The following is a 71,318-nucleotide window of genomic DNA, read 5'->3' on the forward strand; positions in this document are numbered from 1 at the left end:
TTCATATACTTTCTTAAAATAATCATCTAGAAACATTCATTAGAAGTTAAGGACATTTTACTAAATAGTGTAGCCATTAAATCATCATGTAATGAACAATAAAACAAAACAGACTTTGTCTTCAGTCTCATCTATGTGAATAAATGCACATATCTCCTCTCTTCCCTGATGCACAAATACTTATTGGGCTTATGGGCTTCACTGTATTGGGAAATTATTATTTATGTTTTTTTCTAACTCATTTCTTTCTTTCTTTTTTTTGTATTACCATTATTTATCATTTTGATCATTAGAGTCATCGCTGTAGCATCTATAAGAGTTGAAATTGGATTAATTAAGATAGATGTTCAATAAAGTTTTTAAAAAGTATATTAGTAGTATCATCAAAATGTACTTGAAGTATCAAAAGTAAAAGTTTTCATGAGGCAGAAAATGTGGTCTTGTGAGTGCTGTATTATTTTTACAGTGACACTGGTCCCTGGTTTGGCATTTATAAGCAGCATCTAAACGTTTATTACATGGTTTATAACACACTACAATATAGTTGTAGGCAGATATAGTGACATTTTAAAGTATTTATTATTGTACAGTATATATCAATAATTATAACTTCTCCTATGAAGACATTTTATTTTTAACTACTTCATCTTTTGCTGTGTGTAGTTTAATGTATCACAACACATCATATATATTATAGTATCTGTTATATATTTTGTATACAGTGGTGTAAAAAGTATATTTTCTTCTGCAATATAATTAAGTAGCATTTCCACCACTGTTGAAATCACACAGAAAGCTCAATTCTCGTGTCAAATAAATTCATAAATTAAGCAAAATATGGTTTAAGAGTAAAGTTTCAGAGCACTTGAATGTGTTCCTGGAGAGATATGTTGTTATTGTGAGAAATACACATAAGCACATGTAACAGCACCGTAACATACGTACACGGTCTCTCTGTGACATCATGGGCCTCCACACAGTCAACTGAACTGTATCTCCTTTCTCTGCTTGAGAAGTTGGCTCGTGGCACACAAGCAAACAAAATACCCATTGTACCGCGAGAGCCCTGAGCACAAACATTAGCAAACGGTGCCACCGTTACCTACAAGCCTGGACAAAACAGGGCCCTCATTCATTTTGAGTTTCAATCGAGCTATCTGTGTGACCTTTCAGAGGGTTTTCACTGTGCACTGCATACCAGTGTGGAGTCATTATAAATGCCCTTGATGAATCACCTTGGGAAAGTGCCGGATACTTGAGTATGCATGTAATATAGTAAACAAAGACCTAAAAGATTTGTCTCATAAAAGAAAGGACATCAGATCATTATGTATGTAAAGGAAAACGCTATAAATGTGGTTTAGCAAAGATCGCTTAAACCAAACCTGCACAAATCGTATTATATAATTTAATTTGAGTTTAGTTTAATAGCGCTATTCTTGTTCGCTCTGTGGAGTTTGTCAAGGTAACTAGGGTAAGAAGGATATTCTGTGTATCTCTCGAAAACAGAAGTTTCCATCCATTTTCCCTGATGACACTTTTTGCATATTTCGGGTGTGAGCAGTTTCACCAGTGATTATTTACATTTAAGTACTTTTTAAGCCTGAAGGAGGTCAACATTTCCAGTAAATCACCAGAATAAACAATTAGCCTGACAAATTCAGCTGAGGTAGATTTTTTGCATACTTTTTATCCTATTAATCATCTCACTATCCCAAAGTTTTACAGTGTAACCCTACATAATTATCTGCTTGGAGTTTCAAATCTGTATCCACTGTCAGAAATTAAATTCATGTGAAAAATAGACAAAATCACCTAATTTTAGCTGTATGTTTTATACATCAGTGCCCTCTTGCTATTTATATATGATAGTGGCAAAATACAGTCTGCCATTTAAAAACAAAACTATGACTTTACTTCTTCAAGTTCAACACTTTATTTTGTGCTTTCATCTTCAAATAGTAAAGTGAATAATTTCACTTTTGTTTTAAAAGTATCTGTATAAATAACATTTCAACAAGTCACAATAAATGTTGCTATTTACAAAGTCACAGGAATATTCAGTCCTATTCCAACAATAAATAAGAGTAAATTCAAATTCTAAAGTACATCTACTTAAGAGAAACACAACTATGCAAAGCAATCAGGGTGCACCACTTCAAGTTTTGTAAATTAAAAAAAAACAACATAAAATGTATCAACTGTTACAATTCTTACACAATGGAAATAATTATAAAACACTGGGGGAACTATCTACAAATGTGCACTCCCAATTAATAGGGAAAACAGATATATATATTTGTATATAAAGGTGCCTAAATTGCACTGTGCAAAAGAGGTGTCTACTGTATATAGCCACCCATCCACTGACAATAAGCTGCCAAGACAATGTGTCCTGTATCACATATTAATGCTGAGCCACTATTAACAAAAAAATAATCCTTTACACAGCAATGAATTCAAGTCACCAGGTTTGAAGCAAAAAGTGTGAAGTTCAGGTCACCCCGAAGGCCCCCAGCACCCAGAACACGGACTAACTATGAATGTGAGCGAAAAGCAAGTCAATCATATCAGGCACGCATGAAGTTCGGGCCACGTCTATCGCCGTCTGACCACTGACGTTGGCGTGCTTCAGGTCGGACCGCGGTGCCAAGAACTCCACAACATCCCGGTGGCCTTCCCGGATGGCAATGTGGATGGGCAAGGTGCCGGTCTGGTCAGGGAGGTTTACTGAAGCGCCGCACTCCACCAGAACCTGCACTGTGTCGAGGAATCCTGTACGGGCTGCATCATGGACAGGCGCTATCCCGTGTTTGTCCTGGACGTTGGGGTCTGCTCCTTTTTCCAACAGCAAACTAGCGATCTTGGAGTTCCCCATCATCATTACCTGCCAGAGATATCAGCAAACGTGACGAGAGCACATTTATTAATTTATTATGTTCAACATCTGGATTGAAATGACAGGTTCTTACTCAGGATTCATCAAATACAGAAGTTTTTTTCACAGCCCGAGTATCTTCAATCCATATTCAGTATCATCTTAGTACTAATAATATACAAAATGGGATCCAGAAAATAAGTAAATACAGTTACTGTCTGTGGTGTTGATATAATGTTTGGCTGCAACTAATGATCATTTTATTTATAGATTCATGTGTTGCTTATTATCCTGATTTATCAATTAGCTTTGGGTCCATAAAGTCTGAAAATGGTGAAAAATCTTGATCATTGCTTCCTTGAACGTCGTCTTGAATGTCGTCTTTTGTCCCAAACAACAGCCCACTACCCAAAGATTCAATTTACTGTAGTAGATGACTAAAGTAAGAAATATTCGCATCTCAGCAGCTGGAATGAGAGAATTTGGACATTGTTTTCTTTAAAAATGACTTCAAGATCAAAATACTATTATTACTACTACTAATATTCAATAGTTGGTAACTAATCCATGAATTGGCTAATTGTTGCAGCTCTAATATTGTGTCTATAATGTGAACATATAACAACAGTCTTTTTGTGTTAAAGGTGTTTCTAGAGCTGAAGCTATTAGTCATTTAATCAGCAACAACTTTGATAATCAATTAAACATTTAAGTCAGTTATCAAGCAAAAACACCCTGGTTCCAATCTCTTAAACATGAGGATTTTCAGATTTTGTTTTTAATATTTTATTGCAAGTTAAATATTTTGGTGTTTTGGAGTGTTGGTGACAATACAATTTATAGAAGTAAACCTGAGACCTGAGAAGTTGATTGTGGCATTTGACACTATTTTCTGATGTTTATGTTTTAATCAATCAATAATTCCATAATGAAAATAATATTTAGTTCCAGCCTTACTACTTAGTTTATCCTCATTGATATATAGTCTAGAGTAGACAAAATATTAAAAAACACCTCTCACGATTATGCAATGCTATTCAACAGCACCACAAACAGCAGCCTCCAAAGTGAATCATGTCTAAAACAGATACAACAAAATCTGAACATTATAACCTAGTGCCAGAGGTTTTCCTCACTGTAATCATTGCTGCTGTTCATACTAGATATTAAAGGTCCTCTTCAAATGTGCTTTCAATGTAAGTGATGCAGACAATATCAACAGTGTGTCCACAGTCATTTTGTGTAAAACAGCATTTAAATGTCAGTCTTCATCAGTCTGAGTTAGTCATATCATGTGGATATCTGCCACTTTTACAGTCTTTTTAGCATTAAATTCCCTCTTTTTGATTCCTCGGACAGTGTTTTCCTGTTGAGCTGTGGTGGAAGTAGTAACAAAAAGAGGAACTTTGGTTTTAAAAAGACTGTACTAAAAGATAATCTATTTGATTTGAATCATTTGGGCAGCTGATATTAACTTCAGAAAACTTTTTAATACATTTTTACACAGGAGGAGGACTGTGGATTTTGTCCGCCATTATTTACATTGTAAGTGCATTATGAAGGAATCCTACTAATACCCAGTATGAACAGGAGGAATGATTACAGCTAGAAAACATGTATCAGTTTTCATTTGGGAACCTGACTGTTGTTTTAAGACAGACTTGAACAAATGTGAACCACAGGGAGCTATGACACAATGTTTATGTACCGTATGTGCCAAGAAAAGAGGAGACGCGTCTGTAGCCGAATAATACAGAATATGTATGTGTTGAGTGAATACACAGATGAGTATGGATCAGTAGTCCTCACCTGTAGCGCAGTCCTGCCAAATTCATTGACAGTGTCAGGATGCACCCTGCACTCCTCCAGGATCCGCTGCACCTCGGTCGTGCTCCCTTTGGCTGCTGCCGCCGTCAACGCTTTACCGGCATCCATCTGACTAAGGACCATTATAGTCTTTCTTTGTGCCTGTTCAGTGGGAGATGTACAACTGTGAACGACGGGCACCTCACCAGAGTAAACGTCAAGATGAAGAGAGAAGAAACCACGCTGTTTTTTCAGGAAGATTAACGTCTGCTACAGCTAGCTGCTGCTGCTGCTACTACTACTACCACAGCATCCGGCTAGCTTCAGTTCCCCGTTGACGCCATATTAACTGACTCTGCTACCGTAATGTTGCATCAGGTCTTTTAAACAAATAGTACGTTTTATCAACAAACCTCCCTCAAACCAAAGTATAATTGCTACCGAGAGCTATGTTATGTCAACTGAACATCACAGACGGTTAGCATCCATGCTAGCTGCTAACGTTAAAAACGGAGGGGGGAGCAAACGCTTTGAAGCCTACCTTACCTTGATCGGTTCACCAAGATCCACAACGTCGCCAAACACTGTCCTAACCCGCTCTCTCTCTCTCTCTCTCTCCAAAGACCGGTAACTTTTAAATAATATCCAAGCCGGGAAGGTTTATCAACATTAGAAAATACATTTGCGCGCTGAGATCTACACAGCGGCGTCTCCTGACTACAATTTACAAACATTGGGCAGAACACGCGTTGACCAATCACAGTGCGCCTGGAGGCGGTCGCTCTTCCTTATATGGTTAAAGAGGTGGAGCTACAACTCTGTTACTACACTATCACCGTGGCAACACCAGTGGCTGACCAATCAGAGCGCATAGCGAAGAAAGCGGGCGATTCGTATTATGTTGTTGTCATCAAAGGCAGTTCATTCACATTTCTGACCTTTGGGTAGTAGATCTCCAGACGCAAGTGTGGAAAAAAGGCGGGTGTAGGTTTTTAATTTTGGGCGGAATTTAGTGACTGTGATTGCACAATGCATAACTACAATGTCAGGACAAAATCTGCCCTTATATGGCGGTGCAAACTTGTGAAAAAAATACAAAAGGATACAAGAAACTGACAAAATTGTTTAAAAGTAATAATTGGATCAAACATTTAAATAAGTACTAATAATTAGCAGTGGTCTATTAATCACAAAACATTTAAGTCATGTTCAACACATATTTCATAAAACAAGATCAGTGACGTTTAAATAGAGCAGGTGAAATTTGAAGACATTCTTTCAGTCCAGTTATTAAATTGATCATTTGATGCTCCTCTGGAAGTCATATACAGTATCCCCTCAGGCTTTACACATTGGTCCGCAGCTGGTAATCTAAATTGAAAGACAGCAAATGTGAAGACAAATCTTAAAATGTGATTTAGTACCTACAACCACATGCATTGAACCACTTGCTTAAACAGTACACATATGTCCAAAGTCAGTATGTCTTGTAATTTTGAGGTCTTATGGAAAATTAACTACATACCTCCACTCTGTGTAATGTAGCGGACCCACGGTAATGCCTGGTAACCACTTTTTTCTATGATCTTCATATATCGCACCTAGTGAAGAAGAGTCAGTTGCATAAGGGACTAAACTTGTTGAGGCATGAAATATTAACGTGTATCCTCAAATCATCTTTAGTTTATTTTGCCAGTCTGAGCACAGAATATCAGGTCTTACGAGACCTGACTTGACAGTCCACGTGCTGTAAACTGCAAACACCCAATGCAAATCTGTGATTATCTCAGGTGACTGTGAAGCTTTAATCACCCTCATTTTGACATAATATACACGCTGTGACATGTTTCAGATTCAGTGGAAATGTGTTTTGCATGCAGCTAACACACAGGTAATAACCGTATTTGACACTTACAGCATAAACACATAAACCTGTGTGCATACAAACCTGTATTCCTGAGACTGTGAAGTATGGGATTTCAAATTTGACAGTTATGGGAGGTTTGCCCTCCATCTCATCTTTCTCCACACTGGGCAGACCAAAGTGAGCCCTCATTAGAAACTCTTTACCTCCCTAAATAGATGGAAAGTTGGATTACACAAACACAGAGAGAAAAACCGACAGATGTAGAGAAAGTTAAATACAAAAACACATTTAAATCTTTCATCGACTAGAATACAATAGTCATTATATAAAGTAATGTAATTTGAATCTAATGCTGTTAACATTTTGATTTTTGAGTCTCTTACAGGAAAAGACTTGATGGTCCACACCACCAGGTTCTTCTCAGGTACATATTTAGCATGTCCTGTGCTGGTTTTGAACTTGGGTGAGTCAGCGTCGCTGGGGACAGGGACCCTCACCTCCACGTTATTTGCCACAGACTGTTTTTTAAATTGTCCCTTTGCCTAAAAAATACCACAGAAGACAACTTGCATTAGCCTCCATGTGGCTCAGTTCAAGGTTGCAATCACATCAGGAATATTTTTTTCTGATTACATTCTGATTTTCTTGCTTTAACAGTTTTTTTGCAAATCATGCATCACTGGTGACTCAGTACTAGTGATTTTTGCCTTTGTAATTAAAAATAAAGAAATTTAGCACCTTAACCATGATCTCCACTCGACTGTGAGAGAATTTCTCTATGACTGACTCGATCCATATCAGCGGTTTAACCTGTTACAATCAAAACAGCATACAAATACTGTCTTAGGTTACATATGCATACGATTCTGGCATTAGTATAACAGGTTAAATGTGACAATACTGTATGTAGGACAAGCAGTGATATTCATATTCTAACTTTCTACATTGAACACATGTATTTATGTTACTTTGGCTTAAAGAATCGATCAATAGTAATATATATTCATGTGAGACATAAATATATAAAGAGCAATAGTTAATCATAGCGTTCACTGTATTATATGTTTATATATGGTTTGTACTTGTGTTTAAATGCACACTGTGTGTTTAACTTGCCTTGAACAAGATAAGGTGTGATCGAAACAATGGTGATATGATTAAATAATTTGAGCTTAGTGTGCCATGACCAGCACCTAATTTTGGTGTGCATTCACCAGACCTATCATACTTTTATTTGACATTAATTGGCACATGGTTATTATGGCACAGGGTTATATACAAGTTATTATGTAGAATTTGTACAAGGTACTGAATTGGACTAACATGAGTGTTGATGCGGTAGGACATGAGTTCAGATTCCCCATCTGGAGGGATGAAGGAGATCGTTCGGTCACTCTCAAAGCGTGAGAGACGAACACACTGGTGGAACTTCACATCCTCCATCACCACTGTCTTCCCCTTGTCACCTGAACACATAACAACGAAAACGAAGTCAGTTTCTTTTCAAAACTAATACAGACAGATTTGGTGCATATCCAGCTAAGTAACTGGATTGATAATAGATAGGGATGAAAAGAGACTGTATGCGTACGTCCAGTGAGGGCAAAAAGCACTCGATCGTTGAGACCCAGCCGCAGTTCAGGCATCCCAGACAACATAGTCTTCAACTTGATGCTACCGACAATGTCACTGCTCATCACACTGCCGTTAGCATTCACCTGAACAAACCACACAGGGAGGTGAATAAATCAGTCAATTAAATCAAGTATTAAGCAGAGAAACCCTAACCCTATAATATATCACAAAATATAGTGAACATTTAACTACCTACTACAATAAGTTGTAAGTTAAGAAGCAGTTATAGGACTAAGTTACAGTGCTTACTAATATACTGAATACTATACTATCATATTTACCTGATTTACAAAAAAAATATCACACTACCTGGTCAATTATGATGTTTTATGCATTACAGAATTAGCTCCAAATGTAAAATTAATATTAGCATGCACCAATACAAATGTACATATAAATAATAACACATTTTAGAATTAATTCAGGAATTTGTTGACTCCACAATTGTACCATCTATTCTAATTTACATATCAAGTATGCAAAATGCCATCGTACCAGTACGTTGATGGACTCGATGACATCAATAAAGACCTCGTTCTTCTTGTATTTGATACCCTCAGACCTCCAGGAGACGGCGTTGGTGACGGTGGTGGGCACCTTGCTCTTTGCCACTTCAAGCTTGGTCCCTTCCTGAGTAATGTATCTGCGGGAGAGGATGTGATATGAAGTGACCTGCTGTGATGCAACACTGCTCTCATATACACTGTAGATACTTTATATGTGTGCATCTGTGTGTGTGTGTGTGTGTGTGTGTGTGTGTGTGTGTGTGTGTGTGTGTGTGTGTGTGTGTGTGTGTGTGTGTGTGTGTGTGTGTGTGTGTGTCTCACTCCTGCAGGATCTTGCTGTCAGTAGTCTGAGGGAATCCAAAGTCCATCAGCTCATCCAGTAGCTCGTACACAACCACAAAATTATCCTGAATGCTCTCCTCCTCCAGCTCTTTGAAGTACTCTGTGAACACCTGCATGATATGCACAACAGACATCAGCCTTATCTTTTCTGGCTCCGAGTAACTGCCAATTTTCACTTTGGATTATTGGTATCTTTGAGTGCTATGTTCCATTGGCTCTTCATATAAACACTGTTTTTCCTTGGAAACTTGAATTGTAAATCACCACTGTGTGTAATTGCACATACCTCGACTAGTTTGTAGAGAAATGAGTACACAAGGGAGGCATTGGAGTTCTTGTTTGTGGTGGCAACCACTGTGTAGAGGTCAGGTTAGGGAGTAATGTACACATTCATGTGTTGTTACAGTTAAAATAACAATTATTGTTCACATCAGTACATTTTAACCCTAAATTGAACTTATAGGATTCACACTACATGTACATCACGATTCTGGCCTCTCATTAATTAGCGTGTGACTGCGACATCCAGGATAAGGATACAGTACAGGTTGCTGTGTTTGATCCACATGAAGTGAACACTGCCATGTGACATTACAGGACTGACAAGGCCTTCCTCTTCATGTTGCATGAGTAAAGGCATGAAGTGGTCAATCTCCGCCATGTCCACATCGCCTTTGTAGTTCCGACATATCAACACCTTAGCAGGGAAAGAAACATCACATGGTTATCAGACAAGTGTATGTTCAACTGACTATGGTTGTTACTGGTCACAGAAGAGAATGCTACCTTTAGAGTACAGATTTCTAACCATTAGTGGTGTGTAAAATGAAAATAAAGGGACTAAACCAGAAACCAGAAATATCATTTAGCAATTGTGATCCTCCGCCAACCAGTTAAGTTGCAGTTTACATCCATGTCTGTCCAGATACAATAATATTTGTATTAAAGGAGGAATTAAATAAAAAAAAGTTTTTTCTTCTTTACATGATTGGCCAATAAACCTGATTCTAAACACAACAGTTGTAGCCATGACAGTAAACAGTGCTTCAGATATGGATGTTGATGCAAAGAAGCTACAAGTTCTAAAACGTGGATGTTTCACAGACACAAATGTGAAATATGGTCACAATAAATAATTAAAGAATTGTTTTTGCAGAACGTTTTAATGTCAAAGTGAAGTTGACCTGTGACCTTTTGGATATAAGAAGTCATTACTACAACATTTTATTCTACTAGACATTTGTGTGAAACTTTGTCATAATGAGTGTATGATTTCTTGATTTATGGCCAAAAATGTGTTTGATGAGGCCAGTGACCTCAACCTTTGACCTTCACCCCTGAAATCCACTCAAGGCATCACTGAGATATCGTGTTGACAGGAGAATGGGACGGATGGAAAACCCGAAGAAATAATACCTCTAACAATGGCTGTCAGCAGTGTTGAGGCATAAAAACAATCAGTATCCTGAACTTTTGTTAACAAAAATGTGCTAAATGTATAATTCACATCAGCAACAATAAATTATCCAACATAATTGGTGATTTAACAGGACACTGATGTTACCATCAGATAGATGCATACTAACTGTATGTCTCAGTTTTTTTGTTTTTTTTTTAAAGGAGCTTGCAGTTGTTTCTTTATTATCATCATTGTCAATCACAATATGCACTTAAGTAGGGCTGCATCTAATGATTAATCTGACCATTATTCTCCCAGGTTGGCATACTGCATCACGGTGTGGTATGCCAGCTGCACAGCCAAAGACAGAAAAGCCCTGCAGGGGGTCATTAAGTCGGCACAAAATAACATTGGCTGCCCCCTGCCCTCCTTGAAGGACATTGCAGACTCTCGGGGGCTTAACAGGGCAAGGAAGATCCTGTCTGACCCATCTCACCCCGGCCAAGGCCTCTTCAAACTTCTGCCCTCTGGCAGAAGATACAGGGTCATGAGGAGCCGCACAAACCGCTCAGAAACACTTTTTATCCCTGGGCTATCAGGCTCCTGAACAATTAACCACCCACCCCCACCATCAACCCCTCAGCACCGCAGCACCTTGTATACCTTGTATACCTAACTGTATCTACAGCTACCTCATGTAATATATGCAATAAGTGCAACATGTGCAATAGACTATGTATGTGTTTGTGTGTGTGTGTGTGTGTGTGTGTGTGTGTGTGTGTGTGTGTGTGTGTGTGTGTGTGTGTGTATATGTGTGTGTGTGTAAATAGCTCTTGAAGTATTTTATTGTTTTTATTGTTTTTATGTATAATATTTATTTTGACTTTTTATTGCACCACGGGAAGAGATCCCGAACCAATCTCGTTGTTACACCTGTGTACAATGACAATAAAGGATATTCTATTCTATTGTATAAAAACAAATTCCCAGTGTCAAATCTCGTTTTTCAATCCAAAACCACAAAACCATGAAGGTATTCTATTTACTGTCATGAAATACTTAACAAACCTGCAAATATGTGAGTTTGGGGAGCTAGAGGAAGTCCATTTTTGATTTAAAAATCATTAACAACAAAATGGTTCCCAATTAATTTTCTCGTGGCTGACTGATCAATTAATTCATTTATATTGTTTTAATTCTGATGGTGATTCTGTTATCTTTCGATTTAATTACGAAAAATCTTTATCACATGCAAAAAAAGAGATGTATAAAGAGAGGCAGGTGAGCTATAGAGAGATTTTTAAGCTTTGATACAAATAACTTGAATATTTCAGTGGGGCAACAATTTTGTGAAAATGTAATATAGGTTGCTTACGATACCTTCTGATTTACAGTAATAGTAATTACACAACTAAGAGGGGAACCAGTTCTGTCACAAACTCCTGGAAGTTTCCATACTGTCTTCACTTGAAGAACAATGATGTACTCAACTATAACTGAAAGATAAGAGAGATGCAAAACTGGTCAAACCTGACACCTGGTCAAGATACAACAACAACCTCAGATTATATCCCACTGTGAGTTTTAAAAACAGCATGTTGCCTACATCAGGTCAAATGAAAGGGCTCATGATGTGTTACTATACAGATCACACACAGGACATCTGAAACCATGTGTGATTCTCTTTTCTCTGCAGCACTGACTTGTGTGTCAGGTTACATTTTCTGTTTAGACAGAGAAGGATGATTTTGTCATGCAGTGTGTCAACAAGGTAAAATACCATGACTGAAGGCTATAGGTGTACAGGTGCAGCGACACGATTGGTCACTTTCACTGTTTGTTGGCATGTCGTTATTAGAGGCTGCAACCTGTATTTCCACTGAAAGACCTGTATCCGGAAGTAATGGGAATAAAGGCCAATGAATGAGTCTGCGCAAGCTCTTAATTATTTTTTAACGACGCAGAGGCTATTAATGTCTAACAGTTAAAGCAACAGTTAAAAACTTCACATGAACAGTGTAAAGGGGGAAGCAGTTTTTGCGATTTGATAAACTGTCGCTGAAATAAAGCCATGTACAGCCACATAAATGTTGACCAGTGTTGTGCAGTAGTAGTGGTGATCCTACCTTCCCCTTCAGATCCAACACAAATATAGCGGAGGCAGACATTGTGTTTGTGCCCGCAGAATCAATAAAGCTTACTTAAACACAAAACACACAAACTCAGTTTAAAAGTTGAACTCAAGTCTTCACTGCTTTCAATATCGCTCCGCCATCCAGACGGAAGACATGCATCAGCCTGAGGTGATAATGGACTCCAGCGTTTCCTGAAGGTGCCGTGACGTCATCACACCAGGTGAAACATTCACCAGAGTTGCCCTCACCTGAGCATAAGAGGAGGAGGAGGAAGAGGACGAAGGTGTACCGTCAAATTTGTCCGCTAGAGGGAGCTACAGACACCCAAATCAAACCAGGGAGAAACTGTGCTGCATGACCTTTGGATCATGTTGATGTTGTTGGTCCATCTTTGATTTGTACAGAGTTTATCTTGCTTTTTCTCTTAAATGGGAACATGTTTGGTTTCTTTGACCACATTGATATTATCATACTTACGGCCAGATCTGTATTTATACTGTGTCTACCACTCTACCACTTCCAGTTTTATTTCAAACATGTAAAAGTTAAAAAAAAGTTTTAAAAACATTTTTAAAAATACAAGCAAAACAACAATATCAATGAAATTAAATACACTGTAAACATACACAACAACTTATCATAAACAATTCAAATTACATGTTTGAAAAGGAGTAGGAAGAAGTATTAATTCCTACCACTTTCTCAGCTACTCATGAACTCATACATACAATTAATAGACAAGTAATGAGGTACAAGTAAGTGTTTGAAACTATGGCTGCACATTCATGCATCCTGTCAAAGACCATGTAAAGTTAACTTATCTGTCAGTCGTAAATATCCTTGAGTGTCCCTGTTGGCCTTGACTTTCGGCATCACTTCCTCAATATCTAATGCAAACGTTTTTGTATATTGCACTTATCAGGTGCATAATATACCTTCATAAAAGCAGATGCTTATCTTATTTCATAAACTTAGGATACACATGTATATCAATTCAGCCTGAGCTAAAGGATTGCAAAGTGCATTTAGTCAAGTAAATAAAAGTAGCACCCTAATTGAGCTACCTGTGTGTCACAAATGGGAAAAAAAACACTCATCCACCAGACAGCGAGGCGCATGGTTCAATCCCCTGGTGTGGTGTTTTATGCTTGACTCCATCATACACAGCTGCAGTGTTGACAGTGGGAGTTAGCAGCAACAAGGAGTACACAGCACATATAATGAGCCACTCTGAATAGTAGAAAACATGAAAAAAGGAAGGAATATTATATATTATATAAAATTATATTATAGTATATAAGCAAAGATTATAACATTGTTTAAAGCCAAACAGATGCACTTCTGTTTAAGGGGTGAATGGTGTATTGAATAAGTACAAGAACATGCTCTAACATGGCCCTTTGTGTTTATGGACATTGAATTGTTTTGTAAAATTGTAAAAAAAAATAAAAAAAATAAAAAATAATAATAATAATAATAAAAAAAATAAAAAGTGAAATTGTATTATCTTTTGTTTAAGATGTATGTATTGATTTATTTTAGTTAATGCTATTCTCTGCTACTCTAATGCTCTCTCTACTTTGAATATACGTGGGAATACAACGAAATACGTGGATAATAAGCTGCAGTATACACCTTTTAGGTCCTATTGAAGAGGATTTGTTGACTGTTTCTGTTAAATGTGCTTTTTGATATGTGCTCCGGTTTGATAACGTTTATATTCACACAAACTATATAAAGCTTGATGATGATGAATGTTACATTTTTGTCACTTTGGGTTTATTGTTGTACTTCTAAAGATACAATTAGTCGACAAAGGTAATTGTAAAAGGTTTTAAAGTCACTTTTGGTCTACCTTATTGGAGAGTTTGACCTGTAGCCTCTGACCTCTGCAGGATTGCATAAATACTGATCACATGCTATGGAAATTTCTAAAGCCATAAATCTTGCTCTACAAGACCTCCACGTATTACCAGCTCCCCCTTTGGGCCTCACTGTGTGGTATTATGCCCTAGATCCCAGCCTCCATCCATATTCCTGTGTCTGCTTCTTATCAGCCATGTGTAGGAAGGCATTGACTAAGAATAACACGCTGCCATAACAGAGGCGTGTGAATGTGTGCCTTTGAGGTCCAGATGGAGATCAGTGTTTTCCAATATCCAACTCCTTTTGTCTATATAGCTTTGGTTCTTCTTATCTGGTCACTGTTTATCTATTGAGACATGACCAATAAATGAGTTATAAAGGAGGCATCCACACCTTTAAAGTGCTGTTTTCACAGAGGATATGAACTACAGCCAAGACAATCATAAAGGTTCTGCTAAAGGATTTTACAAAACAGACCTGTGCTGTGCCATTAAAAGCAGTCACCATTCATATAATCAGTCTTTTTTATTTCCAGTCAAGGTTAGCATCGGCAAATATTTGGCTTTCACATATCGACTCTGTGGCCCAAATTTGAGGCAGCAGGAGGCATGTTTTCCTTAATGTAAGCACCATAGTTCAGCCCCTCAGCTTTGACTATATGTATAATGCGTTTGACTCTACCGAACTGGTTCATGTGATCTGGATTATACAGAAGAGGAGGACAAATCCAGACACAACAGCTTCCTTCTAAAGTGGCTGAGACCCAACACAAACATGTGTGTTTCTCAGTCAGACGAGATGTGAAAAAATACTTTTTGTTATTTTTTTCCGCCTGCAGCTCCAACTGCATTGAACTGCATTTGACCTAAAGTTAAACAGTAGTTCCCCACTACTATTTCTTTACTGTAAAAGATTAAATACATTTTTTCCATTTTAAAGACAAAGCAATTAATCCAGAAATCAAATCAATAAAAGTAATAAATAACAATCATCATCATTAAAACAATGATTAGTTGCGGCTCTAAAAAAGCAGTGGGGACTGTATCAAAAGTTTGAGATGGGCAATGATAATCCAGCAGAAATATTACATTTTTAAAAAGGTGTTTCCAGAGAAATAATCTTTCAGGTACCCAGAATTTCTAGCTATGGCCATACTAACAACAATGAGCATTTACAGCAGCCCTTTGTCATCGTTTTAACCCAGTGAAATGGTTGGTAAGGCTGAAGGAAGTCTAGAGAGGCTCCCCTCCAGGATTATACACTACCTGGCCAAAAAAAAAGTCGCCACCAAAAAAAAGGTCACATACTCTAATATTTTGTTGGACCGCCTTTAGCTTTGATTACAGCACGCATTCGCTGTGGCATTGTTTCGATAAGCTTCTGCAATGTCACAAGATTTATTTCCGTCCAGTGTTGCATTCATTTTTCACCAAGATCTTGTATTGATGATGGGAGAGTCGGACCACTGCGCAAAGCCTTCTTCAGCACATCCCAAAGATTCCCAATGGGGTTAAGGTCTGGACTCTGTGGTGGCCAATCCATGTGTGAAAATGATGTCTCATGCTCCCTGAACCACTCTTTCACAATTTGAGCCCGATTAATCCTGCCATTGTCATCTTGAAGATGCCCGTGCCATCAGGGAAGAAAAAATCCATTGATGGAATAACCTGGTCATTCAGTATATTCAGGTAGTCAGCTGCCCTCATTCTTTGGGCACATAATGTTGCTGAACCAAACTTAAACGTTTGGTGAAATCAAATCGTAGAAAAACAACAGTAGAACTCAGGGCTATGTTTAATAGTGAAAGTAAGAGCATTTCCACACGCACAATGTGAAGGGAACTCAAGGGATTGGGACTGAACAGCTGTGTAGCCTTAAGAAAACCACTAATCAGTGAGGCTAATGGGAAAAAAAGGCTTTAATTTTCTAGGGAGCATAAAGATTGGACTCTGGAGCAATGGAAGAAGGTCATGTGGTCTGATGAGCCCAGATTTACCCTGTTCCAGAGTGATGGGCGCATCAGGGTAAGAAGAGAGGCAGATGAAGTGATGCACCCATCATGCCTAGTGCCTACTGTACAAGCCTGTGGGGGCAGTGCTATGATCTGGGGTTGCTGCAGTTGGTCAGGTAGGTTCAGCAACATTATGTGCCCAAAGAATGAGGTCAGCTGACTACCTGAATATACTGAATATACTTTCAGGATTCATCGGGCTCAAATTGTGAAAGATTGGTTCAGGGAGCATGACACATCATTTTCACACATGGATTGGCCACCACAGAGTCCAGACCTTAACCCCATTGGAAATCTTTGGGATGTGCTGAAGAAGGCTTTGCGCAGTGGTCCGACTCTCCCATCATCAATACAAGATCTTGGTGAAAAATGAATGCAACACTGGACGGAAATAAATCTTGTGACATTGCAGAAGCTTATTGCAACAATGCCACAGCGAATGCGTGCTGTAATCAAAGCTAAAGGCGGTCCAACGAAATATTAGAGTGTGTGACCTTTTTTTTTGGTGGCGACTTTTTTGTTGGCCAGTGTATTACACCAAAAATCCTGGATGAGACGACTAAAAATTAAATTTTCACTGATCTTGAAGTATCTGTTCCCAATTTTTCAAGTCTGTCCTAAAACAACAGACAGGTGCCCCATCCTGGTTATAATAACCATTAAATGATCCCCTCTAATTGCAATTATATTGTAAGGGATAGGGCACGAAATCCACAGTCCTCTGAGTTAGTCAAATAAAGCAGAAATCTTCCACAGTCTACAGATATTGACATGTTTTGACTAATATGGGCAGCTGACGCTTCATATCAGCTTCAAATAAAATTCTAAATACATGTTAGCACAGAGGGCTGTCAATTTGTCCACCATCACTTACATTGAAAGTGCATTGTGAAGGGATCTCTTAATGGCCAGTATGGACAGGAAGAAAAACATGTTTCAATTTTCATTGAAGACAGACTTAAAAAATTGGGAACATATCCTTTAATGAGCCATTCACAATAAAAAAAAAAAGGTCATCTCAAATCCACAACATTGGCTCGCAAATAAAGGACTCTCCTGTTCAAAGTGAAAACATACTGTCAGGGTCAGAGGAGTTGAGCTCAGCATGGAGGATCAGAGCAAAAGAGAGAGAAGTAAGACCTCGTGCCTTGATACAGTAAACTCTCTTAGTGCTAGTTTTGGAATTTGATGCAGGACGACTCACTTTTACCACCTTTCACTGATACTGTAGATCCTCCTCAGTTTACACAAGTGAATTGAGAATACACAGCTTTCTTTTTATTTTTACAGCACTATTACCATTATTCTCAACACTGATGTCCTTTGCATCCTCCTGTCTCCTGCGGCTCGTTTGGTCCTCATGTTGTCAGGTAGACACCAAACAGGCTATTGTTGTTAATCATGAGGACAGTCGGTGCTCTGTTTCGTAACCTGACAGGGGAACCTATCCTCCATCCATCCCCCCACCCCCCCTCCCTCGTTAGACTGTCAATTTTCAAAGATACTCCCCTTCTCTTACGAATCAGTGGTGTGAGCTGCAACTCCACCCTTTGGTTGCTAGATGGCCAATAGGGAGACGGCGATGATATGTAAATAGTGAGGTGAGGAGAAGATAGTGATGACGGACAACATTGCAGGAAACAGGTGTCATTTGTCACCTGAGCCTCAGGTGTCTCTGCCTATATTGCCTCATGGGCATAGCATATTAGTACACAATGGTACTCAGGCTAATTTGTTATGAATAGAAAAGTGTCAACAGTGATGCTGGTTGTGATGCTGATTTCTGTGCGCTTCAGATGCAATTAGCCACATTACTGACTGAAATGAAATTATCAGCAAATGTCCAGCAAAGTTAAATAAAGTGGACACAAACCACCAGATCAGATGTGATACTGCTGGGTGTGGAGTCCTTCACACTGGAATGTGGATCTCAGTTCCTGTCAGACAACATACCACAGCTTCCCAAGGACATGAGCTGATGGTGGTGTGGTGTGTCCCTGGACACGGCCTGTTGATGTCAAACACAGATGCACACAGTCCTTTTAAGGTGACACATTTAAAAGCCATCACCTTTGGCATGAAAAACCTGCTCCACTAGTCTCTGTCCTGACCAAGGCATTTACAAGCATGATTTATATCCTGTTGTTTTTTGATTATTATTAACCAACACACTTACAATGACACTGTGCGTAAGCATGACTTATGGCAGGTTTAATATATTACTGGAGAAAGATGGTTGTTAGCCTTTATGGGTGGGTCAGGCCATCTCAGACTTTTAAAAAAACACAGCCTTTTTTGAAAAATATTATAAAACATTCATTATTCTCTGCTGTAAGTGAGCAAAATAACTGTCTCTGCACCTGATGAAAAATAATTTGGATTTTAGTTAAAAGTCATGGCACTTCTGCTAACCTTTCTATTTAAACAAAACCACCAGGTGAGACCAGCTGCTCATTCAAATGAGGCGAAACACATTTGTTTAAGTTGGCTTAGGCATCTAATGTGATCTTTAGACAAAGACAGAGAGGAAGGACAAGAGTCCAACAGCGATTTATGTCAGCACTCATACACTCTCTGTGTGTTTAGTGTTGTGCTGTAGATGCAGAGTGATGGCAACGTTTCCAGGCAACATACAAGATTATATTGTACCCACTGCGCCCAGTTAAAGAATAATTAGTTTTGTCAGGGAAGAGCTTTAGAAAACATTTAGTACTTAGCTCCCATGTTGTAACAAAATCTAATCATCAGGCTGGAACTGGATGAGACGGTGTCTTTTCTCGTATGACCCAGTTTATCTCTATCAAGATACTTTTACTAAATGTAAAACTGATCCAAATAAAAGAGAAAAAGTCGTAAACATATCCTTTAATTTAAAAAAAGAGAAAAACAACCAAAAAATAACAATGTGCATGAACAAACAGGCTGACATGCATCAGTCCTAAAGACGTGTACATACATTCTGCTGTGAACACATTACAGTATGTGCCTTTATCTCACAATGAAAACACAACATCATACTAACAAAAAGGCAGCAGAAAAATAAATTATGTGATTTAGCAATGAAAAGGGGAAAACAAATTGGTGTGAGGTACAAAGAGAATGTCTGTTGACTCAGACAAGATGTCGTACACACAAAACTGAGCAGGTGTCCAAAGGTTTGATTGAATATGTTAAATAAAAGATGTACAATGTAAAGACAAGCCAAGCTGGAACAAAAACATTTCAGCAAGGTTGGTGCCAGTATGTAGTATTACTGGATTTGCAGCCAGATGACAACAATCAAAGACCTCCTGTATATTTCCATAAATAAATTAAAGAATATCTTATATATTTACAACATTTCTTGATTAAAATTTACAATTGTAAAAAGGCAACACCAGAGTGAACATAAGAGTATTTTACAAAACATTTACACAGACTATTTACAGTGTTTTGATAAGCAATCACTTACAATCACTTTTTTCTATCTTCATTTAAAAATGTACATATTCTTCATTTTGGTTCACTTCAGAAAAATTCAGCAGCTTTTCCATTTACACTGTAAACCATCTGTCACTCTTCATACTCTGAAGCTTATGTATAGATAGATGTAGGATGATAGAGAAAAAATGAGTTTGATATGGGAGCCAACAAAGAGGAAGTCCACACAGTAATTATGAAGGCCATCCCACTAAGGGCTAAAGCACTATCTGGTGACTATCACAGAAACTGGTTTGGAAGGTCTATAAGGCTCGTTTGTGGCCCTTATAAACTGAACTATACTACCAGAGTGTGGCTGGAAGGCACAGATCAGGCTTTTCAAGTTTAATTTGCACAAGAGATTGGTTACATTTCTTTAATGAAAGAGAAAGAAACATCTGCATTTTTGAAAATGACAGAATGCTTAGATAGACAATTTTCAGATTCGGCTTCAAAAGAGTCAAAGCTCTGAGATTAAGAACATCATCTTCTGAAACCATGTTGTGGCTTTTTGCAATTATGCTCTGTTATGTCCAACTAAACCACACTTTCAAAGATCTGCATTTCTATTTTTTTTTTCAGTTCTCCCTTTGGACTTGGACGGCACAGTGCTGAGGTCAGAAACATAAGCCACAAAATGAGGTCACAGGGGAGGGAAGGGGCTGTTAAGCAGCAGCAGTAGAAAAAAAATGGCTTTTGTTGCTTCACCTTTGCATTAGAGAAAAAAATCACTTCAGATAAAAACAATGTCTCCTACATCTCTTGGTCATGCAACATCCATGTCATCCATGCTCAGCATTTGCCTCTGCAAAAAAATAAAACACGGAATGAGCATACTACATACTTGCGGTGCATTTTGAAGATTATTTTATAATAATAATAATAGTAATAATATGTAACTTGACATCAAAATTAAGATACCTGAGGGTAAACGTAGCCATCAGAACTGTTCCTGCAGATGTGCACCTCATCCTCAGTGGTTTTCTGGTACACAGGGTTGTCAAAGTGGATGGTGTTGGTGTTCTTCAGACGCCAGTGTCTCCACAGCAACGCCGCTCCAAACACCAGCAGAGACACGACCACTACAGAGTGGAAGAGAAGAGTTGATGGACAGGTGGTGAGATAAGGGCAGGGAAGTAGTGAAACAGCCATTTGAATTTCAAAGTGTGAATAAGTGGGGCAAGCTGAGGTGTTTGACAAACGCAGAGACAGTAGAACTTACTTATCGGCAACACAATGTAGAGAGCAATAGAACGCGGCTGCTTGGCTTCTGCGGGCATGGCTGCATACCTGTTGATTGCTGGAAAAGCACAGCATACAATGTATTCATTATTTCTTTGATATTCAAAGGAATACTTTGAAACATTGGAAAATACACTTATTAGCTGTCTCCCTGAGAGATAGATGAGAAGATTTTACTACTCGTGCTACTAATACTGCACCCAGCCAAGAAATAGTCCAACACATAGTGCAGCCATGTGTTTACTTGTTTCCCTTATTACCCTTGTTTCAAGTCTTCATGCTAAAATAAGATAACTCACTGGTGCTTCAGATTAACCGTACAAACATGACAGTAGTATAGATCAATAACCATAGCAACAATACTTGGTACATTGCATCAGTTAACTCAAGCCTGATAAAAGAAAATAAATTATGTGTCAGCTGACTACAAATAATCTTTACATAAGACTGAGAGTCAACAATCACAGCAGCATCGCAGAGCTTTGAGCTAAATGCTAACATCTGCATGCTTAACATGACGACTGGGTAAAATGTTAACTATGTTCACCATTTTAGCATTTACTAATCAGCACTAAACCCAAACAAAGAAAAGAAGCTGATAGGAATCACATTAGTTTTGCATGTATTTGAGCACAAAATAAATTATTCTGTATTTATATATTTATTTTCTTTTTGTATTTTATTGCACTATGGAGCAACCATGAGCTGTGTCCTTAATAAAAAAAAGTTTGGACTGCATTGAAAATATTGGACAAATTAAAATTCAAAAGTTAAAGGTTCACCAAAAATATCACAATTCATTTTGTTGGGAATTACTTTGGCAAGTAGCATGACTAAAAACATTTAAAACTCATCATCCCTTTTTCTCCAGTATATTGTGTCGATACAACCATTATCTTTTCTGTTTCCTGTACCTTGAGCAGAAGCAGGAGGCTCTTGCATGCTCTGTGTGGATGAGACTTTGGGCTGGATAGTTGAGGTAGTTGTGGGTTTTTTGGTAGCTCTGATGGTGGTGGTTGTAGTGGTCGTCGTAGTGGCAGGCTGACTGGTTGTAGTAGGCTTGGTGGGAGCTTTTGGTGGGAGGACGGCTTCGGTTTTGTTTTCAGCGGGAGGGGCAATTGATCCTGCCAGGAAAGTAAATATAAGGGTTACTGTCATGATTGCGTGTTAAATTCCAGTTCATTTGTAGAGCCAGGTGCATGAAACACCTACCTGTCACACATTTCCTCATGTCAGGTCCCATGGTCATGTGGTCAGGACAGGTGCAGGTGTATTTAGGAGGGTGCTGGTTGATCAGAGGAGCAGGGAGGCACATAAACTCACAACCTCCATTCATACCGTTGCTCTCTCTGCACCAGTTCTTACCTGCAAGAGAGAAAGGTTGGCATAATAAAAGAGAAAGGATTAGAAAGTGTGATGTGGTCTCTATAGTTTGTTAGTTAATAGTTCTTAATTTTAGCGGCGTTGCTCTACCGATTGGTTGCTTGAGGTCGTGGTACAGTACGATGTCCTCTGGTTGGACCAGGTCCCCTGCCAGTTTAGTGATATTCTTTCCAGTCAGACGGTTGGCACTAAAGACAGCCTTGTTGTTTATGTCTGTCCAAAACACTTTCTCCTGTTTAACAGAGAAAAATACATTTCAAAAACATTAAATAGTTCCCTCAACTACAAATTAATTAATCATAAAGGCTGATTAAGAATGAGCACTACTGATCCACATTATTGCACCCTCAGCAATTAAAGCTCTTTCCTTATATTTTAAACTATTTTAGTCAGATAACACTCACAAGATTACTGAGTAGTTTGAAATATAGTAGCACTGGTAAAATACCAAATAAATAATAATAACCTATTAAATTACATTTATGTGTTAACATCACCTTCAATGACCTTTATAGACATTTATAGACATTATCTGGGGATAAACTGACCATATAACTTCATAACTAACCTCAAAGACAGCCAGAGAGTGGGGGTGGGAGAGCATTTCCTCGCTGAAAATGAGGGTGTGTCTCATCCCTCCATTCACGTCAATACTCGAGAGAGTGTGCATCTTGGAGTCCACCCAGTACAGACGCTGGTTGACCAAATCTGTCCAGAAACACATGGAGATTTGACTTGTTGTTAAATCTGTACGTATTACACAGTTTGAACTGCTTTCATTTGATGTGTCCATGGCACTCTGCTTACCGAGGGTGATGCCAGTGGGCCACAAAATGTTATCTGTTACCAAGGCAACACGGTCAGCTCCATTCAATCCACTCTTCTCTATCTTAGCTGCCTCGCCCCAGTCTGTCCAGTATATGAAGCTGAAGAGGAAACAAGAACATTTATGAAAACCTGAATCGTGATCCCAATAGACAATCTGTGAAAATATGCAGTTGATCCCAAAGGCAATTTTAACCATACTCACTTATTTACTGGGTCTACTGTGATGGCTCTCGGCTTCTCCAGGTTTTCTGTGATCAGGGTCTTCCTCTTACTGCCATCTGTCGTTGCCACGGAGATAGTCTTCAAAATTTGGTCAGTCCAGTAGATGTTGCCATGGATCCAGTCAACTGCAATGCCCTCTGGGGCCTCAATCCCACTACCAATTACTACAGTATGGCGAGAAGAGTCATCAGCCATGTCTATCTTGGAACTGTCAGGAAGCAGATGAGGGTGGAGAGTTTTACTTTAGAGACAGATATCACTTCATCCGCAGTCTGGCCTATATCACAGTCTCTCACTCACAACGTAATCTTTATTAATCTTGAGACAGGCATCTCAACAGTCACTGGTCTTTACCAGTTGAACACGGCACAGACATGTCATAATTCCACTTTACTCTCTTCTAAAGCACATTTGACCAAATGCTGAATTTAATAAGGTTTCTGTGTATTTCTAACCTGTAGATTTTCTTCAGGGAAGCGTCCGACCAGAAGATCATCTTGTCAGGAATGTCCACGTCCAGAGCCACCGCATTCTTCAGCTGGGGGATCAGACGGACATACTCGCTGCGGTCCACCGTCATCTTCCTCACCTCATGTCTGTCTGTGAAGTACAGGGTGGGCACAGTGCCTGGAGGAGAAAGGAAAGAAGATAAAAGAGGAAAATGGTTAAGTAATTGTCAGATAGGACTTACTTAAAGTACTCTACTTTAAGGATCAATATTGAACAGGTATTACCTGATTCAGCCCTGCATGTCTTGCTCACAGGGTCTATCTCGTAGCCCTCCTCACAAGCACACTTGTAGCTGCCAGGCAGGTTAATGCAGATCTGACTACAAGTGTCTGGCTGAGCACATTCATCAATGTCTGCAGGTAAAGGAACAGAAGGTCAAACGTTTCTCACAAAGTCATGTTTTAATGGAATAGATCCAAAGTTTGTTACTGGCCTAGATCTACAATAGAGTGAAAATAACTTTTTTTAATATCTGTTTTTCATCTTTTAAATGGGGAGACAAATTTCCTCCTCTCACCTTCACAGGTTCTCTTGTCAATTTTCAGACTGTATCCAGCAGGGCAGGAGCAGTTGTAACCAATCTTCAGATCGTTGCAGAAATGGGAGCAACCGCCATTTGTGGTCAAACACTCGTTGTTGTCTGTGGCAGATACACAGAACTTTCAAACAGTATTCATGAAATCCACTCTCTTAATGGTGCTTCAAATTGTCAATGAAGTCATTCAAACCACAAACTATGTAGTCCAGCCAGCTGAGGCTACATGGCTAGCGATTTTATTTTCCAGGCTATGATGTGGGTTTTCTTTTTCTCAGAGGAATAATGGGGCTAAATGGATACTCTGATGCACCTCCCTTTTGTTAGTTTTTATGAGCAGTGTTGAACACAAAAGTGGAAATGAAAATGTACAGGATGGCTGCACTTACCACACTCTTTGACAGGTTCATCTGACCGGTCCCTGCAGTCTCCCTGTTTGTTGCACACCTTTTCCATGCTGATACACTCCCCGCTGCGACACTTGAACATAGTAGGACCTTCGCATACATTTACTGTGTAGAAGAGCAAGAGAGTATACATTTAACTGTAATCTAAAGGGAAGAGGGGAAAAGACCTGCGTAAGTTTTACGTAGGTCTTATATTGGAATAAAATTTGGGATCAGTTAAAATGAGTGAAACTGGAGTGGATCTCTGTAAGAGTCACCTTTGTGGCAGCCAATCTCATCACTGCTGTCCCTGCAGTCGTACTCATTGTCGCACTGGCGGCTACCATGGATACAGGCACCATCATTACACTGAAACTCATCTGGGCGACATGTAGAACGAGCTAGAAAAAGAAGACAAATGGATGAAAACAGGAAAATGTGGAGAGTAAAGAATGACACGATATAGAATGAAAAATCATAGTTGACATCATTTATTGTGGTTCTCTTTCTATTAACATGAACTCTCTGTATGAAGATTTATCAGTGGAGAATGGGTTTGCAGAGGAGAAGGTGTTTGAAATGAGAAAATCTAGCGAAGAAAGCCAACTCACTGCAGTTGACCTCGTCAGAACGATCGTCGCAGTCCATGCCTCCATCGCAGCGCCATCTGGCATAGATACACTGTCCATTTGCACACTGGAAGTCGTGGACGCTGCAGGACACTGCCTTCTTCTCCGGCTGCTGTCCCACACAGTTCTCCGGCCACTCGTCAGACCCGTCGGCACAGTCTTCGTCTCCATCACAGCGCCAGAGGGCCGGCACACACACTGAATTGTTGCACTGGAAGGAGCGGGAGCTGCAGGTGGGTTTTGGGCAGGAAGCCTCATCTGAGCCGTCTGGACAGTCGTTCTCGCTGTCACAGACAAAGGTTTTGGATACACACTGGCCACTGGCACAATGAAACTCTTCAGGGCTGCATTGTTTGGCCGCTGCAGTGAGACAGGAGGTGGAGAAGAGACGAGTTAATGTGATGATGAGGCTGGAAATATGAATTTCACACCACCAACAACACATCAGTTGAAACTGAAATAACTGTATTACCATGCTGCTAACACTCTGCCCTCAAGCCTTTCAAGTCCAGTTTTTGTATTTAATTATTTATCGCAACTTCCTAATCCTCCTCTTCTTTCTAAGGTTACTTATCTATACTATGCATATATTCTTGTGCTCCCTTATGCTCCTGTGACAAATAATTTTCTCTGTGAGGGGTCAATAAAGTTTATCTTATCTTAAATTGAATGAATTCCTATAAGACTAAACTTCTGTAGGCAAAATCGGTCACTTCTTTCTTGTATCATTAGCACCTTTCTTACACGTGTCATACTCTACAAGGTTGCCTGGTTTTTATTTATTGAGTTTTTACTATTTTTGATGTTAAACTTAACTATGCCGGCAAAGTATAAAATACGTATTCATAAAACTTACTGCAGTTTCTTTCATCAGCCCCATTGTCACATTCAGCTCTGCCATCACAGTGCCAGGATTTTGGTATACACTGATTCATGGGAGGTCCACAGTTGAACTTTGATGGCGGACAGGTTTTATTTCCTGAGGACGGAAAATCAGAGAGTGACTCAAGTGATTTAAAGTATTGACAGAGAGATAAGGCTGTGACTTCAATCATATAATCATATCTCTCCAACAGTAGCTTTATTATTATTAGTATTTCTGATTCGCTGTTGTAACTGCTGCTGATGATTATTATGTTACACGAGGGTCAAAAGATTAAATATTCAGGTCAAGAGAAATGAGGTGTTTACATATATCTGAAATTATTAGTGGATTATTTGATTTGTTGATAAAAACTACATTAATTAGCAACTATTCTGACCCTCGATTAATCACTTCAACTTTGTCTAAAATTTGGCTGGTTAGCCTCTCAAATGTGCAGATTTCTTCACTTTTCTTTGTCAGCTGTGATAATAAATGGAATATCTGTTGATTGGATAAAACAAGAAAACATGGAACATTATATTGGGTGTTCTTGATTATTTTCTGACATTAGCAGGAAAAACTAATGATTCCTATTCTGAAAATAATGGTCAGATGAATCCACAAAAAGGACTCATTAGATGTGTAGTGCATCCCTGTTTACTGTAGTTTTATCTTATTGACAAATAGACTTAAAGTTTTCGGCCCTCAGAGATAAAATAACATACCACAGGTTGCTGGCAGTTCATCTGTTCCATCACCACAGTCGTTCGTCCCATCACAAATCCAGTTGGGGGTGATACACCTCCCATTTCCACACATGAACCGATTGGAGCTGCACGTGAAAGCTGCATCTGCCAATAAAAAAAGTAGAGTTCGTTCAGGGTGGCATGAGACTCACTGCTGAGTTACATCATCACCTTTAATTCACATTAACACCACAAGCTCTGACATTATCAGCATATATTGCTCAATTTACACTGCTCATGAGCCTCTCGTAGTAACGTGAGCTTGTGTCAACACACAAAAAACAACATATATCCTTGTGAGGTTGATGTTTAACTGAAAATTACACACAGGACAAAATAATTACATTCAAAGGCCAGTGAACTACAGATAAGTGACAGTGTGAAAGCCATATTTTACACTCGTTATTAACTCAGGGATAACCAAATTAAGATAACAACACTGTGTGGCTTTCTGATTAATGTCAGAGTAAGAATAATAGCAAGAAGTAATTAGGAGTAATTAGAAGAATAAGAATCAAATAATTCATAGAAATTTGTCTTTGGCTTCACAGACATACATACACTTAAAAACTTCCTCTGCTGTGGGTTAGAATACATACAGATAAAAGTATTAAATGAGGCCAGTTAATGATAAGTCGTTGGGATGGAGATGCTAAAATAATAACAGAATGAAGTATGTGCATGTGGGTAGCCCTTTCTTCACACAATCAAAGATTAGTCAACCCTTCTTTCTTTAATTTCCCTAAAATACACCCCTGAACACATACAGAAATACTGAAATTTTACATTATTTCAGATATTAAAGTCCACATTTTATAAAACCAAAGGTAAATAAAGAGAAAGATAAAACAAAAAAAAATCCTAACTACAATAAAAGATAATACAAAAGAGGATTCTCTACAAAAAGATGTTTTATTTGATAATGCAGCTAAATTTCCACTTATCACACCCACAAATTACATGTTCTTTTTATGTACTTTAAATGTTGATCAAATGTAAAACTGTTCATCTTACTGACAAAGACAAAATTTACCCAAAATGTTCATCTGTTACTAGGTTTGACCCAGTTCATCGTGACTAAAATTACAAGTCAAACCATTCTCAGGTGTCGATTTGTCATCCAAGTGGAAACGGCTTCACCGTTTGGCTTGACATATGAAAGTTTGACCTCTGATTCACCCTGTTTTATTTTAGGTCTTGCCCTGAGACAATCACACCTCAGTGAACATGCCATTTAATGCAAAGAGGGCATCAACATCAAGGCACATCTTTGAAACCAACGCAGGCCGTTCACAATCTCTCACAACAGTGCACGGCATCCTCCATCACCTCTGCACCACCAGTCTGTCCTGTGACCTGAAGGCTGGCATAATATTAGTCAGACTATGCCTTTAAGACAATAGCATGGGAGGAGTTGAAACAATCACACCACCAGCTGCTGATTGGTCCCAATGTGGCATTCCTCATAGCAGCATCACCACAGTGACCACAGATGGAGGCGGTGACTTAAAACACAAGGAAGTCTGTCAGTTAAGTGGATGAGTAATGACAGTTGAAAACAGTTCAGGCCTAACCAATTAGAACAGAGTCATGGGTCTCTGATTAACAAATTAGGAAATGATGCTTTCCCGATTTTCTGTATGCCACCAAGAGTTATTCCCTTCTACTTTGAAAATGTGAAACCAGAAGTGAGAAGTTGACTACAAGCTTTTCCTGCTTACCCCCTACACTCACACTTCCACGGAAACCACAAACACACACAAACTCCCTCATAAATGGGTGGGTGGGTGGGCCTGGGGTTAAGCCAGCGGTTATTGCAAGAATAGAGTTTCCAAAGTGTAGTCCAGCTGTTCTTGTAATTTGTGGTGACACTTTACAAGAAAAATGTTAAGTATTTTTCTTAAACTCTCCCTCACTTTCACTCTTTGCCAAACATTAATTTATTCCACTTCCAGGAAAAGATGCAAAAGTAGGTCAATCACTGGCCCTTCTTGACCTTCAAACTCCCAACCCCGTCTCTAAGGGTGGAAACTGTAAACTATACAGGCCAATGTTTTCTTTTTCCATAGCTAATCTTCCCTGCTGCTTCCACAAATGGGTCACGAGCCTCCCGAGAATACTGTTCAGCAAGATGAGGTTTCCTCTACTTCTTTACTGTTTGACTTTTCTATGGAGAAAAGTGCAGCTTTAAGAAAACCTATACGTATTGAGAAATCCCCAGTTTTTCTTTAAGATCTGTTTACATACATTTTTAATTGGTAACAATCACAATTAATGAGACCACATAGTTACCCCATTAAAGATAAATGGATGCATTGTTCAGCTCATTTTCGTTCCCTATAGCTGCACTGAAAATTAAAATTGGCCCACCAAGACACCCATGTATCCTTTCATATAGAAAGGAAGTGAGCAAGAAGCCACAAACGAAAGTATACTTCACTGTGTTAACTGTGTCTCAGGCTTCTATCAAGAAACTCCAGGTGCTATTTATATCCACAGTGGGAGCCTGACAAATAGCAGGCTGCACAATCATAACACTACCATGTAAGGCCATTTGAATTGTACCTTCAAAATTTGTGAAGAATAATACTTGTTCGACAGCAGAGACTGGTAGAATGAATGGCAGATACTCTCAAGAGGTTAGACCAGCCGTCATTGCAATGCTGCACAGCAACAAGCCTCCTTTGTGACCACATGTGACTTTGTTCACTAACAATGCGTTCCTGTCTTTTAATAGCACCTGCATGCAGCACACACACACACACACACACAACCCTTCACAAATAGGTGTGTTTATTGACTCAAACATACAGCCAACAGTTAATAAATAACCAGGATGGATGTGCATCACAAGGACCAACAGCACTCTCTTCTGCTCTGGATCTGGGGTTTTACTGGCTCTGTCATCTGACTTCACATTCATTGAGATGAATTTAGCAGCCTCTGGTTAATAAATGAACACTACAGTATGTAGTCCAACATGCTACAAAATGGTCTAACCATCTTAGTTAAACACATTGGGCCTAGACAGTTAGAGAAAGTAATGAGGCCATCATCTGCAGATGAATCGAAACTCTCTGCACATTTCCTCTCTGTGGTTTTCACTTGGTGTCAGTATCTTGTGAAACTACTGTGTAGAATACCTAGAGACACTTTAGTTAAATTCACTGAAGGATCCAAATGTGTTACCAGCCCCACTAATTGTACAGTTTGAGATATTTCTAAATGATTGATGGATGAAACTCCATAGTGGGTGTCTGTAAGACTCATCTCAGACCTGTGTGAGTCATGGCAGTCTCCTGAGTCTCCCGAGAGGAAAAAAGATCTGTGGCTTTTAGTGCTCTTTATTTCAGTGCAAAGCTATGCCTCATTTCAGGAGTATGCTAAACACAACTTGACTACATTAAACAAACCAGAGTCAGACCTTCAAAGACACACACACATAGAGAAAGCACACGTGAATGCCATCACACACACACCAAGCACATCTGATGACTGGAAGTGAGAGCCATGAACTGGAGAAAAACTCATGTTTTAATCTGAAAAGCTGTTGAAGGAGAGTTGAGATTATTGAAGGATTACTAGAGCAACTGGCAGAATGGGCTGAAGCTAGGTTAATTCTCAGCACATTTTTGGCCTTAAAGGGCATAAAGTTCACTCCCTTTTTGTGTCTGAAAATACCCTTCACTCCACTGCATTTAAAAAAAGTATTTTATGGTTAATTTTATCAAGAATCTTTTCATACATTACCAACTGAATATTCTGATCTGCAATGTGTAAATTATTTGCCAATTCTTAATTTGGGTGGATCATATGAGGAGTAAAATATACAGTCTGATATACTTTATTTAATATCTCTGAGAACCCAAATCAGTAAACATCAAAAGGTTTAAAATTCATGTTTTCTTTGGCTTCGTCTTCATTTTATGTGTTGATCAGTTAATTCTGCTATATCTTATATTGTTTTCTGTCTCGTTTAACTCCTTTACTTCTTCCTGTAATTTGTGTAATTGCTATATCTAAAAGAGCTATATCCATGACATTTGACTGCTTCGTTTGGAATATGCAGTGACTTGTAAATTCACCTAAGCTATAGTTGGGATTGAATGTGAATGTATGAAATATTAATTAATTCAGTAATTTATTATTCAATATAGCCAAGTATGACCTTTGAAAGCTCTTTTCTTTGTGATATGTGTGTCATTACTTTCAAGGAAATACAATGGCAGTGGGGCGGTTAACACACAAACACACCAGCAGCTCTGAAAAATGCTGATTTTCCTGCATCTCCTCCTCCAACATGCTGCAGGGGGGACGCCAAGACGCAGGGCTTTTTTAGCCGCACCCTTCCTACTTGTCAACCGTCTGTTTCTACGTTTTCGTCCCAACTGAAATTTGAAACCGGCCGGCAGCACTGGCGAACGTGATTGGCTGTTTGGTTGGATCTTGGAGAGAAACAAACCAATCAAGGTGCTGTGCGTAAATTCCATTCATGCCGAAATTGTACACCGCACAGTGTTGTTGTAACTTATATTATTTTATTTTATTATATTGTTTTTGTATTTATAACAATTGTTGAATTAACACGAGAACTGAACGATAACACCAACATTTTTGACACGTCATTTCATGTACAGCTCAGCAGCCTCACAGGGATATTTGGATTTGTAGCCCAGAAAACCCAAATAACGCCACAATGTGTAATGTGTAATTCCCATCCGTTGTGATGCGTAGTTTGCATTCACATTTAGATATATGTGCAGCTGCAATGACACAGCCTCCCAAACTTCGTCAGACTGGAGCATCCCTCTGAGCTGTGGGTGGTAAGACAGATACTTGTCATGAAATTATATTTCTTACCTGCTTGAGACGAACAGTTAATCAGCATCAGCAGACACCAACATGTGGACAGTCCGGCGAGTCCCCTCCACATCCTTAACATGTCCTGTCCCCCTTTTTGTGTCCTTATTTGACGGCAAAAGAAAGGTCAGCTGTGGCCACAGGTATTGGAGAGTTCACACTAATGTTGGATCTGTGCGTAAAAGGCTGCGGATCAAATCAGAGTGCAGACAACTGTGCGTAAAAGGAGAGTGCAAGAAAAATGTTAAGGGGTTCGAGTCACATCTGTCCATTTTCTATGAGGCTGACAGGAGGGCGGGGCTACAGCAGTGGTGTGATGTTTGAAATTGTACGTGAGCACCGCCGGAGGGCGGAGCCACAGTGGTGCTGTATCATTGAGATGGCGCGTGCGCGTGTGTGTCCTCGCCTCACCCCTCCATCCATCTATCTCTTCCGCCCAAACTGGTATGTTTTCCTGTGTGTGTGTGTGTGTGTGTGTGTGTGTGTGTGTGTGTGTGTGTGTGTGTGTGTGTTAGAGGGGGATGAATGGACAAAAGAAGAGAATTTGACAGACAGAATTAACAAAGGAAGTTCAGATCCTACCAGACTTTTATTGGTGACGTAGCATTTTTCTATAAGATAAATAATCATTTACACTGCCGTCACAGAAGAAACAAAATGTCATTAATACAGCATCACAGACTAGTCAGGATCATGTGATGCGTTTACATTAGAACAGGGACAGGAAAGAAAGCTTGTGTGCATCACATGTGAACATGTGCTCACACATGGGAAGTCCTCTTTAGCAGCAGGGGTTAAAGGGTGCAAATGCAATATCTTCATTTCCCTGCAGAGATATGGTGGAGGCAGGCGCGCAGATCTTTTCCATCTTCCATTTTTTCCATCTTCCCATAATCTGCCAAACTCACATACACAGAGAAAATCCCCCACACGTCATCTTTACAGTGTTTTAAACTCTTATGTCGAGATGTTTCCTGGAACTATGCTCAAATTTACACTGAAAAAAGTGTTCATTGGAAACATTGTAGAGATATTTCCTAGAGGAATACTTTATTGATTAACAAAATATTCACTGGCAAGTCCTTTAATAATTGATTATTTGTTTCAGTCCTTTGAGCAAAAACGTCAGCCGCCAGCCTCTTCTCATCAGTATTGCTTTGAATACAGTAGTTGCGTTTAAGGAGTCTGGATAGTTAAAGTCAGATGCAGACAGGCTCTGCTTTTGCATGATACATACTAATACTGATCTGTACAATGTAAAACAGTAGGTTCATCTGTATCCACAGTCCCAGCATGGCATGCTTCTCCTTAAACAACCAGAGCATTTGCAAAACAAAATATCAGCATTATGATTGATGGACAATCTGTCTCGGAAAGATCATATACCTGACTGTAATTTTATAAGATCTGCAGTTTGCAACAATTAATGTGGGTCATTGGGAGTGTAGTTGTATGATAGTCGAAGATTGTACTAATTTCTCTTGAAGTGAAATTATCTTGGAGGAAGTGCTCTTCGTCACGTCCTATCCCTCGTTTTCTGCTGATTTATTTCATCCCCAAAACATAAATACAGAATCCAGCTCTGAAAGTGTTTCTGATTACAGAATCTCGAACTTTGCCCCACATGTCGCTCTTCATGCACTATAATGAGAATAACCACATAGTTTCAGGGGTCAATGCAGGCAACTATAAAAAATATTAGTGAAGCTGTAGTGTTGAATGGATCAATGGGTTTAATCAGTTTGTGACTAGCATCTGTGAAGTAGTAAATAAGGCAAAAAAGGCTGTTTCTATATTTTCATGTGGGGATCCTGTGTGTGTGTGTGTGTAGATGGGGAGGACCTCTGCAGGCTCCTGGTAGAGGCAGGGAATGAGCCGTGGGAGGTATTCTTGGAATGCTGAAATAGCGGCTGGATTACATAGTTTTGCTGCACCCACTATCACTAAACACACTATCACTAAACACACCTGCAGAGAAGTGTGCTTAAACATCTGTGTCTGTGTGTGTCTGTGTGTGTGTGGTACATTTCTAACTATATCTGTCACCTTCTAATCAGAAGGAAAAAATGTTCTGATCAAAGATATGAGAACTATGTTTTATGGCAAGTTAAAACTATATCAATGGATGCCATAGACCTTGTTCATAGCAGACATTTTGACTTGTCATAGTAGGTTTAGCACAGGTGTTACTAATCACATTAATGATGCCTCTGTTCTGCTCAGGTGTCCCAGTGAGTCATGACATTGCAACAGCGAGCTTTATGTGCAATACCGGGACTTCAGGAATAATTCATTCATACACACCTGTGCTTTTTCTACTGTGACATGTCAAAATGTGTTTTTTGACAGTTAAATGCAAAATATGCATAGATAAAAATAAAAACATAATTTAGCTCACTGTTCATCTTGTTAATCTTTATCTTATTTACAGACACGTGTTAACCGTTGTATCGGACACCATTTTGTCCTTGTAGACCAGTACCTTTCTGAATTCCAGTCAACATTTTCCAGCATATCTGATGGCTCTCATCTATTGTCAATCACCAAATGTGCATGCTGCATTTATTCTAGCACTGATGTGGTAATCATATTGAATTGTCATTTGATGTTTCGCCATAAAATGAATGTGATGTTACATACTGTACATTGTCCAATCTTCCCCAAATGTCTCATGTGTGATGAGGGCCACGTCTATGTGTCAATAGACTGCGCTGCAGCCTGACATGCACTGGGATGTGAGGGCCCGTTCAATGCTGCTTGCAGCTTTAATTTGAATCACTGAAAAAATTGAAATGTGGACTGTGTTTCAGAGGTCTGAAGCATTAACTTTACATAAACTATATTCATTTCCTGGAGACTTCCTCTAACCCCAACTATTACCACTACTTGGCTAACTCTAACCTTAATCACTGACCCAAAAATCCGCTTTTTCCCAATTGAGAACAGGGCTATTGTCATTGTCCCCATTTGAAAATGCTGCCCCAAATTAACTGGTCTTAAGGCTGAAATTGGTCCTCAAAACTAGCCGATAACAGACCACATATCCACACAGAAACACACAAACAGAAACTACCTTTATGTAAGAAAAAGTTTTCTTGCATTCATCTCTGCAGTCCACAAATATAAATGAAAAGAAAGATCCTTTGTTTAATCTACAAGCCCTAGTCTAGATATTAATGGCTGAAACACAGAAGTTTAAAGGTCATTATCGAGATATATGAGGAACTCAGTGTAATTCCTTCCTTCTCAGTTATTAACAAGACTCTGCATTTTCACAATAATGCCTGACGAGGAGTTTTAAGCAAAGTTGTTTTGGGGAGTTCGGGAGCTGCTGCTGCTCTGGCTCTCCCCTCCCCCCGGCAGATGTCAACAGCTGGTTTTGAATTGCTGGGGAGATTCAGAGGTTCCTAGAAATCAGGAAACGGAATCCGTCTCCCTCCCCCTCATCTCCTTGTGGAGTAAACACTGACCTCCAACACAGGCCCTCATACTGTCAAGGTGCTGTCCAAAACACTCACACAGCCAAACACGAGCCCTCTAAATCAACACTGTACTGTATTTCTCTCCATGTCAGCCAACTCTCAGATAAAATAAACATAAATATGAGGAGCATAGCAAGGTTGTTCATATGTTCTGGTAATAGTTTCTGTATTCACGTATATTTGTATGACCTTAATGAGAAAATAGACCAGGGAGATGTAATGTTTATGTTGATTTATATTTTATTTTTTTGGAGGCTTTTAGCCGGGGAAGGAATAAGGTCAAGTCAGCCCACAGTATAATTGAAATGCCCATAATGTAAATGATTGTACACTGGTGTTGTGAAATCTTCTTTTATAAAATGTTTTAAGAAAAAAAAGGAAAATATTCAGGGAAAACCTTTAGTATTTAATATTTAGAGAGGTTTAAAGAGTCTAGAGAGTTTGCACTGTGATGATTACCTCAGACTTCCTCCCTGTGGTTAAACACAGCCATTACATCAGAGGGCTTAACAACACTTCAGACTTATTTGGGCTCAAAATGTAAAGCTTTGTTCACTAAAAGGTTTCTCTTGTGTTCAAAAGGACTAAAATGTATGTCACTGCATTGCAATAGTGCTTTTAATGTACAGAGGATTTATCTTATCACTGATAACTAAAATGCACTTAAAACCCTTTGATCTGGTCTGGATTCTTTCTCAGTTTCCTCCAGCTATTAGGAATATAACTGCTGCAACTAACGATTATTTTCATTATCAACTGATCTGCCAAATATTTTCTTTAGTAATCATTTTGTCTATAAAATGTCACAAAATTGTGAAAAATGCCAGTTTTCATTTCTTGGAACCCAAAGTGACATCTTCAAATGTTTTGTTTTGTCAACAGTCCAAAATCCAAAGATATTCAGTTTACTATCCCATATCACACCCAAAACCTTCAAATTCCCACATTTAAGAAGCTGTAACCATCAGATGTTTAGTATTTGTATATATTATAATATTTTTTATAATATTTACTAAAATATTTGGTAATTCATTTTTAATTGATTGACAAATCAACTAAATGTTGCAGCTCTACATATATTTAATGTTTCCACATTCATCTGCAGTAATGATATATATCACTCTAGACTGCAACTAAGGCCCACTTTACACGACAACGCTCCCGGGTGAAACCGACAAAATATTTTATCAGATGTGCCTTTCGTTTAGACGTCGACGGCGTTTTGGGGGGTTAAAAACGCAAAAAAATGAACCCACCCTCCAGAGTGGAAATCTTAAAAACGCTCCACCGTCGCGTTCCCGTCTAAAGGGTAAAAACGCAAAAGTCTGCCTTAAATGCAGCAGTTTTTGCTGCCGTCTGAAGCTGTAACCTAGGTGACAGACGCTCTTCCATGTGACGTCACGTACCTATCCTTCTGCTGATACCCGTCTGCTGCAGCGGGGCCGACAATGACAGAGGAGGGGAGAGAAGTGTAGTCCGAGACAAAATGGTCAGTTTTTGTTCGCTTCTTAGCCATGTTTTGGTTTTCCATTTGGCGCTACTAGGGAGAGAAGTAGAGGGAAGGTTCTACACAGGCGCAGACTTTGTGGTGTTGTGTGCATACAACATTGAATTCCACAAACTTTTGCGTCACCGTATGCACGCAGATTTCCCCCAAAAAACGCTCGTCTAAACGCGGAATAAAAAGTGAGAACGCAACGCCACTTTTGCGTTTTCTGTTCAGATCGTTTCCGTGTAAACATAGCCTAACAATTCTCATTATGAATTAATCTGCAAATTACTTTCTCAATTAATTGATTTGTCAATAAAATGTCTGAAAACAGTTGAAGTGCCCATCATATTTACCCTTAGGCCAAGATGACACCTTCAAATTTCTTTTTTTTGTCCGGCTATGAAACCAAAACTCAAAGATTCTCAGTTTACTGTCATTTAAGATGAAGAAGCAAATCTTTACATTTGGGAAGTTAAAATCAACAAATGCAGCCTTTTTTATTTGAAAAAAAGTGACTCAACTGTTGTCAAAATAGTTGCCAATTAATTACTTGTTTCAGTTGTACATCACACAAAGGACAATATCCACTTTTACTGTAATTTATTGTTACCTTGTGACTTCCAGCGCAATGACAAAACACAACACAGACACATCCCAATAATTTAGTGGAGGGAAAATGATGCTTTGGTTGTATGTTCTTCACTCTAGTTACCTACCATGATAGAAGTACTGAACTTGCGAACTGTACACACGTGCATTGACATTATAGTCTAAAAATACTCTATACAGTATATCCAACACCATACAGCCATTAGGCGTTCAAAAGCAGAGAGGAGCCGCTGTCCCTCTGGTCCTTTGTCTTGAAATCAAAAAACATAAAAAGTGTCAAAAGTACATCAAACAGTTTGGAAATCCAAAAATCACCTCACAACATTGGAATGACAAGCAATTAAAGTTACAGTACTAATTGAAAAATTATAACCTCATTATTCTTAATGTCTACAATCAACAATTATAAGTGCTTATATTAGAAGTGAGACAGGTAAGCAGCAGCATGGTGGAGTAGTTAGTTTTTATCCTGTACCATATTCACTGAATCAAAGAGTGATCTGGACTCAACTCCATTCAACCTCAGTCAAATCACTGTGGTGAGTTGCAAAAGTTGCTTCTGAGAAGTCTGGAAAGACCCAGCACCTGCAACAGGCCAGATATTCAACTCAAACACGTGTGATGTATACACACCTTAGTAATCACAGTGGCTGACTGTTAGAGTGCGTCGTTGCAACACATCACACTCACAAAGAGGTGAAGTATCAGATTTATTCATGTCCAGAAGGCATGAGGTGCCTTTTTTAACGGAAACAGCCTGAAAACATTTTCTGTCTACATTCAGTGTTGTTTACTTCACCTCACTGGTTTCTGCCAGTTTCAACGCTTTAAGTTACCACAGGTTGATTGTTAGTTAACAAAACAATTATGTCAGAGTTAAACTAATTTACCTGTTTTCATCTTCCACACTGTTGTAATTAGATTCAGATATTAGACATTAAACTTGGCGTCAGGGAATTTGAAGTATTTTATTTCATAGCGTGATTATCTTGGTTAAAATGATCTCAATATTATATATTATATTATTTTGACAATTATGAAAAGTGATTTAAAAATCTTCAAATGTACCAAAATGACAAACAAAACCTAACTTTAGGATCCACTCTTTCAACACATTCTTTAAACTGTCTGTTAGCAGATTTTTTGAAAATGTGTCGACAGTGTGATGATTTCTACACTTTCTGCCATGAGAGAACTACTGTTATTATTTATTGGTATCATAATATTAACCATTTGTGTTCTTTATCACAACTTAGTTGTTTTGATCTTCCTTCCTTTACTCCCTGTTTTATTTGGGAGTAGCTCCTCAAACATGGAAGCAGAGACTCATTTGATTCCTTTGTGTTAAGACATTTTCAAACTGAGCCACAGCAGGAAAACAAATAAACAATCAAAAAACAGTAGTATTTATTGTACTGATTCTATGTAAATGTACATATGACTAAACAAATAATAAAATGTATGTAGCTACAGTATAATCGTCAATATTGCAAACTCCCTTCTACTCTTGTCTTGTTTGACTGAGGGTTGTTGGAGTTGACAGAAGCTTGTTTTTCTTTACTGTATGTCTGTGGTGCTTGAGTTGGCGGACTGTCCCTTTATGCCCCGTATTCTCTCACATTACAGTAAAGTTCAGGACTCTTCATCAGTGGCACTTGGGGAGCGCTCCTAGAAAAAACAGAGAAAACTAGAAAATGTCTACAATTTTTATTTTTATTTTGCACTTTTAGCTGGACCTGGGTATGATTCAAACGGAACTGATAAGCTGATCAAATCAAACCAATCACGGCATACATGTGCCAGATTTCTTTTTTCAAAGAAGTGCTGTAGTTAATAAGAAAATGATGAAAACGTTTTTAAAAATGCCAAACTTACAATGTTAATACATTACTTTAAAATATCTTGAATCCACACCTAAAGCTTGTTCCTAGTGACTTCACTTTTCACCAAGTTTAAATAAATTATATTAACATGTTTGTGAGATATCCTGCTAACATAAAACGTCACAACAAATAAATACGTGGAATAGAAAACATAACCTCCTTGGCAGAGATAATGAAGGACAAAGGGTAAATAGATTTAAGGAATTATGCATGTTAGAGCCTCTACAGAGCGGCTACTGCATATGGGAAATGAGAAAGATGATCACACATCCATCATTCATTCCCTAATTTAATACTACTTCTGTGAGGACAAATAAAACTACCGTACTATACAAAAATATGTATGTTCACTAACAAGATACTATATATATTTTAGCCAAGTTGTAAAAAAGACCAGAATTTTACTTTAAAAATCAAACTGTTTCTTGTAAGGATAGATTGCGCATGCACGCGCGCTAACACACACACACACACACACGCACACGCACACACGCACACACACACACACACACACACACACACACACACACACAGAGTTACCTCTTCCTGTTCTTCCTCAGAGTCATCATCACTGACTACAGGTTTGGCTCTGGTGCGTCCTGTTCGTCTGCTGCGTCCCTTTCCTCGATCTCCAGCCTTCTCCTTCCTGCCCAGACGGATCTTTACTTTCACAGAACGAGCTGGAGATAAGCACACATGACAAGGTCACAGTATAAATAAAACTAAGACTCATCTGAACCTTTCAGTAACTTAAGAATGGGCAGTGAGACAGTGGCAGTCAAAAACAGATACTTGTTTACTGTTTCTTCCATGAAACAAGGAAGGATACTATAGTTTTGATATTAGGACAAGGACAGGATATTTATCATGGTCTGTTAACATGAAAAGTAAAATTAGGCTTCGTTGTGCACTTCCTGACTCAGAGAACAGAGAGTGAATGAAATAGAGGGAGCGGCAGTAGAGAGAACAAAGCAAGCGAGTAAGTAAAATTAAACTTTTTTTCTGATTCTTTTATGGCCGTTCTAAAGAAATAAGTAACCATCATCACTATATAGATGATTTACTGAGTAGAAAGGCACTCTTCTTTTCGTCTTTTCATTCATTCCATCAGTAACTCAAACATCAGAATTATTCAACAGAAAAGAACAAAAGGTCAATGCTGTGTTTCAAACGCTGTCGTCGTCTTTAAGAATAATTAATTAATTAATGGGTTCAATTTATATGATCTCCCCGATTCCTCAGCTGCAGTAGAAATGCAAACAGGAATGCACACCAGGGACTTTTAATTTCTAGTTTTGTTCCTGAGTTTAGCTCCTCTGAAGTACCTGGAACTTTTGGTCCACACAGGACTTAAAACTCAGTAGTAGCACAGAAAGAAAAATCAAATGCAGTTGTCTCTTTGTGTCCGCTGTGTTACTTTTGCTGCTCTCTTCATACAGACATACTTACATTCTGACTCTGATCCTTCCTCCTGCTCCTCCTCCTCTTCCTCACTCTCCTCTCCCTCGCTTTCCTCCTCCTTCTCGATCTTCTGCCTCAAACTGGTGAACACTGACTGAAGCACGATGGAGTCTTCATATATCTGCTCACATAACATGAGAGAAAACAGCTGGATGTCATTATCGTCATCATGTAGATAAAGATTTCAGTAGGAGAAAGACAAAATATTCAGCCTGCATGATTACAATTACTTTCTTTTAAAGGGGGAAATTAAGAGAAAAAACTGATGGAATGTTTCTACCATGAAAGACATAAGCAACTGCTGGGCCAGTTAGCAACAAAATTTTCAAAAGTTTCATCAAAACTGAATTGATGATATGGTAATTATGGCTCTTTAAATTATGAAATACTAACCTTGCTGAGGGCAGCTATACCAGTTTCTGTTATGTATAAAAATACCCAGAGTGAGAGGTCTCACACTATCCTAACTGAATAGTAAACAATAGAGAGGAGGAAAGCAGGTATTTGTCTGTGTTAATGAGTGATGATTGTATAAAGCAGGTCTCACCAGTGATCCCTCAAGGTTAAAGGTTTGAGCATTTTGGAAGAGCAGCATGACGTCTCTCTCCAGGTCACCCAGACTGCGGTAGCGGTGACTTCGAATCCTCTCCTAGAGATGGAAAGGAGTGAGTCTGTACATCACTTTATCTAAGAGAGAGTAGAGACTATTGTTTTTTGAGTTCTATACTTTGTTGCTACGGTGACCAATTTACCCTAAAATAATCATTTTTTCTGATCTTACCTTGATCTTCCTGAAATCGACAGGCTTTCGGATCAGTTCGTAGTACTCTGGAAGCTCTTTTCGAGATGGCAGCTGGATGAAGACCTCGCTCAGCTGACGCCCACTGGCACTGCAGGAGATGACATCATCAGGGTGAGAAACACATTTATCAGCATGAAAGATCTCCATAAATGACTGAATTCATCACACAAATTTGTTTTCCATGTAAACTTTAAACATGAGAGATAAGATCATTGTAATCTATGACTAAAAATGTTCTGATGATGATGCTCTCCCCTCATTCTCCTCCATAGTGAACTGCATGTCACCATCCAAATATAAAGGATCTGTGTAAAGACTTTGGATGGTTTCTATAATGCAGGTTTTTTTAACTCTCCTAATTGTTTCCACCCAGTTATAACAATGAAAGCTGGGAGATTGTCCTCAGTGTCCAGTTGCGTGAAGTGTTTAAAGACTGACCTGTTTGGTTTTGTGTTAACTAAACAGTCAAACAGAAATATCTAGTGTAGATGTCATTTAATGATGCAAAACATTGTAACACTATTAATGCTGAATTAACATTTCCTGTTATGTCTTGCAGACACCCTGTGTAAGTGAGATGTGAAATCTTCTCACACTCCTCACATAATCCTGTCCTAACATGACACTCATTCTGTGGTTATGTATCAGATATTAAAAATCTTACCACACCTGTAATATCAGTTAATACACACCCAAGAACAGGCAGACCGTTACCTAAGCACCGACAGTCAGTGTGTGTCACCTGTCTTTGTACTTGATGACAGCGTCCACAATCTTCTTCATCTTCTTCGTGAGGACAGGAGGATTGGGGGAAAGTTTCTCCGCAGGGGGTCGTCCCCTCTTTCTCTGCCTCTTTCCATCTTCATCTTTGTCTCCTCGTCCTCGTCCTCCTGAGGAAGAAGAGGGGCCAGGAAGATCCAGGTCACGGTCCCTCTTCCTCTTGCGGGTCGTCTTTTTGTGGCGCACCTCTTCCTCCATCTCTTCCAGTGTTCCCTCCTCTATTGCCTGCTCGAGAGAGAAACGAAGAGACTCACAATGACGTTCAGCTTCCCCAGGCCTGTAAAACAAACTCCTCTCTCCTTTCTGCCTTTTTCCTCATGAGGCTAATAACCTTGAGCCACTGCTTCTCGGTCAATGAATCGCTGTAGTCAACCTCCTTTCGCTGTCGAGAACCTCGTCCAAACATTTTCTCTTCCTCTTCCTCACAGGTCAGCCGCTCGACCTCAGCGTCATCCTTCATGATCCAAGTAGGAAGTTCATCCTCCTCCATCAGACGAGGTTTACGCCTCGGGTTACGGGCATCCTCACGCCGCCGGTCAAGGTCCATACGCTGGGGGACGGAGAAGAGGAAAACCAACGAGAGATACAAAGATGTAGGGGGAGGATTTTGATTGGGTTAGGGCTAAAAGTGAGGACTTCATCAATGGATTATAGATGTGTTTGTATGAAATGAGACAGACCATAAACTGGTCAAACTCCTCCTCGCTTCTGGCAATCATCTGGTTGACCGTCTCATCGTCTGGGACCTCATCTTCCTCCTGAATACAGTAGACACACATTGGCGAGCAGAGCATAGAAAGCACACATTTTAAAATTGTGTGTCGCTGGTGCACGCACACACATTAATGCGTAGGCATACGTCTTGGCCCCAGACCTCGTCCTGCTCCTCATGCTCCAAGATGGCCTGCAAAAAGGCCCTGCGCTCGTGACTGGAAGACTTCTGGTCGAACATGCCAGCTTGGATGACCTTTTGGTCCACGTTCAGTTTGTATTTAGCAGCGGCCAGGATTTTCTCCTCAACACTGTTGACTGTGCATAGGCGCAATACACGCACCTCATTCTGCTGGCCAATACGGTGGGCTCTGTCCTGTGCTTGCAGGTCCTGGAGAGGAGTTTGGGAAGGCGAAAGAGAATTAATATCTATAGTATTGGTTTAAATATTACCCTGGGAAACTTTTTAGCTGAAAATTAATGTGTCTCACAGTGTTTATAAATGTAGACCTTTTGGTTTAGGAGGACGCATTAAAATCGCAACATTTTTTCTGCCCAACTGTTCTGTTAAACTCAAACAAATTGACAACTGGTTATGAAGTCTTGCTTTCTCCTCAACTTTGGATTTTGAATCTGAGGCCTTCATATTTGCATCCCGTTACTGTGTACTGTAGGTCCATTGTGAACAATTAGTGTCCTGCAGTACCTGACACCTTACATTATCACTAAAAGGTTTACTGTCTAAACTCTTACAGTATCAATGTTTAGATCAATGTGACACCATCAGATGCTCTTTTTTGTATTTTACTTAATGTGCATCACACCTGGTGTGGGTTCCAGTCAGAGTCAAAGATAACTACGGTGTCTGCTGACTGCAGGTTGAGGCCGAGACCTCCAGCTCTAGTGCTCAGGAGGAAGATAAAGTACTCTGACCCTGGGTCATTGAACGTCTTCAGTAACATTCCTCTGTCTTCAGCCTTTGTGGTGCCTGACAGAAAGGGAAGCAGAAGAGATGAGAGAAGGTAAAAGAAAAAAAAAAGTACAAAAAAAGATAGATTCAGAAACTTATACAGGCAAACAGTTTTACCATCCAGACGCAGATACTTAAAGTTGCGGTAGGCAAAGTAGTCTTCCATGATGGTCATGAGTGAGGTCATCTGACAGAAAAGCAGCACTTTATGGTTTGTGACTCTCAGCTTGGGAAGGATTCGATCCAACACCTCAAACTTTCCTGATGCCCGATACAGGTCAGGACTGACAGAGAGGGGGGAGATTAGATTACATACTGTATCGTGTGTTGTGTTTGTGTGCGCTGATCTTAAAGAGAAATTAGCACTTACCCCTGTACTATTCCACCCGAGAATCCTAAATGTTCAGAGAAGGATTCCTGCAAAAATGGTCTACATAATTATAAAAGACTATCAAAGATACTGTCATCCTTCAAATCCTTCATCTTGGAGATGAGACATGTCTGCATCACACTCCTCAGTGGTACCTCTATCTGCTGGAACATGTAAGGGTGGTTACAGATCTTCCTCAGCTGCATGATGGTGTTCATCAGCGTCTTTGTGCCTCCTTTACCCTGATAAACATAACAAGACAAGATGTGCAGTGTGTAATCACATTATTCTTTATTAATAGAAACTCATAAAAGCTATTTTGAGTTTAAAGGACTGACCCCTAAGATGAAAAATGAAACTTCAAAGAAGAGAAAAAAAATGATCTAATTTCAGATTCTATTGCAATATTACATGGAAAAAAATAAGTATGTTCTTTGTTTTTTTTGCTAAGTTAAGTTTTAATACTGGATCACATGGACATGAGTGGGGATATTCATAATTAATATAAGCACCTGCATGCCGGCTAGTAAGTAAGAGAGACAGGATGAGTGGGTTTACGTATTTTTTGCTGACTGCTGTTTTTGCCTCTGATGTGATTATTTTCAATATATTTTCTGCACGTTATAATATTTTGATCTATTCTATTAATACAAGTTATTAAACATATTTTTTTGATGTCAGTTAATCTTTTTGGTAGCATGTCAGACAATAAGCAAACAAGGCCCTACCTCAGCCTCAGCAAATTTTTACTTCACTACAGTCACTACAGCTCAGTTTCCTGTTCATAAAAGTGATGTGAGATACAGTATATACACAGTTTTTATAAAAGGGGATCAATGAATATAAAACAAAGACCAAACTTCCTCTCTGTTACAAATCATGTGTTCTAAACATGTCACCTATTATAAAACTCGAAGGCCCTACCTCAGCCTCAGCACATTTTTACTTTGTTTATTACAGTAGCTACAACTCAGTTTCCTGTTCATAAAAGTGATGTGAGATACAGTATATACACAGTTTTGATAAAAAAAGGGATCTATGGATATAAAACAAAGACCAAACTTCCTCTCTGTTACAAATCATAATATGTGTTCTAAACATGTCATGTGTTATAAAACTTGAAGTGCATGAGGCTGCAGTGCCACATCTTCCTCTATCCTATCTTATCATTAAAAAAATATTATGCTGCACAAAGAGCAGCCTTACATGTGTGACTCTAGAAATAGTGGGGCACATATACTTCCAATTCGAAAATAAAAAATCTATGATGTCCAAACCTAAAACCTTCAGTGTCAAAGAGTTTATGCTCTCACCTTCTTGTCTTTCTCTGATCCATCAGTCAGCAGGACGCCCTTGGCTTGCATGTGTCTGTACAGCACCCTCTGAAGAGACGACATGTCACACTTGATCACGTATTCCACCTGAAGGAGAGGAGAGACACGTATTACTGAGCCCAAATCATGCAGGTATCAGCTGATTAAAGGCTAGAAGTGGACACTGCATATTGCCCATCTTATTTATCGCATAAAATATTACAATAGAAAGAATACTAAAGAAGCAGATGTGCTCCAACTTGAGTACTATTTCCCATCCATTAGGAGATCAGATGTTTTTGTCATTGCACATGTTAATCCCTTTTTATCTAAAGTGTGCTGAAAGAGTGTGAGCTATGCCTTCTCTGGAAGCTGTGCCTCCACTTCCTTCTTTAATCTGCGCAACAGGAAGGGGCGGAGTACTTTGTGGAGACGACGGATAATCAAGATAGTCTCCTCTTCATTGAGGTCCACCTGGAGGAAGACAGAAATTCAAAGTTATTTGGTGAGAAAGACACCTCTAATTACTTCTCAAAGGGATAGATATGTCATGTAAAAAAAAAAAAAATCACACAAGTGACCATGTAGTTGTACCTTCTCTCCAGTCATGGCGAAAGGGGCGTTGAACCATTGCTCAAAGGTGCTGCAGCTTTTGAAGATGGTCGGCAGGAGGAAGTTGAGCAGTGCCCAGAGCTCAGGCAGTTTATTCTGCAGTGGTGTCCCTGTTAGCAGGACCCGCCGTGGGGCCAGGTAGTGTGTGTTCAGGACCTGGGTCAGCTTACAGTGATGGTTCTTCATACGGTGGCCCTCATCCACGATCATATATTTCCAACGGATCTGGTGAAGATGAGGAGGGTAAAAGAGGACAGGACAGAAAAGGACATTTGGATAAAATTACTTCTACATTGTCTCATAGCTAATTACCAACCAAACCATCCAAAAACAGAAAGTGCACATGAGGAGGATCTGTTGTCCAGTCTGACCTCACGACCCAAGCTGGCTTGCTCCCAAGCCAAAGCCTTGACCCACCACAATGGGGAAACTCTTGCCTGAACTACAACACCCACCTGAAAGCACAGTCAGGAAGCCTATATGACTACATGAGTGCATAGCGGCATGATGGCGACCGAGGAGAGGGAGACGCAGCATACTGGCAGTGTCAGTGTGGGGCAGCATCTAGGAGAGAACCCTGAGACGCAGCACAGGGGACGGTCAGATTGGCTGGCTGGGATGAAAGGTTTTTAGAGGGCTATATGGGGGCTGAGGGAATGGGAGCCAAGAAACAAAAAACACACTGAAACCTCAAGCAAAATGCTAATACCAATCAGATGAATCAAAAAAAATCTTGTTTCCAGTTATGTGTGCATCTGTAGAAACAGAAACAAATAAAACAGTATGTGTGGGTGTGTTTGAGTGTGTCCTTCTGCCTGCATCTGTACACAAAATCTCACCTTGGCCAGTACTTGTTTGTCCTTGATAATGTATTCGTAAGTGGTGAGTAAAACGTTAAACTTTCCACTGCGCAGTTGAGGAACAAAGGCTCTTCTGGCAGCAGGAGACCCCTAAAAGAAAAGAAAAAGGTTAAATATAAAGTTCAAAGGAAAATTTAGATGGTGTAACAGCAAACACTCACCTTGTAAGACACTTTCACGACTGTGGGTGCCCATTTGTCAAACTCGTACACCCAGTTAGAAAGAGTCCTGTCAATGAGAGACAGCTTGTCTTTCAACAATAAGGGTGCAATAACACAAAATCCTTTTTTCTTTACTTCTGGTATTTTTCTGTAAATATGTGCACCAATGAACTGCCCAAATAAAGGAGTTTAGCTCACGAGAGGGGTACAATGATGAGGTAGGGTCCATTGAGCCGCTTGAGCTCCATGAGGTAAGTGATGAGGGCAATAGTCTGGATGGTTTTTCCCAAACCCATCTCATCTGCCAGGATCCCATTCAGGTTGTTGTTGTAGAGGGAAACAAGCCACTCTAGACCTTTTATCTGGCAGATGATGGAAAGGAATTTCATGCAAGGAAGTATTTCTAACTTGAGTTTTTACTGCAGCATGGCATAAAAATACAGTGTTCATCATACCCCAAGTTTAATCATAATGGTCAGATTCAGCTAATGCTAGCATATTATATTTAAGTAATTAGAAATGTAAAACAGACAAATCCAATTGCTCGCCTTTTTGCTTGTGCTTGTTTACCTGATACTGTTTGAGTTGTCCATTTATCAACAAACTGGACTGTTTGTCCACTCTTTCTGTGACAGCGTGAGCTACAGCATAATAAGACTGAAGCCCTCGTGCAAACGCTGCACCACTATACTCATCATCCACGTCCTGTTTAGCATTCCTGCAGAGGAAACACATAACTCATTTTATTCAGTCATTGCAAAAATACCAATTGGTGGAAATCTTAGCTCAAATATGTTACAGCATTTTTTAATAGTTGAGAATGAATGACAGGACCATGCACATATGTTAAAATGAATTAACTGGGTATTGAATGAGAACATAAATTATGTTAAAATGTATGACAGTGTATTCAGTTGCAGGACTTAAGCATTTGTACTGACTCAATGATATGTCGGACGTCCACCTCTGACACATCTTCACTGTCAGGGTCTGTAATCTTCTTTTTTTCCTCTATGGGAGCAGCTGAAGGCTGAGGCTCCTGTTCTTCTTCCTCCTGCCACACAGCAGGTATAACAGCTTGTCAGTGAAAAAAAAAAAGTGCATTGCAATAGTGAATATGAAAGTGATTTCAAACATGTCTTACAAAGCAATGTACATCCTCCTCTTCCTCCTCCTCGCTGTCTTCACTGTCAGAGCGGGGAGCCACCTCATAACTGGAGATAAAAACAAGTAAACTCAAAACTCCTCACAAATAACTTGCATCTGAATATTAAGTGTACAAGTCAAACTCATGCACCCATCCCTTATTTCAGCCAAACACAGAGCCAATAAAGTCAATGTAAACGCTTAATAACACAAGACTAAAAGCCTGTAGCTTGGCTAGTTTCCTTATGAGGCTGTGACATTCATAGCATACAAATTAATTTGTTGAATGCTGTTATTAAATCCACTATTAGTGATAAAAGTTTGGCTCAGGGAAGATTGTGTTTCTACCTAATTTTCCCCCCAGTTTTTACAAGTCTAAACTGTAATTCAGTCTTACTTTGTTAGCTTACTTAAACTCACTTAAGTGAAAGCATAATAGCACGTAACCACATGTTAGCCAACATACATGTTAACTACTGGATATTAGTTACACGATGGCATTCAGCATTTAAGCTAATATGTTTAAATGATTGGCATTTTACCATATTAATGTTAGCAAGTTTAGATGCTAATTGTTTAGGATGTTTACAGTTAGTATGGTAACATTGAAACATTTAGTACATTTGTATAATACCCTAATGTTTAGAACATTTAGCGTGTATGTAACAATCAATTCAATGTGAAGTTCTATAAGTACGATCATTAACCAGAGGATGAACTTTGTGTCACTGGGTAAATGCCAGATCAGACAGTTAGGATTCACTTGATGGCAGTACATCCAACATTGGGTCAAGATGAAGAATTTCAAATTTTCAGTCTGGTATTTAGACTAACAAATGGCCAACACTGATACACCACTACCGTGGCTTGAAACACAGTCACCTCTTTTCCACACACACATGCACAGACATTCACTCTTCCTCTCTCCAGCCAGCCTCACCCAGGGTTCATCTCCAGCCAGGTGTCTAGCTGTCCAGCTTTAGGAGCATCCACCCCTGTCAGAATGTTCCCGCTGTCCACATGGATGACCTTCACAGGCAGGTCGCTCATCTGACTTGTCTCATCCAGAGGCTGCGGATGTAGTCCAAAGTTAGCTTTCAGACGGAGCTAGTTTGAATAGGTTGGATTTAAATGATGGCTAAGGGAAATGGGACAAAGCTTCAGATAGCAACAAAACTCATTCATTTCCAAATCTTGTTTTTAGAGGTTAAGTTTTATATCAGTGGTGATAATATTGCTGCTGAATGGCCAATTTAACAAACAAATAGCACCAGGCATATATGCAGTTATTTATTTTTACACCACTAACAATTTTAGTGGTTTATTATATAGTTTTGCATTGTAATTCTTGTCTGTGCATTACTTGATTGTTTCATGGTTGCCTTGGGCTCTAGTCAATGACTTTTAAGTTTGGTCACCTGTTGCATATTGCCAATGTTTTTAGATATGTGCTGTATATATAAATACATATTTTTTAACCTCATTTTTGAGTTGTCAGCAGACACAGCAGTTTATTCAAATAAACAGAATGTCTATAGAACATCTGAAATCCCACCCACACCAAGCTGGTAATGGCCACCAAAAGAAAAGGGCAAATATGAAAACATATAAATAAGTAATATACACAACACATATATAAGTAAATAAATAACTCACATATAGTAATAGTAATACACATACAGTAGATGCTGATTTTTGTAAGTGTTGCTTTATGCCTGTTGATGATCTGATCAAATAAAATGTTAAACAACAAGAATGTGCTGTGCTTCAAACTAATTGTGGGAGAAGCCATGACAACACAAAAAAGCCTACTAAAAACCTACCCCATTAAGCTTTGTGTGAAATTTGATCTATGCTATGTTTGAAAGGATATCTCTATAGAGACCACAGAGAGCAACACAACATAGAGCATTGTGGAGCTGCTTTAATTTCCTCTTCCTTACTGGAATAAATGTACATTAATAGCAGCATCTGCTCACCTCTCCATCAGGCCCCAAGGCAGGAGTCTGTCCTTCAGCACTCTCCAACTACAAGACAGGAGGATGTCCACTAATCACAACTGAATTCACATATGGCCCTTTCCACTACACAGTTCTAGCACTACTAGGCTCGACTCGACTCGTTTTTTTTGCGTTTCCATTAGGGATAGTACCTGGTACCTGGTACTTTTTTAGTACCTGCTTTGCCAAGGTTCCAAGCGAGCGGAACCGATACTAAATGTGACGTCAACAGACTGCCGGCCACTGATTGGTCAGATAGTCACTGGAAGAGTCTTGAGCCGTCGCACACAAGACTCAAATCCAGCATTTTTTAATACCGGCAACAGCGTTACAGCGATTCGGCTCAATTTTCTTAGTACACCATCGCCTCCATGTCCTCCATTGTTTATGTGTTTGTGTCACGTAAAAAACGAAGTCACAGCAGTTTTGCGCGGCCATGCTATGACGACCCCGCCCACGTTGAGTGGGTACTATAGTAATGGAAAAGGTCGTTCCTGGTACCAAACCGAGTCGAGTCGAGCAGTGTTAGAACTGTATAGTGTAAAAGCGCCAATACAGTCAGTGATACACCAAAGCAGCACAGCACCTCATAATCAGACACAAAGTTTACTGATATGCTTTAGCTCAGTGTATAAGTCAGACTTTGCTAGTGCTAGTGTTTTAAATACCTTCTTCTTCTTTTTCTTCTTCTTCTTCTTCTCCTTGAGGGCCTGTGCAGCTTTGTGAGCTCTGACCAGCTCAGTGAGGTTGGCGACGTACTCATCAGTTTGCTGCAGAAGGTAGGCCAGCCGCTTGTCCTTCTTCTGGTCAATGAGTTTACGGTAGCCCTCTTCATCCTCTGCCTGGGAAAACAGACACATACAGAGTGTGTGTGTTTGTGTAGGGACGTGTATATATATGCATGCATGTGTAACTGTGGAAGCAATGTATTTTTTTCTCACCATAAGCCTCCTCATTCTCTCTTTCTCAATACGCTCATTCTCTTTCTTCTGCTCCCGTTCGGTGTTGGCATGGTAGGTTGCCACAGCTTTGGTCAGTTTCTGAATTTTGCCTGTGATCGACCGGTGGTACTCTTTGAAGTCTTTGGCATGCTGAAGGATGCTGTTAAGATACTCCTAAAATTAGAGTGGGAGGACAGAGAAAAGTGGAGAGAAAGAGCAGTCAATCAAAAATAGGATTTTTAAAATCATCACAGGGACCTTCAAGGCTATAGCATCCTCTACCTGATGTTTCTGCCTGCGTTTGCGCTCTTGCTCAATCTTCTGCTGTTTCTCCAGTTTCTCTGTAATGCGGGCTTCTCGCAGACTCTGGCGCTTGCTTCGCTTGTAGGCCTTGGCATCAAGGGCAGTCTCTAAAGCCGTGTCACGACGCATACACACCACCACCTCTTGACGCAACTGTGAATAATAATATCAACATGGACTCATCATTAACCCACCACCACCAACAAAAATACACAAATTGTTATGGTCTTTCATACACAGTGACTGGCAAAGTTTAATGTTGTGAAGGTTAAAGATGAAAATGTGAAGGCGGATGATGTAGCACACACCTGTCTCTGGAAGTTAAGTAGTCGGAGAGCTTTGAGCTCAATAGTAGCTTTGGTACGTAAATCACCAGCCAGAGAACCCGGCAGGTTCTCCAGTTCAGCAATACGATGAGTGATACGAGCCTGTAACCTGCAAGAGCCGACAGTAATGAGTTACAGCTATTTTTTAACACTGTTCTAATCATATATTTTTTTTATTTCAAATAACACTGGTAGACAGCATTAGGTAGACAGGTTTCAAAATGCTGAAGTTTGATTTATTCTAATCATCAAGCCAAAAAACTCCTTGAGATGAAGGAAACTGTGCTGCTGGAGTACCTGTATTCCCTTTCCTGTAGTATCTCCACTGGGTCCAGGCCACAGGGTTTCTGAATGGGGGTAATGCGGTTCTGCTTGGCATGGTAAGGCATCATGGGAGTAGGCTGTGCCGGCTGGCCGGGGGACTGGGTCTGTGGAGGCATTACTGGGGAGGCAGCAGGGGGAACTGAGGGGGGAGCAGGAGACGGCCGGCCAGTGGGCTGAGGGGGGATCAGCTTTTGGGGAGCGTTGGAAGGGGCTGCTGCATTCACCATGGGGCCTGGAGGAAAGTGAGGGAATGAAGATGATAATATCAATACCATGTTGCTGAAAATGCTGCTGTGGTCTGCATGATGGCATTACAGTTAAGGTTAAAACCAATATGTGCAGAAGGACACTAAGTGGCTGACATACAGTATTTTGCATTAGTGTGTTTAGGGTCGCAATTTACTATTATATTCATTATCAATTGTCTCATCAGCTTGAGAAATCAGACTTTTGTTTTCTTGAGATAACAAGATAAATTGACCCATTATCATGAGACAATATGCTTTGTTGTCTCCAAGTATCATAAATCTCCAGGGTGTTATCTCAAGATAACAGCATTAAAAAAATTGTTACAAGCACAGCTGATCTTGGCATCTGTACTTCAGATTACAGATTGTCTGTATCATTACAGTATTTTGGCCCAGAGGCTGCACTAATGGGAAAACACTAAAGCCAAAAACTCATATCGCAACCAAGCAAATCATGAGTCATGAATTTAAGGCTGATATGGACATACCAGATCTCACTCAGCCTCTCTTCTTCTAACATCCTCGACAGGCATCAACAAAGGCACTTAAACTAATTAAATAGCAAGAGAGGCTGACGTGTCCAAGAGGTCTGAGAGCAGGACTGTATACCTTCAGGCCACGACTTGGGTGGTCCGTTGGGGTTTTGTCCTTGCATCCCAGCTGGGGTCCCTGATGGACCTGGTGGAGGCATGTTGGGTCCCATCATTCCTTGAGAAAAAAAAAGTAAAGATGCACATTTTAGACATTGTTCTTTCATAATTGGAGTTTTGCGAACATTTGCATCTATGAGCAAAGATTCATTCTTACACACAAATATAAATTTGAACCCTGATAATTACCTATCAGACCACAGCAGCGGCTTGTATTCATACAAGACAATCCCCATACACCCCTCACCGTGAGCTCTGCTGTAGCCTGAGCCCATTGGTCCTGGTCCTGGTCCTGCTGGTCCACCTCCTGGCCCACCTCCAACTCCAGGAGCCAGGCTCGGCATGGTCTGCTGCTGCTGCATCCCAGGCATAGGCCTCTTCCCTTGGACGGCCATCTGGAGGTGGTCTGGCAGGGGCTGTCCCCGGGCCAGCATCTTATAGGCCATGATCTGAGCTCTGAGTTGGTGCAGTTGGTTCTGGTTGAAGGGAGTAGGGCCACCAGGGCCGCCAGGACCTCCAGGGCCATTAGGGCCACCGGTTTCAAGGCCAGATACAAGACTGGAGACACTGGAACCAAGACTGGGTCCAGGGCTTGGGCCTGGGCCTGAGCTACCTGGAGGGCCAGGGCGGTTGTTGGGACCCAGCGTGTGCTGGTCCCCACTGGGGCCATCTAAAGGCGTAGAGGCAGAGCCTGGGCCACCGGAGGAGGAGGACGAAGAGGATGATGGCATAAGAGGGCCGGAGGGAGGACCATTTGAAGGGACTGGGCTGGAGTGGTCAGAGCCGCCTAATGGAGAGTGGTAGCCTGGAGGACACAGATGGAAAGACGGACAGATAGATCTAGAGGGGGGACACAGCAGTGAATCCATCACATAGAGATTTTAACCAAAGCCTGCAGAAGACCCACAAACACAACAGCCTCACGTTGGTGTGGGCTGGCAGAAAGACTGATTGGAAAGGAAGAGCTAATCAAACATAATGAGCTTTGTGGTTTGTTCCTCTACCAGCTGCTAATACCATGAACCTAATCACAGGTTAACAGAAATGTGTCTATAAAACCACCAAGATCCATCAGCCCCCAGACAAACAAATATTTACCCACAGCTCCTCACAGAAATCTGACAAATCTATCATCTAAAAATAAAGAAATGTGTCCACTTCTCCATCTTAGTCCCTCAATTAATTAATTGGCTTGTGTAACCAGATCTAATTCTGTGTGCACAAAAATACATAAGCCAAAATATTACATTTCTTATTGATTATGCCATATATATTTCATGAGGGCAGCAGGATTTGTGTTATTCAATGGGAACATACTGTAAAAAACAAAGGCAGTATCAACACTCAATTTAATTCAATTAAAGTCTTGTATAACGTTCCAATAATATTATTTTGTCCTGTAATGATATCTATAATATATAATATCTATAACTTATGTTTCACAAATATTCCTAAAGAAATGTATGATGTTTCTCTGTTTTTACATTTCATGACTTTATTTTTAATTCATAATATCATATAGTAACATATATTTTTTGCAGCTGCTTATCAGTGGCTTATAATATTTTTGTAATTTGAGTATAATTTTATAGGTAATGTCAGTCTAGAGGCTCTAAAGATAACAGAGAGGATATTTTCTACCAGTCGTCTGTCACAGGTGCTACTGGAATAGTAAAAATTGTCAAATCATAACTGCCAGTTACTCCTCGTTATAGCATGCTGAGTGCTGAGGTCAGGCTGCATGTTGCCACCTAGCTGTTTTGATCTTTGTTTTTCAAGACAGCGTGAGCTGCACCACAGTTTGAGTTTGACAAATACAATGAATTTAAGTTGTATGAGTCTCATTGTTCATTTCAAGTCTTGCAACAACAAGGATCTTCCCTGTGAGCCAGCCAGGCCACATGACAACACTCCTACAGCTGATTCATCATCAGACTCACAAACACACACCTTACTCAGAATGCAAATTGCTTAAACAAAGTCTACATGCCATGCTTACCTTGTGAGTGTTGGTCCAGAGGACTGGGTGGAGGGCCCATACCACTGTGCCCGCCCTGTCTCATAGTCAGACCCTTCATCTGACTGAAGCGGCTCTCCTCACTCAAGCTCTTCTCATGAATGCCTTCCATTGGCTGTGAGGGAAAAAATCAAACAGTGTGAAGGTGAAACGATTAGGTTGCTAAAACAGTAATGCTATTATATTTGTCCGAATGTTTTGTTCTTGTTTGATTTTTATTGAGATGGTTTTGTGGACACTGGTGGTGGATGGTTATGTTTTCATATTAATCACAAGGTTTATTGTTAAAGCAAAAGAAAATAAAGGGGATTGAGGAAAAGCAGAAAAGTCTTGGTCTTTATCCAACTGGATTTTCTTATTTCAATTATTTACTGGGATTATTTGAATAGTTTACTGTGATTTTGATATATATGATTACTGATGACTTTTTTTGTTTTCTTACTTATTTAATTTTATCTTGGTGCATATATTTTTTAGTTTATTCTTTCTTTTAATATGTTTGAAATTTAAAAAAAAAAAAAAAAAAAAAGTAAAATTCAGAAAGGAGAATGGGTTTCATACATGCTTATTATAATTATTATTTTCAGAAATTTGATGGGGGTCGGGGGTCAACAAAAACTATTTATTCTGTAAAAATGGGCATTATAGGTACATAAATTATATAAATGAATTGGCTAAATCACTGGAACAATACTATATCAGGTTTTTCCTGTTAGATACTCACATTAAACGCTTGTTAGATACTCAGATATCACAGACTAGCAGTCACTGTCACAATTGATGTCATGTTTAATATATGGATTAGTATTTGTGTTGTATATGTCTATTATTAAATTGTAGTACAATGATGATAATAATAATAATAATAATAGTAATAATAATAATAATAATAATAATAAGATATTGAAAACCACACATTAAAGCATGTGAAAGTTATTTGAAAGTCTACCGAGTTGCAACATTTTGCTGTGGTGTCTGCTCTGCAGTTTGTACCATTTCTATGAGGATGTGTTGTTTCAAATCCTTTATGTCTATACAAAACACAAGAAGTATTGGGTTTAAAAATCAACCTCCAAAAGTAGTGATGGTGTACGTCAGCAGGACAGCTGCTGTTTAAAGGTTCTTACTTTGTGCAGAGGGTGCATGCTGTCCTGGCCGTATCCAGAGGGCCCTGGCTGTGAGTGTCCAGAGGAAGGGGGGCCCGGGCTGGGGCCCATCATACTGTGAGAGGAGCCTGGGGAGGGACCAGGACTGGGGCCCAGCATGGCACCAGGGGAGGGACCCGGACCAGGGGAAGGACCTGGGCGAGGGGTGCCTCCCATTGGGGGATCTGGCGTTGACATTGCCCAGGATCTCCTGCTCCTGAATGAGCAACAGGGACCTGTGAGAGGTGGAGGAGAGAAGGTGTGAAGGAGTGGCAGAGAGGAGGAAATTCATTTTTACTAAACTCAGAGGGATGTCAACCAATATGCAAAAGTTTGTTACCTTAATAAACATTTAATTTGTGTTTTAATCAGACAAAATCCATAAAACGTCTTAACAGTCCTGCCTTCAACTATGCTGTTTTGAAAACTGTAGTGGGTGCACAATCTTTGCAGGATATGAGTGAATTTTGTCCAACGCCTATCAGATGTTGAGTCTTCATCCTCCTGCTGCGCTGCACCAAATGCACCCGTTGCGTGCATTTGCAATTACAGCTGCACGGTCTACCACTTGAACTGAACACGGGGAAATACAGTAAATTATGCACATGAGCCTATTCTACTGACAATTTCCCCACTCAGAACATGAAAGGGTGTCTCGTTAAATATAAAAAAGGGGAATGGCGGACTGTGCTTGTGCGACTGACCTACCCGCATCAACAGAAAAGGCAGTCCTGGGTTTATTTCTGCGCTCTCGAGTTGATATTTGGGGAGAGATAAAGACGCAGCAGTTGTCGCAATTAAGTCTACTCACCCTCTTTGTAATCTGCCTTCAAGCGTTGATTTGTTTCACCGACGTGGCTCGAGCGCCCCCCTCCACCACTGCTATGACCGAATGTCTAGTCACAGCTGTGCGTCAGCGCGCATGCGTTTGCAGCGACTCTTTCCACGCTGTGCATCAAGTTTGAATTAAGTGACGGACAATAAATAGAGAAGAGACACGTTCAGGTGTGTTAACATGTTAGTGGTAAATACCTTAAGACAATTAATGACACGAGTCTGTTAAATGTAAGACTTCGCTAAACAGATAAATACTATTAATATTGTAATGTTTTACTTTTCTTGTTCAATCTCATTATAGGCCTAATTATTCTCTCATTATCATTACAGGCTATATCTATTAAATCCTTAATATAGTTATGAACCCAATAATTACATAATTAATGTTATACATTAATGACAATATAACATAAAAAGCACAAATTAGAAAAAAATCACAACAAATAAAACACAACATGACTCATTTTGAATAAAACCACAGCCAAGCCAAAAGATTTAAAAGAAAATATACTATAAGCTACTGAGCCTTTTCTAAAGCTTGTATTTACAATTCAAGTATTTTACAATTTCTCAGAATCAAAGGAAACTTTAAGGCACGATGAAACTAATAAGTTCAATTTAATTTCATAGAAAGAGAATAAAGATAAGTAAATATGATTCCTAGAAAGTGCACTTATCTGTGTACTGATATATGTCCTGCGTAAAATATGGTTTGGAGACTGTACATTTGAAGTGTATAAATAAATTATAAACAATAATAAACTGTCAAGCACAATATTGAATTTCAATAGCCTGCACTACACTGCTTGTGTACTATCGACTTGTTATACATCCAAAATGAACAAACTGAACAACAGTATGATTTAACCTATCACAATATTGTATGAAAATCAAGTGTTAAAGCATTTTGGAGATTTATGAGCTCCAAATAGTTTATATATCAAACCATTTTCAGTTCGTTTTGAAAAACATCTAAATCCTGTATCCTGTTCTAACATGGAAATATTCAGAAGTGCATTGCATTTAGTAACAAACAGAACACATAAGATCCAAGTGAAATGTGATTCCAGTGTTTGAAGTTTAATCAGGACAACAAACCAAAAAACATCAGTAGTGCAACTTGCAGTAGTAGCTTTGACGTAAAAAAAGAGATAAACAAAATACGACATCGCAACAGAAGATTGAGGATCGAAGCCAAAACTCGATTTAGCTCAGGCCTGCTTCATGAAATAGGATTACTGAGTTGATTGTAAGACTTTGCAGTATAAAACCAAGAACAAGGACTTAAATTAAGAGCACCATCCTCGGTTTTACTCAAATTTATTAATATAACTCAATAATTCTGCTTTGTGAGTTTCAGCTTAGCAGGCGGAGATCCACATCAATCTCCAGCTGAAGGGATGACTTCTCTTCGCTGCCAGCTTTGTATCTTAACTCACTGAGCAACAGGAACATTGTAACAGCAGATTCCGGGAGTGTTGCATATTCTTTATGATGAATAATGGACAGCTTAAGCATGTGAAAGGTCAAGGATCTGGTCATGTGTGGGATATTCAGGCAGGCTGCAACACTAGAGTGAATTTACGTCTGTTCAAGATGCTCTTGGAAGAATTTGAGAACCTCAGTGGAACACAGTGACAGACTCCTAAATACACCTGTACACGTATTAAAGTCAGAACAAATAAACTACACTAACCCCACACTCACTTACACGCAAACACACATTCATGAACTTGATAAATAAATTTAAAGGAAGAAAACATATAAGGAGATGTACAGCAGATGGTGTCTATTACAAGTCTTCCCAATCACAGAGAATAATAGCAGGCTTGTCCCTGACAAGTGAACTCATTAAATAAAATCAAGACCACAAATGTCAGTGTGTCCAGTCAATCCAGGAGAAAACATAGTAGCTGGGTATAACTTAAAGCAGTTGATTTGACTCATACATGTTTGACTTTGGGGCCTTTTAAATGTCTGAAAAAGTGAATCAAGAATACTTCAAGTACTTTAAATGTTTCTTAACATGATCCATTTGGAAATCATGCCTTCACCCAGCCAGTACACATTAATGCCTGTTAGCTTATAACACCCACGCTGGTCCACACTGAGGTGATGACAGAAAACAGTTTTTATTTCTGTTGACCAGACAAGCACAAAGTATCATGTCCACCTTGCCGAGTCAAGTCCTTCACTTTGAAAGGAAATATAGTGTCCTCTTCTGCCCCCTACAGGCCAGAACTGAGTCAACATCTTCCTCAGTGCCTTACAGGAAGACAAACTCATCACTGTTTCTTCTGTTATTACTCATGCCCAGTTTGCCCGGGGGAAGGATGTGAGCTGCAGGTCCACTGTGATTACTGCTGTGACCCTCTAGACCATAGTCCTGACCCTGGCCTTCTACAAAAGTAAAGATGGGGTACTTCTCCTTAGTTGATGACAGAGCCTGGAAGGAAAACAAAGACCTGTCTCAAAAATACTACAGAATATAACAAGTAGATTGATTAAAAAGGGAAAAATTATATGGCAAAAGAGTATGCACACATTCTTTGAATTTCCTCCTCCACTAAAAAATGTGATTTACTTCACTTGGATGTTTGAACTTGTGCTGTGAATAATGATGTATGTACAAAGTTTGACACTACAGGGCTGTTTTCACATTCATGTGCTGAAGGAGGAAAGTTTTTTGAAAATCAATTATGCTAATTTAGGATGATTAAATTACATTTCTGCCAGTTGACTAATCGTTAAAATCAACTGTCAGCACTAAACTTAATACCTGTCATAAACAATAAATTCTTTAGAGCATAGGAGATAGGAGTTGAAATTTTGCTCATCTTCAGATATTAAACGTAATCAAATGTATAGTCAGCTAGTTGGAGGAGGGTATAAAAACTCACCACACTAACAGCAGAACAAAGAGACTCAAAGTCCTTCTTGTTGCTGGCGTAGAAGCCGATGGTACAGCTGGGATCCATACGGTTGAAGGGCATCTTTTTGGGAGAGCTACAGTGGAAGGACTAGGGGGTGATAAAAGATGACAAAAATTCATACACTACAAATGTCAAAGAAACAAAGTGTTACTAAGTCAATAACTAGACATGAGATGAAAGGCGACAGTCTAAAATCCAAAATAAGGTGTGAAAAGCAACCGACCTCCAGTGAGAAGTTGGCTTGTGTGACATCCACCACAGGCTGGCAGTAGTGAGGGTCCAGATACAGCAGCTGCTCGTCTGACAGACAGTCAGGAGACAGCAGGAAGAGGAATTGAAACACAGTATTTAGAGGTATGAAATCACCATCATCATCATTTTTAGGGTAGTAACGGATGAATCGCTCTGTCATATATTTGTTGTGTCTTAGATTTTGTTGGTACTGACTCAAGTAGAAACTTGTTTGGTTGAGTAGCAGTTCCTTTTAATAACATACGAATACTACTACTACTACCAAAGAAAACAACCACTGTATTAAAATGTAACAAAGCAGGCCAAACGTCTCTCTTAAATAAGTTAATGTCTCTTTCCATAAGGTTTTGTTTTCAGAGCAAACTATTCATGACATCTAATTTGTGTCTCAGTGATAATCCTGAAAATCATTATTTCAGGGATTACAAAGAAGTATATTTTGGAAAGCGTTTCCTTGGTTGACAGAGTCTAAACCTATCATAGGCAGCAGTTACACAGTCTAGGTTTGTGTCTTTGCAGCTGTACCAATCCTACCACAGTGTTTACTGTGCAGGTGTGGCTCAGTGGTGAAGACCATGAGTTGTAACTTCCCTGTTTCAAATGCAGCTGAGTGCAAGTATTGCATCTTTACTGTTGCCATCTAATAACAACATAAAGTGTAGATTTAGTGTTCCACCATGAGCAAACTTTAAAATGATAGGGTTAAAGTTAGTTGGTTATGGTTAGCGGCACCATTATCACTCTGCTGTGATTCTGTACTGAAGAAACTGTTTTTGAATAAATATAGGATGAAATCTCAGTTGTTTCTGTATACACTTTAATGGGTATTACTGTACCTTTACCACAGTCACCTAGTAGGCTATGATTCCAAGTGTTTTTTTAAGTTTGCTCTGGTTCGGCACATTTACCATAACATCACCACCAGAAAAGCAATATCAACAATTCAAAGATTATTAACCTGGGAAAGATGTACCACTTGGAGAAGTGCTTCCCAGTGCTCATAAATATATAAAGACAGTTTCAGGTACATATTTTTATCCGTTGAATGGATTGTGAAATGTTTAAACCACCTGTTTACACAAGAAGGAAAATCACTAAGGATGAGCTGGTTGATCCTGATTGAGATGTTGATTAAAATAATCTTTGCTCTGATTGAGCCATTATCACAACTATTACAAAAGAGGCTCCATATAAGCACAGCTACAGTCATTTGTGGTAGTTGCAGTTTGTTTGTTCGACCTCTCCTTCAAGCCCTGTAGAAATCAGTCTCCTGTTAAACCCACTGCAAACACAGCAGTGTTTTTTTGGTGCTTATGTTTAACTAGGCTTAGTGTTTAGTCAACCAACCCTCGATAGGCGAGTAAAGCACGAGAGAAACTGGAGAGATAAGATTAAAAGGAGGCAGTAAGACAAGTAGTATGTGTCCAGTGCAAGTATATCATGTTTTGATAATACTACAAAAGCACCATTCCTTTCTGATGTAGATATTACCAGCAACTCTTTAGTCCTGGCTCTTGAAATGCTGTATTCTTAAGAAAAATATTGTCATTCCCTTGCATCATATCATTGTTAAAAACAGCAAGTGGAGGCTGTTTCTCACCTTGGAAGCCGATAAAATACAACGAATGCTTTGGTTTCCCCCCAATGATTCCAATACAACATTCCAGCTTTAGGATGTTCTGGAAATGAACAAAATGGCTTTTAATTGGAGTCAAGAGATACAACAGAGTGCTTAAATGTAGGCAGCAACACAAGAGAAGTTTTAAAACATCCTTTTAGTGAAAACATGGGTGGTGTGAGTCAGAACATACAGACCTTGACACATTCGATGTAAGATGGGTTGAGGGCCTCCCCTCCCAGCCGAACAGGCACCAATATGATGACAGACTTCCAGGCTTGGCTGGACGGATCGGAGGGATTGTGGCTTAGTGACAGATCACACAGACGCACCACGTCCTCCTTGTACACTAGAACGTACACAGACATGATGAGAAAAATTATGCACAACTCAAGAACATGCAAGATGACCATGAGATTGTTCCAAAGGACTACACAATGGACCAAACATACATAGTGACATTGTGAACTGAAATCTTTCAATTCAACACAGAGCTAATCTCACCTGTACAGTCCTGAGCCACATATACAGCCAGGTTGTGCAGCACAGATGTTTTAGCCACTGCTTTCCTGAAAAAGACATATTCAATATTATTATTAACATTATTATTAACACTAATCAATATTTAAACCAGTATGTAAATATTTCAGTAAATATTGTCTTCTAATGCCCTTACCGTAGTATATGTGCCACTACAGAGGGGCCGTACCAGTCACCAGCTTTCTTCCCTGAACTTTTACCAATTCCCACCAGCTGGTGAACCCCAAAAGGTGCTGGAGGTTGATCCCCGAACCAGGTGACCAGCTTGTGGTGGATGGGCTCTGCCTGCCTGTCCCTTGTACACTCAGGCCTCTTCTTCTGGCTGCATTTGGGGGCCTGATCCCTTGGCAGTGTCTTTTCAGGGGTGCTGGGTCTTCGTGGGGAGCCAAAAGAAGGTATGGGGACCCCTCCAGCCCGGGCTGGGGAACGCGGTCGGAACACCTCAAAGTCAACATCGGTTAGCGGCTGAGCATCCGGCCAAGTCCAGTCTATAGAATACATAAAAAAGGTTTGGCTCTTAGTAATTAACCACAACCAGGATTTAATTTCTTCAATCTATAGCTTTAAACTATCTGAGTGTTTATCATTTGAATTCAATATGAACTGGAATGGACAATGAAAATATGTTACAACAGACAGATTGAGACAGTGCGGAAGAGAGAAACACTGTCAGCAGTTAAAAGAAATAAAACAAAAGACAATATGACAGCAGTGTAAACTAATATTATAAATGAAACTGAGTAAATAAATTCTTGCAGCAGCGACACAAAAGTGGCCAGAAGAAAAAAGGAATTAGACAAAGAGAAAGGATGCAGCCAACTCATTCACTTAAATCCTTTCATTTAAAGCAAGTACTTGCTTCCTGCAGGGAGAACGTAATGTGTGTCACACTGCTGAAGATCTGTTTGACTTATTTGGAAAAACACAAGTGCTGACGGGGTGTGTAAATTGACTTAAGAGTATAATTTCTGTAAGAGAAAACAAACCTCTGGGCATCAAGTGGACCACGAGGCCCTGTGCCAGCAGCATCTGTCCGCTGCGCAGCATGCAGCCCCAGCCGCAGTCTGTGGTCCAGGTAGAGCCCTCCAACTGAGGAAACTCCCTCCTGTAGGTCAGCCAAATCCTGGACACAAAAGCCAGACGGAACCGCTCCACCTCGTCTGAGAGTGAGCGACGTGACGGGATGGAGGAAGACAAATAAACAAAAAAGACAGAGAGAGATTGTCTGATATTAATGTGACATGAGAAAGATCAGTTTACATGTTTGAGGATTAAAGCTAGAAAAGATGTATAAGCCTGAAAAGTTGTCCAGGGTAAAATGTGTACAGTGGATTGGATTGGAGTACCATATTAATTTAAAACTGTTCTATCCTTGAAATCAGCACTGCATGTCTGAAAGAAAAGCACTGCTTTCTCTTCACTAATGTAAACCCAGCAAGAAATGGGTTCACACCACATTGGTTAACCAAAACACACATTACTTCAACACCTCGAGTCTAGTCTTCTTGAGGTTTCCCTTTCAAGAGAGGAAATACGTTTCTGGGTGAATCCCTTTCATACAATACATTTGAGGTATATTTTGAGAGTACCTTCACTGTTGAGCAGGTAGGAGTGTCCCAGGACAATGACTGGTGATATTTTGTTGAAGGAGGTTTTAGATTTAACAGTCCAACCTACAGTTAGAAAATGAGCAAGAGAAAGGATGTTGGAGAGAGAGTTCACAAAGTATCTAGGCTGTCTTAGGCTACATGCAAACACGTTGTCGACCATAAAACATGATCGTATTTTATAAAATACATAGAAAAAGATTCAATCATCCAAATGAGCACACATGTACATACATTATTAAATCACATGTTCATGTACATGAGGAAACATCCGCACATTCTCCCTCAAAGACTGACGAACCATATTTGACATTGTTCCATGCTGACATCAGTTTGGCTTTGAGTTTGTCCATCTCGTCTGGCTCTCCGGTTGCTTCTTTGCTGGGATCTGAAGTCTGTGCCGGCCTGCTGAGACTGAAGCTACCCTGCTGCTCCGGGGGCTGCTGCTGCCTCCGGCCCTCCACCAGTTCGTCCTGCATCACTCCCCCAACATACTGAGCTGCGCTGGGGGAAACGGAGTTCATGGCTCTGAGCTCTCAGAGCTGGACACTGGTGCTCATCATTGCAACACAGAACTGAGGGGTAAGAAAAAGGAGGACAGGAGTAAGAGATTAAGTTAACTATTGACTGTTGATGTTCAGACGGCCTCTCCTTCAAGTTTAGATGGCTTTGGATTGGAGTTACTTTGTAAATGCTATATGTGCTTATGCTTTCATAAGGCAAACTATTTTAACACATAAAACTGGCATTGTTTTGCGTTGTTTCTAATTATTAACAAATCCCATTGAAAGACAAAAAGTACTGCCTGTGTAGCCAAAGCCGGATATAATCCTGTTATTTTTTTTTTTGTTAAGTTTTGACTTCTGTGGGGGGGAAAAAAGTGCTCATGTGTTTTAGAAAATGACTTAATCTGACTCATTGAAAATGAGTGATCTGTCCAGTATGAACCACTAGGATTGGGGCCAAGTGCCACAGACAGTGAGGTCAAAGTATTAACAGAGGGACTAAAGCAATGTTGGTTCTGGCATTTTCGCAAGTTTTGTTGACAATAAAAAGAATATTGAATATTTACAGCGTTATACTTTAAATTCAAGAGGTTGTAGTGGTAAGGTTGATTTAGTTATGGTAAATTCATCTACTACATTCTTATTCACACTTTTTTAGCAAGTTGTTACTGAGAGGGTACGTTTGTACAGCAATGATAAATGTTCAGGTTATACATTAACTTTCACAGACACTGATTTCTTGGCTGTATGCTGGAGTATTTCAGTAGAAACCATTAATTAACTGACATTAAACTGTCAAATCACAGTTGTATTATACAGCAGAAACAAATAGTGTTAATCATAGGCTGTACAAACCAAAAGCAAGTCCTCACTTCCTGAAAAAGTATAAATGAATGCAACATACACATTGTCAGTGCAGTCTCAAGTCATCCACCTTCAACTACACAATTGCGCAATAAACAAAATATTGAGGAAATTAACAATGACTTTTCCACCCTAACTTGAAACTGATGAGTCTGAGTTTCAATTGGGAACAGCAACTACAGTGTGTAGTCGCTGATCTAAACATTTTTGTGGAAAAAATAAATCATCATGTGATTAGCATTTGACAACCGGTATGTTGAGCATGTTCAGCATCTGTGAAAGTCATCTGATTATGGTGGCTGTCATCATCAATCATTGTAGATCGAGCTGTTAAGAGCTTATAGTGCATTTACAGTGGTGGACAGTAACTAAGTCCATGGACTCAAGTATTGTACTTAAATTTGAGGTGCATGTACTCTACATGAATATTTCCGTTTGATAAAATTTTATATTTCCAATCCACTACTTTTCAGAGGGAAACATTGTACTTTGTACTCCACTGCACTTATTTGACAGTTCAGATCAAGATTTGACACAGTGGATGATGGAAAAGCTTTTAAAATCTGTGGTTTTCAACCTTTTTGTCTTTTGATGTCTTACAAAATGCAGTGTGTAGTCGGGCTCACATTTCAGATGTCTAGAAATTGTTTACAGCTCCACCAATTAGTAATTTTCCCCTTCTCACATAGTTTAAATTCAATAATGTTCAAATGATGATAATAATAATAATAATAATAATTACAAACTTTATTTATATAGCACTTTTCTTAACAATGTTACAACGTGCTTTACAGAAGAAATAAACCAAACAAGGCAGAAATTATCCAACATTTCACCAAACATCAAAGATTAGAGGAAAAAAAATCCAAAAACTGAAAATAGATTTGTGTATCTGAACGTTTTTTTCTTCTTTCCTTTACCATTAATCATCTCATGACCCCCCCATACTTTGGATGATACTTTGGGTGATACCACCTCCAGCAGCTACAACAGTAACATGCTGCTTACACACACTGACGCTTCAATATTGTTGTTATTATGAATATAATTATTATCATTATGATTATGATCATTATTATCATTATTATTAATGTCATATACTCTTTATGCAGGCATCAGTCAGAGCTCCCCTCACTGACTCAAACTGGTACAGACCACTGCTGCCCTGATTTTAACTGGCATTAAGAGATATGATCATATTACTTTTGTACCCGAGCCCACAGAGTCTGGAGGCTTTGACAGCAAAGGAGCAGTCTGCCTGTCCAGACTAGACTGTCTTTAGTATCTTAAATGTCTTCTTAAATCCTTCTTGTATCAGGAAGCTTTCGTGAATGTTCGACAAGTTGCTGGCTTTTATTATCTCAAGTTTAACAATGTATATTTAATGTTTGACTCTAATTACTGCTTAATAATTCTTTATTATTTTCTGTTAAGCACTTTAAAAACGTGCTGCATAAATAAAGATTATTGTTATTATTATTACTATTATTAAGAACAGTCAGGGGGACGAAACGAGTGCTTTTACCTTAATATTTCGACTACATTTTGCTGTCAATTGCCAGTGTAATAAGACAAAGAATATAGCTTTCTTCTGAAACAAGACTAACAGTAAATCTAATTCCAATCGAACAATTAGCGACCGTCGTGCCCGACCACCTCGTCTATACATCGCTAACTCGCTTATGATTAAAAGGTTTGCCAATGAACAACTACGTACCGTCTGTAAAATCCAGTTAAGTTGGTCTACACCTTGTAGCTGGTTTACTCATTTCAGATATTTCGTCTGTTTTCACCCAAGTCTTCTTCAGCCCTTACAGATAAAGAAGAGCACTATTGGCTCGCTGAAGCTACAGCTAAATGCACGCTAGCACCGGCGCTAGCTAGCATTTAAACCTGACTGACTCGAGGGTTTCAGTGACTATCCAAACAAACGAATCTGATCATTTATCCGTAAGGTAAGAGTTCCTCCATTTACCAAACGAGCTAATTTGTACACATTACTGCGAAGAAAACCCAGTACATATTGGGCTTGTTTCCCTGGCCGGAGAAAGCTTTGACGGCTGAGAACACTTCCTGTTGTCCTTTCCTGTAATGACACGATTGGTTGAAGTAATCACAATGAGAATGCTGATTGGATAATACTCGAATCGTTGACACTAGTGGTGTGCTATTGGCTGATATTAACTCTTACGGTTACGTAATCTGTAACCTAGGCTACGAATCACATGATACTACATAACATTAAAAATAATAATAGTAATACATTTAATCTGCACAGCACTTTCCATTCAACGTGAAACTCAAAGTGCTACAGTTTAACATAGTTAACGTAAAGAAAATAACAATAAAAGTTCAATTGAAAAGGCCTTCCTGGAGAGAAGGGCTTTTAGGCTGATGGTTAGGGTTGCTTTTAAAAACATGTATTTATTTTTATGACCACTGTTTTCACTGACATTGTTGGTTTTTACAGTACTTACAAGTGTCCTAACATTAGTTTCATGGATGTGAAATATTTCACTGAGCAATTTTGGGATGATCGATGAATAAATGTACAGTTTTTGTACAGGCAAATGTCTCTTTTTCTCTGTGTTTTGGGGTTTGGTGCTTTAAAGTAAAGCAGTAGTAAAAATAAAATAAAAAGATTAGTGTGCTGAAAAACTTAAACCAAACCTTTGGGCTAAAATATGTTTTAAAAAATAAATATATATAGCAGGTTAAATATAGGTGCAACAAATAACATCAATTATTAATTAATGACTCCATTCCATTGACTTGTCTCAGTAGTAGGCCTTTACAAGTACAGCAATATTATAGATAATATCACAATGACTCTATCCCATCCAGAGACACTACACATGACATTAACATACACAGTCATCATCAGTGTTTGACCCTTCAAAACTTACAGGCGGCCACATTCGATGACATTAGTCACACCTGATGTGACATATCAATTCTTTGTGACAGTTGTGTGTGTGATTACCTGCATGTTTACGGTAGATAGACAAAGTGCTTACTGTGACAATATATCAGGATTGCTGCAAGATCTTGATCATGGGACAAAGAGAGAGAGAGAAATGGCGCATTTTGGAACAAATCTCAGATTTTTATTCCACTTACTGCACTTCAGGTGTCTGCATTTGGAATCACATCAATCACAACAAAAATGCCCCATGGTACAAATAAATACATTATCAGTGAACAGAGAAACGTGGAATGTTTTTTATAACTGGACTTTTGTGTTTATCTGTAGAATTAATATTTGTATATATTATATTTACTTCTTCAAAGTAACTTACAAACAATACCACCAAATGAAGATTTTTTTTGTCAAATAAAGTGCATTTATACTACTCTCTCTTGTCAATCACAAAAAGAAAAAAAACAACAGAAATTCTCAAACATGTAACACTTGTATAGACACAATTGATTGGGAAAAGGCCTGAAAGTGGGCATAACAGCTGTATAAGATTACATTACAGTTAGTTTTGTGATTAGAGCCGACCCGATGACTCGTTTTTTTACATCAAGATATAAAAGAACTCCTTCCTATCAGTAGAATATATAAGACCGTATATTTAAAAATGTTAATCTCTATTCCAGAGGATAACAGTCACGTGAAGATCACAACGACAGAAAAGGAATAGATTCATGTTTCAAGTGTTCATATGATAATTACTGCAAATATCTTGTCATTAGAAACTTAAATGCATATTTAGTAACCCTATGGCTAATAACACCCATTCTGCAGTATATCTGTGGTCTTGGCTTCATTACAGAATACCACTCCAACAGATAATTAATGAACACCACATGGGATCATGTTCAAAGTGGACGTTTTGGACCAGTGGAGGGCAGTAGAGTCGCATGCCGAATAAAAAACCCACTGACAAATGTACTGCATGAGACTTTCATGTTCTGCATGGGATTTTCTACTTGATGGTGTAAAATCATGAAATACATTATGACACATCGTTTGATTAGAGGATGGATTACTAACTGAATCCTTTTCAAAAATGTTAATCCATTAAATCAACTTATGCTGCATTAAAAATGTATTATGTAATATTTTAATATAATATTGACGGTAAAGCTGCAACGATTATTTGATAGAAAATGAATCTGCTACTAGTTTGATAACCAAATAATCATTTCAGTCATTTTTCAAGCTAAAATGTCAAAAATGTTCTGGTTCCAGCTTCTTATATATGATAATTTTGCTGGTTTTCTCCATCATTTATGACAGTAGATTAACTATCTTAAGGTTTTCGACTGTTAGTCAGACCAAACAAGACATCAACATGGCCTCTAAGAAATTGTGAATGCAAATTTTTTCCACTATTTTTTAACATTTCATAGACTATAATAGAATAGAAGTAATTGTTAGTTGCAGCACTAATTGACGGGTTATGTGAAAAAGTTGTATACTGCCCATACTGCGAAGATCTATCCTCACACTTTGATCTGTTTTCAGCTAAAACAACGTAGCCAGCTCATGTAAAACAATGTGCCACCGCTCATAGCACAACTGTACACTAACTATTTAGTTCAAAAACAGCATATGTTGGTGACTGAACTTGAACAAACTGTGAAACTGAGACTGAAACACTCTTGTTTGAGTCTAAAGTTTGGACTTGAACACATTTTAGTCTTTGAAAGTGACATTTAACAATGCATCAAAGCTGGATTACATTGGTTAACCCCTGCTTTCTTAGTCAATAAATGACGTAGTAGCAGTACAGTGACAGCAGTCCTCACGCACAACTGTACATGGTGTGCATAAGATTATGTACACTGGATAGTTACTAACAATGAAGTATATGGAGATGTGTAAGAGTCTTGGGAGAAGGAAACAACTTAATTCTGTTACCTGAACATTTCACCTTTTCAGCACTGATGCTAGGATGATTTAAACACCTTTATCAGTATGTTACACAGCAAAATGTGAGCATTATATATTTTAATCTTGCTTACCTAACTTGTACCTAACAACACAAGTCACTTTGATTATAGATAACCTTGTTTTCAAAATAACAGGTTCATTGTGATATACCATGCTCATATCCATTAACCCTATACCTTTGTCTGCTATTGAGCCCTTTGACTAATACATTTCTGTATGCTACATCCATGACTGCCTGCTTTCCCTGTTCTGGCTCAAGTCAACATGTGCTTTAATCATTTTCATTTATGTTATTGTATATCCACAGAAGCTATCCTAATTGCGCCAGTGCGATTTGTTAATGAAGTAGAAGAAGGTTTTCTTCTTGTTCTTTATTTCCAGTTTGATTTCAGTCATGACCCTTGCTAAGTCAACTGCGTTGAGTGTAATTATCCCCTGAAAAGACACATACATACTTCTCAACTTACTCACTCTCAAAACACACTCCCAGTTCATGGAACCACAGGGGTATGGATTTAAATGCAAATATCAGCTGCTGACAC

The 71,318-nt window shown here is 39.2% G+C and overlaps 5 protein-coding genes across 5 annotated transcripts; all 5 read right to left on the reverse strand.

Annotated features, from left to right (window-relative positions):
- Positions 1–2,151: 2,151 nt before the first annotated feature.
- Positions 2,152–5,276, reverse strand: cdkn2d (cyclin-dependent kinase inhibitor 2D (p19, inhibits CDK4)). Its single transcript, XM_062435411.1, has 3 exons — positions 5,231–5,276; positions 4,688–4,846; positions 2,152–2,887 (listed from the first exon to the last, which is right to left on the reverse strand). The coding sequence occupies exons 2-3, from the start codon at positions 4,826–4,828 to the stop codon at positions 2,534–2,536; spliced, it is 495 nt and encodes a 164-aa protein (XP_062291395.1). The 5' UTR covers positions 4,829–4,846; positions 5,231–5,276; the 3' UTR covers positions 2,152–2,533.
- A 483-nt stretch (positions 5,277–5,759) lies between these two features.
- On the reverse strand, positions 5,760–12,702 carry ap1m2 (adaptor related protein complex 1 subunit mu 2). The gene is made up of 12 exons (XM_062430099.1): positions 12,560–12,702; positions 9,575–9,731; positions 9,321–9,388; positions 9,014–9,144; positions 8,682–8,829; positions 8,143–8,269; positions 7,875–8,017; positions 7,290–7,361; positions 6,935–7,093; positions 6,633–6,758; positions 6,210–6,285; positions 5,760–6,055 (listed from the first exon to the last, which is right to left on the reverse strand). The coding sequence occupies exons 1-12, from the start codon at positions 12,599–12,601 to the stop codon at positions 6,030–6,032; spliced, it is 1,275 nt and encodes a 424-aa protein (XP_062286083.1). The 5' UTR covers positions 12,602–12,702; the 3' UTR covers positions 5,760–6,029.
- Positions 12,703–19,341: 6,639 nt separating this feature from the next.
- On the reverse strand, positions 19,342–32,333 carry ldlrb (low density lipoprotein receptor b). Its single transcript, XM_062428551.1, has 18 exons — positions 32,111–32,333; positions 27,230–27,355; positions 26,496–26,618; positions 25,622–25,999; positions 25,289–25,411; positions 25,014–25,136; positions 24,607–24,729; positions 24,314–24,442; positions 24,035–24,206; positions 23,560–23,787; positions 23,337–23,455; positions 23,098–23,237; positions 22,620–22,761; positions 22,359–22,511; positions 22,061–22,270; positions 21,127–21,204; positions 20,826–20,986; positions 19,342–20,709 (listed from the first exon to the last, which is right to left on the reverse strand). Exons 1-18 carry the CDS (start codon positions 32,190–32,192, stop codon positions 20,671–20,673), a joined length of 2,649 nt encoding a protein of 882 aa, XP_062284535.1. The 5' UTR covers positions 32,193–32,333; the 3' UTR covers positions 19,342–20,670.
- Positions 32,334–38,826: 6,493 nt separating this feature from the next.
- LOC134002000 (transcription activator BRG1) lies at positions 38,827–57,579 on the reverse strand. The gene is made up of 34 exons (XM_062441241.1): positions 57,528–57,579; positions 56,699–56,952; positions 55,554–55,686; positions 53,802–54,359; positions 53,514–53,612; positions 52,630–52,888; positions 52,315–52,441; positions 51,986–52,159; positions 51,704–51,877; positions 51,431–51,604; positions 50,742–50,789; positions 49,703–49,833; positions 48,773–48,830; positions 48,558–48,667; positions 48,187–48,334; positions 47,815–47,978; positions 47,617–47,683; positions 47,435–47,545; positions 46,578–46,820; positions 46,344–46,457; positions 45,984–46,091; positions 44,826–44,912; positions 44,671–44,717; positions 44,418–44,584; positions 44,155–44,318; positions 43,461–43,721; positions 43,300–43,377; positions 42,951–43,169; positions 42,582–42,844; positions 41,819–41,927; positions 41,585–41,686; positions 41,026–41,158; positions 40,117–40,256; positions 38,827–39,361 (listed from the first exon to the last, which is right to left on the reverse strand). Exons 2-34 carry the CDS (start codon positions 56,912–56,914, stop codon positions 39,326–39,328), a joined length of 5,022 nt encoding a protein of 1,673 aa, XP_062297225.1. The 5' UTR covers positions 56,915–56,952; positions 57,528–57,579; the 3' UTR covers positions 38,827–39,325.
- A 1,033-nt stretch (positions 57,580–58,612) lies between these two features.
- atg4da (autophagy related 4D, cysteine peptidase a) lies at positions 58,613–67,932 on the reverse strand. The gene is made up of 11 exons (XM_062435499.1): positions 67,591–67,932; positions 64,805–65,078; positions 64,486–64,569; positions 63,883–64,056; positions 63,033–63,384; positions 62,861–62,925; positions 62,554–62,705; positions 62,339–62,417; positions 60,710–60,786; positions 60,454–60,573; positions 58,613–59,999 (listed from the first exon to the last, which is right to left on the reverse strand). The coding sequence occupies exons 2-11, from the start codon at positions 65,025–65,027 to the stop codon at positions 59,820–59,822; spliced, it is 1,506 nt and encodes a 501-aa protein (XP_062291483.1). The 5' UTR covers positions 65,028–65,078; positions 67,591–67,932; the 3' UTR covers positions 58,613–59,819.
- Positions 67,933–71,318: the final 3,386 nt, after the last annotated feature.

The sequence above is a fragment of the Scomber scombrus genome, chromosome 2 (assembly GCF_963691925.1).
Source record: "Scomber scombrus chromosome 2, fScoSco1.1, whole genome shotgun sequence".
NCBI classification, from domain to species: Eukaryota; Metazoa; Chordata; class Actinopteri; order Scombriformes; family Scombridae; genus Scomber; species Scomber scombrus.

Coding starts and splice junctions, on each gene's coding strand:
- ap1m2 (XM_062430099.1), bottom strand. CDS start 12,601: ATGTCTGCCTCCGCTATATTTGTGTTGGATCTGAAGGGGAAG. Junction 8,270..8,681: donor TCGAGTCCATCAACGTACTG/GTACGATGGCAT, acceptor TGGTTTGTTCAG/GTGAATGCTAACGGCAGTGT. Junction 6,056..6,209: donor CTACATTACACAGAGTGGAG/GTATGTAGTTAA, acceptor CTTTCAATTTAG/ATTACCAGCTGCGGACCAAT.
- cdkn2d (XM_062435411.1), bottom strand. CDS start 4,828: ATGGTCCTTAGTCAGATGGATGCCGGTAAAGCGTTGACGGCGGCAGCA. Junction 2,888..4,687: donor TTGGCAGGACTGCGCTACAG/GTGAGGACTACT, acceptor TATCTCTGGCAG/GTAATGATGATGGGGAACTC.
- ldlrb (XM_062428551.1), bottom strand. CDS start 32,192: ATGTTAAGGATGTGGAGGGGACTCGCCGGACTGTCCACATGTTGGTGT. Junction 23,238..23,336: donor GCCCACTGGCATCACCCTCG/GTAAGCAGAGTG, acceptor GTTTCTGGACAG/ATTTGGTCAACCAGCGTCTG. Junction 21,205..22,060: donor GCCTCCTGCTTCTGCTCAAG/GTACAGGAAACA, acceptor GTGCTTTTCCAG/CAATCAACAGGTATGCAGCC.
- atg4da (XM_062435499.1), bottom strand. CDS start 65,027: ATGAACTCCGTTTCCCCCAGCGCAGCTCAGTATGTTGGGGGAGTGATG. Junction 62,418..62,553: donor CTTACATCGAATGTGTCAAG/GTCTGTATGTTC, acceptor GTTCATTTCCAG/AACATCCTAAAGCTGGAATG. Junction 60,000..60,453: donor TTTGTTCTGCTGTTAGTGTG/GTGAGTTTTTAT, acceptor TTTTCCTTCCAG/GCTCTGTCATCAACTAAGGA.
- LOC134002000 (XM_062441241.1), bottom strand. CDS start 56,914: ATGTCAACGCCAGATCCCCCAATGGGAGGCACCCCTCGCCCAGGTCCT. Junction 43,722..44,154: donor CTGACTGGAACCCACACCAG/GTGTGATGCACA, acceptor ACTCCTCTCCAG/GACCTGCAAGCACAGGACAG. Junction 41,928..42,581: donor GTCATCAAGTACAAAGACAG/GTGACACACACT, acceptor CATCTCCTGCAG/TGCCAGTGGGCGTCAGCTGA.